This window comes from Mustela erminea, chromosome 3 (assembly GCF_009829155.1).
Source record: "Mustela erminea isolate mMusErm1 chromosome 3, mMusErm1.Pri, whole genome shotgun sequence".
In the NCBI taxonomy this organism is placed as follows: Eukaryota; Metazoa; Chordata; class Mammalia; order Carnivora; family Mustelidae; genus Mustela; species Mustela erminea.
This window is the reverse complement of record NC_045616.1, coordinates 52,455,264-52,527,352: the sequence shown is the minus strand read 5'-3', so window position 1 is coordinate 52,527,352 and position 72,089 is coordinate 52,455,264. Positions and strand designations below refer to the sequence as shown.

At 38.0% G+C, this 72,089-nt stretch overlaps 3 pseudogenes; all 3 read right to left on the bottom strand.

Moving 5' to 3' along the window:
• Positions 1–16,411: 16,411 nt before the first annotated feature.
• On the bottom strand, positions 16,412–18,237 carry LOC116587193 (annotated as a pseudogene).
• A 281-nt stretch (positions 18,238–18,518) lies between these two features.
• LOC116586164 lies at positions 18,519–48,819 on the bottom strand (annotated as a pseudogene).
• A 22,648-nt stretch (positions 48,820–71,467) lies between these two features.
• The window catches only part of LOC116585584, a 624-nt pseudogene continuing 2 nt past the window's right edge, over positions 71,468–72,089 (bottom strand).

Here is a 72,089-nt window from a genome sequence, read left to right as displayed (position 1 = left end):
CTTCCTTTTACATACTCATTTGATTCTATCTTTTCAGGCTTTAACACAACTTTGGAAGCAAAATTTTAGGTACAATATTATAAAATACCAGCATTTTATGATAAATATTAAATCCAAAGCATGAAAATAGTTATCAATCAGAACAAACCTTTTCTTTTCCCAATATTGTAACCAGCGATTTGTTATAACATACACACTTTTTCTTGAAATTTGAAACTCTTATTTGTTATTAAATTGAAAGCATCCTGAGCTAAGAGCCTGGGGACTGTCTGGACTTCCTCAATCTAGACTCTAGAATAACAGGTGATCTAGCTGTATTGCTGATAATGTTATCTGGTCCTGTTGTAATGCCTTAGGTTTATTGGAAATGGAAATCCATGTTTTATTGCAAAATGGATTCATTTCATTTTGGCTAGGTTTTTCTTTTACCAGAATCATTTAACACTAAGCATTCATTATGGTAGGGATGTGCTGAAAGTGTTAACCTGTATAATTCACCAGCCTAACTTCAGAGGTGGAAAAAAAAAAAATGAGTGACAGTTTACCTAGGTTCCCTGCCCACAGAAAGCAGTCCCACCATTAGAACCATCACCTTTTCATTTAATTTCTGCTTTAATTTGCTTTTCTGGTTCAAAGAGTAGAAGTTCCCTTCTATCAACTATTGCAATGGGAGACATTCAGCTTTCTGTCTTTGACGTTTTCTCAGTTGACAGTCTCATCAGTCAGGGCAGTGGCAACCAGCGTGGTGAACCCCTTTTCACATCCTCACTTGTTGCCTTTCATTTTTTTCCCACTTGTTGCCTTTCAACTGTTTTTTACGTCTGAGAACATTCCTTCTTCACCTTAACAATTCCTTATGTTGTTGTTATGTTTGTCTAGTCATACTTTAAATTATAACTTCCCTATGATGAAACCTTTCTTATGTTCTAGAATGTATTCTAAAAATATTTTCCACTGATATTAATAACTATAAATTGATAAAAACTCAGACTATGTCTTTTAGGAAATTTGAAATTATAGGTAAACAACTTACTTTGAAAGGGTGTCAGTCTGGCAGTTGTGATCAGATAATAATCTAATTTACATGAAGAATATTTCTATATATTTTACAGAAATACCTTTTTATAACAAAATAAATAAAAGAGCAGTCAGTATTTAGATATATGCAGTGCTTTGACCTTAGGTAAAAAGTGAGATGACAGGCAAAAAGAATAACTTAGAACAATTATTAAATGAAAATTTGATAAACATATACACGAAGAACTGCTAAAATTTGAGATCTTGAAATACTGATTGTTTTAAATGGTCCCCCCAAAACTGGAAAAGATAGGGAGGAAAAAAATCAAGTTACTTACAAAATTCTTTTCTATGTTTACCTTTTGGTGGCCCATTTAAAAAAATAGTTTAAACACCATATAGCATTCAATGGCCAATAGCATTTTAAACCTATTGATAATTTTATACTTCTTTCAAAAATCTCAAAATATGCAATCATAGAATAATATTGTGGCGGGTATACATAGGGTGTTTCATTAAACTGAAGAGGAAAATGCTTTGTAGTGGACAACTATTTATTTAGATTTTTTTCAGTCCTGTTATTAGATCAAAGAGTAAGTTTGTTTTTCTATTGAAAAGTGATGGGAGAAAAAGAATGTAAGGATCAAGGGTTCTTGTGAAAAGTTCTGATTGCCTTGATGCTTTAGAGAAAAAATCCTAAGGAGCTCTTGGTTAAAAATGGTGAATTAATTATAGTACTCATCTCTTCTCCTTGAACAACCTCTGCCAAAATGATAGCAAAAGAAAAACAAAGGTATTTGCCTCCAAGAAAAAAAATGAGAAAGAAAAAAACAGTGGACATGGGATTTCAGCAACTTGTAGAAAACAAGCATATAGAGAAGTACAAGCAGATCAGAGGGACACAGCTAGAAGGTATGCCAAAAAGTCCTGAGAGGCTGAATATAGAATCAAGAGTGAAGTACAGGCCTGAAAATCAAAGGAGTGGTAGAAAATGTGAATATAAACAAGATGAAACCTCCCCACCCCCACCTACACACACACACACACACACACGAATATATATATATATATATATATATATATATATATATATATATCTCCAATACACACATGCAACACACACATTACCCTTTACCCTCTCCCCCCCAGGAAAGAGGAGGTTATTTTCCAAAGAAAATGAACTATACTGGCCCTAGTTTTAAGATTTCAGACATAGCAGCAGCTGAGGCTAAGACACGGGACTAAACTAAGTGAAAGTTTAATACTAATTATAAAACCATCTCCTTTTCTGGCTCTGCTCTCAAAGTGCTGACATCCTGCTTTTCTAGGTAGGAGACTTCAAGATACCTCTCTAAAAAAACTGAATTGTCCCCAAGAAAAGACCCATACAAACTGAAATTTGAGTTTCTCTTGGAAAAATGCTGGCTTACTAGTCAATTCCCCTAAACTGAACTTTCCCATCAGTAAGCTCTGATACATGCAGATCTTTCACTCAGCCTTCTAAAGTCCCATTCTTTTTTTTTAAGATTTTATTTACTTATTTGACAGACAGAGATCACAAGTAGTCAGAGAGAGAGAGAGAGAGAGAGAGAGAGAAGAAGGGAAGCAGGCTCCCTGCTGAGCAGAGAGCCTGATGCAGGGCTCCATCCCAGGACAGATCATGACCTGAGCCGAAGGCAGAGGCATTAGGCTTTAACCCACGGAGCCATCCAGGCGCCTCCTAAAGTCCCATTCTTAAAACGAGTAATTAAGAATTACCTGACACAGAAGAAAGTCTTTAACATAAACGATAAAGACAAAAAAAATCTAAACTCAGAAGGAAAGATAGTTACCCAAATAGAAAAAAATTCAAAATTATCTATAGTGCTAGATCTTCATATATATGAGAAAATGCTGTATCCAAAAAACAAGACCAGAATATTGTTTAAAAAGGAATAAAATAAACTTGGAATATGAAAAATGTATTTATAGTATTAATTAAAAATTCAACAGAAAGGTGAAAAGATAAATCATCTACAAAGTACAGATAAAGGATTAGAAAACAAGAAAGAAAAGAGATGAACTAAGAATTACCATCTATCAATATAATGACTATACAAAGAAAATACATTGCTCCTGTAATCACGTTCATGAGTTAATGGTAAATATCCCGTGTGGCTGCGGTTAATTGTCTTGTGAATTCTGCAATGGAAGAAAATGCCACAATGTATAGGAAAGGTCCTTCAAAGAGGCCAAGCTCACTATATGCCAAAGTTGGTATGGTCCAGACTTGAGTAAGACAATATCCCCTGACTTCAAGGACTCAGACTGACCCAGGTCACTCCTTGTACTGAGCATTACAGGGATGGTAGCCAATTAATCAAAGAGACCATTACAGGGACTGAGTCAACTTTGGGATCTTGAAGTCACCCAGGATCATTAATAATATTCAAAATGCTAGGGCTTCACTGATTTACCATTTACTCCTTGATTCTTCAAACATTTAGTTACTATCATCCCTTGCTCTCCCCTGTACTCTTAGACACTTAGTCTTTAATACACAAAATAACAAATAAATATAGTTAATTGTCCTTATAACTGTTTTTGGTCCTTCTATACTCTCACCACAGTGTTATTGCCAGCTCACACCCTCCTACCTCTGTCAGGAAAATGTCACATTATAAGTCTGTCTCATACAGCACTGCCTATATAGTGCTGGTTGATTTTAGTATGTCCATCTCAGAAATATTGGATATTAATTTGAATATATGTGTTGGCATATATGCTGTTGGCCAAATAGTCTTCTTGTGCACACAACAGCATTAATTTCCTTTTCCTCTTTGAAATTAGCCATGCCCAGTGAATTTGAGCAACAGTGAGTAAAAATTACCATAGCTTTATCCCTCTGCCATGGTGACTGGAAATGTTTCAACAGCTTTTATCTTAGAGTGAAGTAAGGATGATATAGATCAAAATTCCAAGTAAACCCATGGATAAGTAGAATGGGAAAGAAATAATCTTTAGTTTATAAAATCTTTGAGATTGGGGGCTTATGTATATAACAGCAAAACCCAACCTTTCATGATTGATACAAATATAAATATATAACATATTCAGTTTTTTTCTCATAGCAAATAAGCCAATATATATGATGGGTATTACTCTAAGCTATAAGTCAGTGAGCATTCATATGCCATTCTGTGTTTTTCCTTAATGGTACTTCTGTTTGTTTAGTTCTGCCATTAATTTAGTTCAGGAGACTAATTTTGACCAATACTGATGACCAAATATTACAAATGGTTGTTCTAGAGGTTTCACCTAAACTGTCAGGCTAGATGTTAAACAGTAAACCTTCAAAGAAACTGAGGAAATAGAGGCTGATGGTCAAGAGGTAATTAAAAAGTGGTGGAAGACATCTGACATTATGAAGTGCAACCATCATTGCAGCTGGCCGATGTTACTAATAGTATGAAAAGCAGCTGGAAGATACCATGATCAAACACATAACATAATTCAGGTGTCTTGAAGATTGAGTGTATTAGTTATCTCTTGCTGTGTAACAAATCTCCCCACACTTAGAAGATTTTAGAAGTGATTTAAATGGTGGTTAAGGGTTGGGGTTTTTCAGGTCTCAAGAGTTCCTTGGCATGAGGGTCTCATCATCTGCTTCTTGAGTGACCTCATAACATAACAGCTAACTTCTCCCAGAGCAAGTAATACAAGCAAATAGAAGCTGAATGTTGTTCATGACCTATACTTATAAGATATACTCTATAATTTCCACAATATCCAGTTTGCTACACAAGTCAACCCCATTCAGTATGGGCGGGATTAACAGAAGGGTGTAAAGACTGGAAGACAAGTATCATTGAAGGCCATCTTGGGGGCTTGGATATATAGTGGAGGAAACCTTGTTCAAGAGTAACACAGGGATTACATCTTTGCAAAGGGTTTCTGCTATGATGGCTTACTGTTTGTTGATTCAGTGTTCCTGTTACAGAAACACAGTCTATCCCATGTCATCTGCATCCACCCAATGGGATAGATATAATGAATAAACATATTTCAATAACATAAAAAATGATTGACTGATGGGCACCTGGGTGGCTCAGTGGGTTAAGCTGCTGCCTTCGGCTCAGGTCATGATCTCAGGGTCCTGGGATCGAGTCCCGCATCGGGCTCTCTGCTTGGCAGGGAGCCTGCTTCTTCCTCTCTCTCTCTCTGCCTGCCTCTCTGCCTACTTGTGATCTCTCTCTGTCAAATAAATAAATAAAATCTTAAAAAAAAAATGATTGACTGAGACTCCTCATGAGCTATTGGCTTAAAACAATATTCTACTCTAATATTCCACAGTGTTTTATTATTATTTCTATAAAATTGTCAATAATTAAAAAGACTGACTTTTGGTATCTCAATTAAGTCTTTCTTTGTTAAGTATACTATTTTTCTATCATGTACATATAAAGATATGTTAACCAAGAAAAGTTAAATTATAATTTTTCTAAAAGTAAAAATCTGAAAAATACAAAGAACAACAATTTACATCATATAGCACTTTGTCAGCTACAACTGTACTTTTGGAATTATTGTTGTTTATTCTGCAATGATTGATAATCATCATCTTGATTTCCCTCCTTTTCTCATGTCTTTAAAATTGGAACTATTTCCTGAATTTCATTATAATGCCAAATTCATTATATACTTTAAAAATTCTCTCTTGAAGTTCTTATTATTCCATAAAAAGACAAATATAATGAAAGATTGCATTTATAAATGTTTAGTGAAGACATTAGTTCTACACTTGTTTGAAATTAAATCAACATTTAAAAACTCATGTTGATTTCCTTTTTATATAAAAAGCAGCAAAAAACATCTAGCATGATGGTGACAAGACCATAACCATCCAAATGGCACCTACATTGCTTTCTCCTCTTCAAACAAAAATGTATTCTATTGGCTTTCCTCATTTCCTTATGGGTCTCATTTCAAAAGTTCTTTTATAGTTTGGTTTGTTTGTAATCTGGAATGTATTTCCCACAGAAATAATATGAAATATAGTAACGAGGCAACCAAATTAGTCCTCAGAAGCCCTCTTAACCAGAGTATTCCTCAATTTGGCATTTTCCAATTACAGAATCTAGACTTCTTGTGTGGGAAAGCCCAAAGATGGGGGCTTATTGGAAGGACATGCTACAGCTTCTTGTGGTTTAGAGGTTAGAGAAAAAAAAAAATTAGTGTTCTTATGCTTCTTTCTTTTGTCTTCTTCCTGGTAACCTACATATATCTACTTTTTCTTCTATTATTCTTTTCTCTACTTCTACCTAGAGTTTATCAGCTTCCTTGGTTCACAGTAGACATAGAATTTACTTCTTAAATAACAACAACAGCAACAACAACCACCCCTCTTGAGCACTACTGCAAATTAGATGCTGGTTCAAGCACTCTGTGTGTATTATCTTACATCAACTCAGGTGGAAGGCATTATTATTATTTTCATTTTACAGCTGACATAACTGAGGAATATAGAAGGTGAGTAACCTGCTTAGAATCACACAGCAGGTGAGGGGATAAGAATTTAAACTTAAATAATTTGATTGTGGGTTGCATCTCTTGTTAACCATGAGGAGATAGACAGACAGATAGGTAGACACACACACAATTTTATCTCTACCAAAATTGAAAACTGATGGAAATAAAACAACACTTACCTTATTATTTTTTTTAATTCAGCAGCAGTGGGTAAAGTGAAGTTTCAGAAATCAGCAATTACTTGTACATGTCATCTCCATGTCAAGAAAAAAGACCTGTTTTTTTTTTTTTTTTTGGAAGTGAGGCAGCAGCACTGAGTAGACAAAGAAAAAAAAATACATATATTCTGACAGTGGATTTTGGCTTGGATATGGAAAGCACAGCAATTTGTTGGAGCGATCCAAAGGGAGTGACCTTTCCATCTCCATTCATCGTGGGACCATCTGGACCCCACAAACTTTACCAAAAATATAGGCCTCAATGGTCATGGAAAGCATGATAAGGAGGCTTTGGGATTCTTTTTTTTCTTTTTTTAAGATTTTTATTTATTTGACAGACAGAGATTACAAGTAGGCAGAGGAGATAGGCAGAGAGAGAAGAGGAAGCAGGCTCCCCACTGAGCAGAGAGCCTGATGTGGGGCTCAATCCCAGGACCCTGGGACCATGACCTGAGCCGAAGGCAGAGGCTTTAACCCACTGAGCCACCAGGAGTCCCAGGCTTTGGGATTCTGAGTTTGCCAAGCTGTATCCTGTGTATCCTGTGTCAGGATACACTTAGGTTGGCAGTATGAGGAGCAAAGAAGAGGCTAGGAAGAGAGAAAAACACCAAGTAGCAGCACATATTTGCTTCTGCTCTTTCAAAAAATAAACAAAATATATAAAATGAAATTTGTTGGTGTAAAATTTAATATACAATTAACTCTGAAAAGTCCCAAGTTTATTTAATGCTAATGTATTACTTTATTTTTTAAATCCAAACTGATATCTGGCAACAGGATCAAAACATCACAGACACCTCTTGAGCAAGGCATGAGTGGCTGTGAGACTAAGCTGTTCTCAGTCCCAGAAATCAGAAATCCTTTTCCATTGTGCATTTTTATATCCTTGCCAGGAAAAACAGATACATTTCCCAACTAAGAACGGAACAAGGTCACCTTGGCCCAGGTCATCAGGAACTATAACAGTAACAGACGTTTGCCTACAGGAAGATGACAATATTGTTATTAAAAATTTCTAAGATTTCTTTCTTTTTAGAACTTATGTATTTATTTTTAGAGAGTGAGTATGTGAGTGGGGTAAGGGGCAGAGGGAAGAGACTCTCAAGCAGATTCCCTGTTGATCATGACCCTAAGATCATGACCTGAGCCAAAATCAAGAGTTGGACAGTTGCTTAATTGACTGAACCACCCAGGGGCTCCTCTATCATTTCTTTAAAAAGAAGTCACAATAACATGTGAAGATTTAATTCATGTACAAATATGAGATGTCAACTTAGTTTACTAGTGCCAGCTAAGTAGTTTTGTTTAAAAAAAAAAAAAAGAAAAAGAACAAACAAATGAGTGAATAATCAGTGCAATGGTCAAGTAGGCAATAGACTTTTTTAGCTAAAAGAAAAGCAGAAGTTGCAACTGGAAATAAAATCCAGACGATAGCTTGCTGGGGCACAAAGAGGGACTTTGCAAGTCTTCACCAAAAGAGATGCTGAGGTGGCTGGCCATTGCAGGGGAAACTAAACATCCATGATGAATGCAAAAATGTTCATATATACAAACACTGTAATGAGAACCTGGAATCTGGAAATTCACTGTTGAGGTTGGGACCTTGAGAAAATCAGTTTTCTTCTTTGCAGTCTTGGTTTCCTCTATAAAATCAGGGAGTTGGGAAAAAAAAATCAACATTCTCCAAAGAGCATGCTTTGAAATAGCAGCTCTTCAGAATATAAATGAACACAATTAAAAAAAAAAAAAAAGCCAGAGTTACAGTCACATTATGTATTAGTTAGGGCTTTTTTTTTTTTTTTAATTTCTATTTATTTTATTTAACCTCTAAAAAAAAGACAAGATATTATATCAAAGATTTTTTGGTGAAAATTAGATGAAATAACAAATGTTAGTTAGGGCTTTTTAAGTTGCAAGTGGCAAAATAACTAACTCAAGCTGCATTGATCAAAAAATGGGATTTTTCCTCTCAATGGCTAAAAAGTTCAGGAACAGGGCTGGACTTTGGAATGGCTGAGTCTTTGGCTTAAATTATATCATTAGAAGCTGTGTCACGGGCTGAATGGTCCTCCAAAGATCTCCATGCCCTAATCACTGGAAATTGTGACTATTTTACCTTACATGGCAAAAGAAATTTTGCAGATGTGATTAAGGTTTGAGATGGGGAGATTATCCTGGACCCAATCTTATCACACAGGTCCCTAAATGTGGCAAGAGAGAAAGGTGACGTGGGAAGGATCAACATACTGTTGTTGGCTTTGACAGTGGAGAAAAGGGACCACAGCCAACGCCTATGGAGGCCTCTGGAACTTGAAAACAGCCCCTTGACTCAACAGCAGAAGAATATGAAGGCTAAACAGGGGAAGAGAACCAGTACATTCTGGCATCTCAGTTCAGTGCTCTTATTGGGCAACTTGAAACTGACAGAATCTTCACTGGTAGGGGAAGAAATGAATAAGGGGAGACGATGTTAGAAGAACAAATGGGAAGAGAAGAAAAGAAGCAAGTGTGATGGAATACAGGTTGTAGCTTTTATCACTAATAAAACCTAACTCGTTTATTCTGGTAAGTCTTATATTTGCAGCATTCCACATAGCTTTCCAAGTTGTTTCCCATTGCATTTGATTCTTAAAACACCTTGGAAGATAGGTAATGCAGTATTTCTTTTCATCTCCCACACATGAGGAACCTAATATGCAAAGAAAGTCCAATTTCAAAGGTTAGAGCCAGAGAATGAGTGCTGTAATGGACCAAGGACGGATCTTGCCTAAAAATTCAGTTTCCCATCCTTGCAAAGTCATTAGGAATGAGTTGCAAGAAACCACTGAGCTTCTGTTTTCACAACTATCAAATGGAACACATGATATCTACCTTATAGAGACATGAGGATCAACTGAGATGAGATATACACACACTTAGGATACAGCAGAGCATAGACAACCAACATCCATAAACTCTCTTTACCTTCTTCTCCACTTAGAACTCATATTCAGGGGGCGCCTGGGTGGCTCAGTGGGTTAAGCCACTGCCTTCGGCTCAGGTCATGATCTCACCGTCCTGGGATCGAGTCCCGCATCGGGCTCTCTGCTTGGCAGGGAGCCTGCTTCCTCCTCTCTTTCTCTATCTGCCTGCCTCTCCATCTACTTGTGATTTCTCTCTGTCAAATAAATAAATAAAATCTTTAAAAAAAAAAAAAAAAAGAACTCATATTCAGGTTATCTGACTCCAGGATGATAGTTATAAACCACATGGCTGTCATGGTCATTTACACATTTATACATTTTTTGTATCTATGTAAGCTTTGGTTTAATGAGAATTCAAGAGAGTTACTTCGTAGAAATGAAGTTCCTTACTTTTTTTCAAAAAAAAATCCTTCCAATTATGTCATTACAGTTTTGGAATACTTCTTAATTGCCAATATTGCTTCCTGAAGATGTACTAAGAGGGCTTATAGTTTCGTAGTTTTCAGGGAACAGATAAAAAACAATGCATTACTTTTGTGTTAAACAACAGTACTAACAATAAGAATTGTTTCAGATTTTATAGCTGATTTTTACTGTGCATCACATGCAAATCTACTTATGTGTTTAGAGCAGAAAGATTGGGAACAGGCATATAATCAAAGAAATTATTATAATTTATAATAATTATTATAATCACAATATTATAATACATAATTTAAACTTTTTTGCAAAATCAACAAGTTTAATAATTATCTTGGTGTATATATAAGTTTATATGTATATATATAAGTTGATCTGGTATTTTAGTGTCTTAAACAGTGGTTGTTTATGGAGATGTATTCTGGTAGCAAATTCTATTCTAAAAATAGAATTTTTAAATTGATGCTAACACTGTATCTTCATATTGAGAATAAATGCAACAGGAATATTTTCTCATATTCTTAATATTGTAGTGCTGCTGACATCATTATCCGCTGGTCATGTTAATCTCAACATGCACCATGTATTTGTATGATTTGTATAATGTGCACAAAGTGTTCAAAGATGTGACAATGTACAGCTTTGTTTGGGTATTTATTATCAGATTACTGTAATGTGCATCTGCTTTAAAGAATCTGACCTGAAAACAATACGAACCTTTTTTACAATATTGTATGACACACTGTGCTGGATGTGGCTATAGAGAATTCTTTCTGCATTTCTGGGTCTATGTAAAAACCCACTTGCAGCTAACAATAGAGAAAAAAAAATTGTAAACAGCTGGCTTATATAGATTTTTCTAAAGGCTTATGTTCTGATCCATATGTGTGGAATTTGTACTAGGTCTGGGGAAGAAAAAATGGAAGTTACTACAGCTATGAGTCAAGAAATTAATTCCAGGGAAAAGAAATAATATTTCCTTTCTTTAAAGCAACAAAATGTGTTCTTGGTATGGATGCATTTCTCGATTTTGTGTTATTGGCTATGAAATATACTTGCCCGGAAGAGCAATAGCATCTCATATGAAATTGTTAACCTATTTCATAAGTCTAATATGGGAATATCCCCACTCATAATGTTTAGTTTATAAACTGACCTCAGTGGAACTCATCAAGATAGTAAAGAAACTTGGTTTTACAGACTTGCAGAAATTCTTTGTGTTTGTGCATGTATTTAGTTCATATAGTTTAATGTCCATGAAAATTGGATAGTAAAGTCAGAAGCCCTGTTTTTTTGGGGGGATAAGAAAAGCTCAGGACATAGTTTTACATAAAATAAAACTCGAAAGAATCTTGTTAACAAATTCAGTCCTTTCATGGTTAAAATTAGTGTCACAAAATATATTTACTTGGGTTTTATCCTTATTCCTTAAATCCATATCAGAATGCAGCTCTATCACATCATTATGTTAAGCCACCATTTATAGGTGTAGGCGAGCAGTCTCTATTCCTTTTCCTGGTCAAAATTTCCCAAAGGCTTTTTAATAAACAGTGCAATATCATATTTAAAAATATATGGTTTGGGGGCACCTGGGTGGCTCAGTGGGTTAAGCTTCTGCCTTCAGCTCCGGTCATGATCTCAGGGTCCTGGGATCGAGCCCCGCATCAGGCTCTCTGCTCAGCAGGGAGCCTGTTTCCCCTCTCTCTCTGCCTGCTTGTGATCTCTCTCTCTCTGTCAAATAAATAAATAAAATCTTAAAAAAATAAAACAAAATAAAAATAAAAATATATGCCTTTATACAAGAATTGCCTTCAAGATATGTTTCCTATTAGTTCCTTCTGTTGTTAGGAGATGATATGGATTTATAACTTTTGCCAATTTAACTTTAATTGAAAGCCCAACCACAGTGTTCTTGTATTTAATAAACTGCTAATGAAGATTCTGTACAAACTTTACAGCTATCCTAAACAAACAAACAAAAAAAACCTTTGCAAAAATGCACTTATTTTTATAATATTATGATTATATGGTATAAACCACAACTCAGGGTCTAAAAATATATACACCCATTTTTTTTTTTTTTAGTAAACAAGACCTAATTTAATGATTAATTCTGCATTATATCAAGCAGTGCTAAACTGCCAAAAGATAACTTTTCATAACTTCTGTAACTCTTTATTCCTTTTTTTAATGTTGGCTCATAATTTTATTTTTTTTATATTTTATAAACATATATTTTTATCCCAGGGGTACAGGTCTGTGAATCGCCAGGTTTACACACTTCACAGCACTCACCATAGCACATACCCTCCCCAATGTCCATAACCCCAACCCCCTTCTTCTAGCCCCCCCTCTCCCCAGGAACCTTCAGTTTGTTTTGTGAGGTTAAGAGTCACTTATGGTTTGTCTCCCTCCCAATCCCATCCTGTTTCATTGATTCTTCTCCTACCCCTTTAACCCCCCATGTTACATCTCCACTTCCTCATATCAGGGAGATCATATGATAGTTGTCTTTCTCCGCTTGACTTATTTCGCTAAGCATGATACCCTCTAGTTCCATCCACGTCGTCGCAAATGGCAAGATTTCATCTCTTTTGATAGCTGCATAGTATTCCATTGTGTATATATACCACATCTGCTTGATCCATTCATCTGTTGATGGACATCTAGGTTCTTTCCATAGTTTGGCTATTGTAGACATTGCTGCTATAAACATCCAGGTGCACGTGCCCCTTCGGATCACTATGTTTGTATCTTTAGGGTAAATACCCAGTAGTGCAATTCCTGGGTCATAGGGTAGTTCTATTTTCAACATTTTGAGGAACCTCCATGCTGTTTTCCAGAGTGGTTGCACCAGCTTGCATTCCCACCAACAGTGTAGGAGGGTTCCCCTTTCTCCGCATCCTTGGCATCATCTGTCATTTCCTGACTTGTTAGTTTTAGCCATTCTGACTGGTATGAGGTGATATCTCATTGTGGTTTTGATTTGTATTTCCCTGATGCCAAGTGATATGGAGCACATTTTCATGTGTCTGTTGGCCATCTGGATGTCTTCTTTGCAGAAATGTCTGTTCATGTCTTCTGCCCATTTCTTGATTGGATCATTTGTTCTTTGGGTGTTGAGCTTGCTAAGTTCTTTATAGATTTTGGACACTAGCCCTTTATCTGATATGTCGTTTGCAAAAATCTTCTCCCATTCTGTCAGTTGTCTTTTGGTTTTGTTAACTGTTTCCTTTGCTGTGCAAAAGCTTTTGATCTTGATGAAATCCCAATAGTTCATTTTTGCCCTCGCTTCCCTTGCCTTTGGTGATGTTCCTAGGAAGATGCTGCTACGGCTGAGGTCGAAGAGGTTGCTGCCTGTGTTCTCCTCAAGGATTTTGATGGATTCCTTTCTCACATTGAGATCCTTCATCCATTTTGAGTCTATTTTCATGTGTGGTGTAAGCAAACGGTCCAATTTCACTTTTCTGCATGTGGCTGTCCAGTCTTCCCAACACCATTTATTGAAGAGGCTGTCCTTTTTCCATTGGAAATTCTTTCCTGCTTTGTCGAAGATGAGTTGACCATAGAGTTCAGGGTCCATTTCTGGGCTCTCTATTCTGTTCCATTGATCTGTGTGTCTGTTTTTGTGCCAGTACCAATCTGTCTTGATGATGACATCTTTGTAATAGAGCTTGAAGTCCGGAATTGTGATGCCACCCACTTTGGCTTTCTTTTTCAATAATCCTTTGGCTATTTGAGGTCTTTTCTGGTTCCATATAAATTTTAGGATTATTTGTCCATTTCTTTGAAAAATATGGATGGGACTTTGATAGGAATTGCATTAAATGTGTAGATTGCTTTAGGTAGCATAGACGTTTTCACAGTATTTGTTCTTCCAATCCAGGAGCATGGAACATTTTTCCATTTCTTTGTGTCTTCCTCAATTTCTTTCATGAGTACTTTATAGTTTTCTGAGTATAGATTCTGTGCCTCTTTGGTTAGGTTTATTCCTAGGTATCTTATGGTTTGGGGTGCAATTGTAAATGGGATTGATTCCTTAATTTCTCTTTCTTCTGTCTTGTTGGTGTAAAGGAATGCAACTGATTTCTGTGCATTGATTTTATATCCTGACACTTTATTGAATTCCTGTACAAGTTCTAGCAGTTTTGGAGTGGAGTCTTTTGGGTTTTCCACATATAGTATCATATCATCTGCAAAGAGTGATAGTTTGACTTCTTCTTTGCCGATTTGGATGCCTTTAATTTCCTTTTGTTGTCTAATTGCTGAGGCTAGGACTTCTAGTACTATGTTGAATAGCAGTGGTGATAATGGACATCCCTGCCATATTCCTGACCTTAGCAGAAAAGCTTTCAGTTTTTCTCCATTGAGAATGATATTTGTGGTGGGTTTTTCATAGATGGTTTTGATAATATTGAGATATATGCCCTCTAACCCTATACTTTGAAGAGTTTTGATCAGGAAGGAATGCTGTACTTTGTCAAATGCTTTTTCAGCATCTATTGAGAGTATCATATGGTTCTTATTCTTTCTTTTATTAATGTGTTGTATCACATTGATTGATTGGTTCAAGGTTGTTGAACCAACCTTGCAGCCCTGGAATAAATCCCACTTGGTTGTGGTGAATAATGCTTTTAATGTACTGTTGAATCCTATTGGCTAGTATTTTGGTGAGAATTTTCGCATCTGTGTTCATCAAGGATATTGGCCTATAGTTCTCTTTTTTGATGGGATCCTTGTCTGGTTTTGGGATTCAAGGTGATGCTGGCCTCATAAAATGAGTTTGGAAGTTTTCCTTCCAGTTCTATTTTTTGGAACAGTTTCAGGAGAATAGGAATTAGTTCTTCTTTAAATGTTTGGTAGAATTCCCCCGGGAAGCCATCTGGCCCTGGGCTTTTGTTTGTTTGGAGATTTTTGATGACTGTTTCAATCTCCTTACTGGTTATGGGTCTGTTCAGGCTTTCTACTTCTTCCTGGTTCAGTTGTGGTAGTTTATATGTCTCTAGGAATGCATCCATTTCTTCCAGATTGTCAATTTTGTTGGCGTAGAGTTGCTCATAGTATGTTCATATAGTTGTCTTTATTTCTTTGGTGTTAGTTGTGATCTCTCCTCTTTCATTCATGATTTTATTTATTTGGGTCCTTTCTCTTTTCATTTTGATAAGTCTGGCCAGGTGTTTATCAATCTTATTAATTCAAAGAACCACCTCCTAGTTTCGTTGATTAGATCTACTGGTTTTTTGGTTTCTATTTCATTAATTTCTGTTCTGATTTTATTATTTCTCTTCTCCTGCTGGGTTTAGGGTTTCTTTCTTGTTCTTTCTCCAGCTCCTTTAGGTGTAGGGTTAGGTTGTGTACCTGAGACCTTTCTTGTTTCTTGAGAAAGGCTTGTACCGCTATATATTTTTCTCTCAGGACTGCCTTTGTTGTGTCCCAAAGATTTTGAACCATTGTGTTTTCATTATCATTTGTTTCCATGAATTTTTTCAATTCTTCTTTAATTTCCTGGTTGACCCATTCATTCTTTAGAAGGATGCTGTTTAGTCTCCATGTATTTGGGTTCTTTCCAAACTTCCTCTTGTGATTTGAGTTCTAGCTTCAGAGCGTTGTGGTCTGAAAATATGCAGGGAATGATCCCAATCTTTTGATACCGGTCGAGACCTGATTTAGGACCAAGGATGTGATCTATTCTGGAGAATGTTCCATGTGCACTAGAGAAGAATGTGTATTCTGTTGCTTTGGGATGAAATGTTCTGAATATATCTGTGATGTCCATCTAGTCCAGTGTGTCATTTAAGGCCTTTATTTCCTTGTTGATCTTTTGCTTGGATGATCTGTCCATTTCAGTGAGGGGAGTGTTAAAGTCCCCTACTATTATTGTATTATTGTTGATGTGTTTCTTTGATTTTGTTATTAATTGGTTTATATAGTTGGCTGCTCCCACGTTGGGGGCATAGATATTTAAAATTGTTAAATCTTCTTGTTGGACAGACCCTTTGAGTATGACATAGTGTCCTTCCTCATCTCTTATTATAGTCTTTGGCTTAAAATCTAATTGATCTGATATAAGGATTGCCACTCCTGCTTTCTTCTGATGTCCATTAGCATGGTAAATTCTTTTCCACCCCCTCACTTTAAATCTGGAGGTGTCTTCGGGTTTAAAATGAGTTTCTTGTAGGCAACATATAGATGGATTTTGTTTTTTTATCCATTCTGATACCCTGTGTCTTTTGTTTGGGGCATTTAGCCCATTATCATTCAGGGTAACTTTTGAGAGATATGAATTTATACCTCTGCGTCATCGTTCTGGTGGAATTCCAGTGTCACCTCGTTCTTGCCAGTGGTACACTGGGACACATTGCTGAGGGGTATCTCAAAGACAGGCTGGCCACCAATGTCAAAGGAAAGCAGCTGCCCAGCAAACTTCACTGTTCCCCAGTTCCAGCCCTTCACACAGTGGTCCTTCTCCATCAGCTCAAGGCGATACTGAGTTTTGAAGAAGTCTGAGAGTTTCTCAAACTCCGATTCTCGGAAGCTGTCATACTTGTAGACATGGCCATTCTTCACAAGCAGTTTAAGTCCGTGGCCCAGGGCGACACGGCGCCAGATGCCTTCAGTCAACTAGCTGGCCCGGCTATTGTCCACTTTGCCATCTTACTATTCTTGAAAATGATATCCTGGCAGCTCAACCTCAGCCGGCCATCGTTCATGGAACCTCCTGATAGACGTCGTTGAACTCGTGTTTCCGCCATACTGATCTGCCCCTGTTGGCCTCGATTGGGAGCTGGGCCCCAACTCCTGGGTGGGTGTGCGGGCACTCAGCATGTTGGGAACCTGAATTTAAGAGGGGGCTCCTCAAGCTGCAGCCTCGCGACGGCCCAGGTGCGGGCAGTGGGCACACGGTGGGACCTATAACTCTTTATTCTAATGACTGTTTTTATTCATTCCTTTACTCTTCCTTTGCATGGTAACCCTATTTGAAAAAAGTTGGAATATCAAAGAATAAAAATTAATGTACTAACATTATGAATAATAGCAAAAAATAAAAGTCTAGGCCTCTAATTATTGGAGACTGGTTAAGTTATAGTATATTCATATAATGGAATAGCATGCAGCCATTTAAGGGATGGTGTCAAAAAGTACTGAAATGAGAAACTGGCTACTACATAACTGATAAGGTAAAAGCAGAATATATGGCATAACTTAACGGTCACAATATACCCAGATGTTAACAGGGATTATATTTGGAGAGTCAGATTGGTGATGATTTTTGTTTTTATTTATTTATTTATTTTAAAGATTTTATTTTATTTTATTTGACACAGAGAGAGAGATCACAAATAGGCAGAGAGGCAGGCAGAGAGAGGGGGAAGCAGGCTCCCTGCCAAGCAGAGAGCCCAATGCCGGGCTCAATCCCAGGACCCTGAGATCATGACCTGAGCCCAAGGCAGAGGCCTAACTCACTGAGCTATCCAGGCGCCCCTGATTTTTGTTTTTAAATTTTTCATTTTTCCTTTGTGCCTTTCTACATTTTTAAAGTTACCTGCATTGGCTAGTTCATATGTTTAGAATTAAAAGAAGGATATTAAGATATTCTCATTAAAGAGAAAAATATAAAATGATTGTAGAGGCCATAGCCAGTCTGCTTTGCCGACCAGCATGATGCTGCATTTAAGCTCATTTGCCCTCTTCTGCCACCAGGCCCCTCTGGTGACAAGTAAGAGCAAAAAGACTGGCCAGGAGCCCTTATCTAAGACACTCCCAGGTTTGATTATGATTGCTCAAGCTAGTGGAAGAAGTTATTTGATTCTCATTATTTACTTTTTCCCCAAATGTTGGGCTTAAATATCTCCTTTTACTAGTAAACATATTCTGAGCATAACTGCGCTGTGACTATCAGGGGTATAATAGCGCTTTCACAGAACATATATAAAAACCACTCTTTTCATTTTAAAGTTATGCTTTGTAAAGTATTTTGCAAAGGCAAAAAGCATTTTTAACTTATTTTGCAAACTAAGAGGAAAAGATCGTTTCTGTTAACCTTTATCTTTACTCGATATTAAATCATCTGGCACATTTGTCATTTCCCCCACGTTTGGCATTTTCTGCATGTTGTTAATGCTGATTCTATCTGGTCATCTGCCAAAGAGAAATCAGGTGTCAACAGTCGCTTCTGTGTTCCAAAGTTCCTAAAAGAAATAAAGGCATACACTTTCGGTCAAAAAAAAATATGAAAAAGTGACAAATTCTTACAGCAAAATTTAAACATATTTAATTTAAGGATGCTGAAGTTACGGTATAATTTTGTTAATTATACAAGTTCTCCTGTATTATGTGGGCCAGAGAATAAAGATAGTCCAAAATTGAAATCTACTTCCTTCAAATATTAGGATTTTTTTTCCTCATTCAACTTTTGTTTTAATGGGTCTCAAAATTCTGTGAAAGATTTTTGGTCAAGCTGTTTCCATTAAAAAGTACTGACTTTGAAAGCTAATAACTTAACGCTGCCATACACACCCAGACACAAAAACAAATGGTCCACAATTCTCCTTTCCTTCTGAAGGTTTTACGACGCATTGTTATCATTAACCAGTCTTACTATTAAACTTACATGGCCAACTGACACAAACAGTTCTGAGACTGTCCTTCCACCACTGAGTAAGACTGGGGTGGCAGGTACTGGGGATAATATTCATTTAGCCTTCTGAACTTTCTGGGCAGACTTGATGACCTTGCCAGCTCTAGCTGCCCTTTGTCCACTGCTTTGATGACACCCAGAGCAACTGTCTGTCTCATGTCATGAACAGCAAAACGGCCCAGAGGAGGATAGTCAGAGAAGATCTCAACACACAGGCTTCCCAGGAACCATATCAACAATGGCAGCATCATCAGATTTCAAGAACTTGGGACAATCTTCCAGATTTTTTTCCAGAAAAAAAATCTATCTTCTCCTTCAGCTCAGCAAACTTGCAAGCAATGTGAGCTATGTGACAACCCAGCACAGGTGCATATCCAGCACTGATTTGGCCTGGATGATTCAGGATAATCACCTGAGCTGTGAAGCCAGCTGCTTCCACTGGTGGGCCATTTTTGTTGTCAGCGGCCACATTGCCATGACGAACATCTTTGACAGGTATGTTCTTGACATTGAAGCCCACACTGTTCCCAGGAAGAGCTTCATGGTGCATTTCAACAGACTTTACTTCAGTTGTAACATTGACTGGAGCAAAGGTGACCACCACGTCAGATTTAAGAACACGAGTCTCCACTCATCCTATAGGGACAGAACCAATACCACCAATTTTGTAGATGTGCCTCTGGAGAGGCAGAGGCAAGGGCTCGTCAGTTGGGTGAGTTGGTGCAGAATGCAATCCAGAGCTTCAGGCACTGTGGTTCCATGGGCATTCCCGTCTTTATGGGTGAATTTCCATCCCTTGAACCAAGGCATGTTAGCACTTGGCTCCAGCATGTTGTCACCATTCCAATCAGAAACTAGGACAAATGCTGCTTCGTCAGTGTTGTACCCAATTTTCTTAATGTAGGTGCTGACATCCTTAATTATTTCCTCGTATCTCTTCTGGCTGTAGGGTGGCTCAATGGAATCCATTTTGCTGACACCAACAATTATTGTTTTACACCCTGTGTATCGGCCAGAAGGGCATGCTCACTGGTCTGCCTATTCTTGGAGATACCTGCTTCAAATTTACCAACACCAGCAGCATCAATAAGGACAGTAGAGTCAGCCTGAGATGTGCCTGTCATCATGTTTTTTATAAAGTCTCTGTGTCCTGGGGCATCAATGACAGTCATGTAATAGTTGCTGGTCTTGAATTTCCACAGGGAGCTATCAATGGTGATACCACATTCATGTTCAGCTTTCAGTTTATCCAAGACCCAGGCATACTCAAAGGAGCCTTTCCCCATCTCAGCAGCCTCCTTCTCATATTTTTCGATAGTTCTTTTGTTGGTCCCAACACATTTGTAGATCAGATGACCAGTAGCGGTACACTTGCCCAAATCTATGTGTCCAATGACAATGATGTTGATGTGAGTCTTTTCCTTTCCCATTTTGGTTTAGGCTGAGTGGTGGTTTTCACAACACTTGTGTTCTGGCAGCAAACCCTATTGTGGAAAAGAAATATTAGGATTTTATTAAATTATTGTAAGTAGAACATTGGGAAGAATGACCCAAATTCCTTGCTTTCTTTCCTAACAAGTGCTTTTAGGAGACCATGAAATGGCAATCCCAAATAATAATCACCTGACAGAGAAATGATCTATTTAAATAGTTCTAATTAAATTGGTTTGAGTTACCCAACGATGGATATGGTGACATACTCTTCTTAGCGGACTATTATCCTAGGAGTCAAGAACCATGCCAGTTCCACCCTAAAACAATAGTGTGCACATGAACAAAACCAACATCCTCTCTGGGTTAAAGTTCCTTAGTCATACTTCACACAGTAATTTTGATCACATGTTTGAGTACATGTTTAATGGTAAAACTGATTATTTCTGCCTATGATGATGAAGGATTTGATTAGATAATCTGTCAGGTGCATTGTAGCCTGAAATCCATTTGATTTTATTTATGTGTGTATATGTTATATAGATAACATTTATAAATTTTTAAACATAAAGTTATGCTAGAAATAAGAGCTTACATATTGAACTGCCCTACTTTTCTATTTGCAGCCAATTACCACCCCAATCTAATGTTTCACTGTATATAAATTCATTTATTCTTTCATTCATTTCAAATATGTGATGATATAGCTATAAAATCAATGTTTGGTTATTTTGAATAACCCAAAATAGCAAATAATTTAAAAATCACTTCCACTTGACTTTGGAATCTATTACATGCATTGTTTTTCCAGAAAATTTACCTCATAATTATGTTGTGTGAAGGCGAAATGAGTTTCTATTCCAAATTCACACACTGAATTCTGACTGCCGGGTGATGAGAAGCATCCCAGGGTTAACACTTGCCATGTTGCCATGGATAATTAGGATTGCCTGAGTGTGTCTTTTGGTATCAACTCTTAGGAGTCCAGGTCACCATCTACTGTTTCATATCTTTTTGGATCTTATCAGGACCTCACCTTTTCTTTTGCAAATGTATATACTTTGTGTATTACTTTTAGAGACTTTGTTCCCCATACTCCCCCAGATTGTTCTCTTTCTTGCTTCTGTGAGTTACCTATCATGATAAAAAGTGAGAGATCCTTTAAAAAAGAAAATTCTTCCTAATGCCTGCTGTATTTACAAGACATTATCATACAACTTAATTTTTTTTTAAAAGATTTTATTTATTTGACAGACAGATCACAAGTAGGCAGAGAGGCAGGCAGAGAGAGAGAGAAGGAAGCAAGCTCCCCACTGAGCAGAGAGCCCGACGCGGGGCTTAATCCTAGGACCCTGGATCATGACCTGAGCCGAAGGCAGAGGCTTTAACCCACTGAGCCACCCAGGCGCGACCATACAATTTTTTTTTAAAGATTTTATTTATTTATTTGACAGACAGAGATCATAATTAGGCAGAGAGGAAGGCAGAGAGAGAGAGAGAGGAGGAAGCAGGCTTCTCCCTAAGCAGAGAGCTCAATGCGGGGCTCGATCCCAGGACCCTGGGATCATGACCTGAGCCGAAGGCAGAGGATTTAACCCACTGAGCCACCCAGGCATGCCCATACAAGTTAATTCTTAATCTTACCTCTAAACCTTCAGTGTGATCTCAACTCAATTCAGGTCAACCAAGGTAAAGAGTCTCTTAAGGGCTGCTCTTCTCAGTTCAATTTCCACTTGCCAAGGTGTCCTTCCCACCAGAACTTCAAATACCTCTCACTCCATTCACTCTACATATTTGCTCATTTGTCAGCCTCTTTTTCTTTTAAAGATTTTATTTATTTATTTGATAGAGATCACAAGTAGGCAGAGAGGCAAGCAGAGAGAGAGAGGAGGAAGGAGGCTCCCTGCCAAGTGGACAGCCCGATGCAGAACTCGATCCCAGGACCCTGAGATCATGACCTGAGCCGAAGGCAGCGGCTTAACCCACTGAGCCATCCAGGTGCTCCTGTCAGCCTCTCTTAACCCATCTCCAGATTTGCTCCGATTTTTTAGCTTATCTCAACCTACAACCTCAAAAAATTTGATTTTGTGTATTTTGATTCTTCAGGGATTTAATTCCCAGAGCTAGTACAATGCATTTTGACCACTGAAAGAACCATCATCTGGATTATTAGGACCTTTACAGTTGACACATTAATAATTATTGCACAAAAGCTCAGCCTATTACTATTAGTGCTATTGATTGTTATATTTCTAAATATACTTATTAAAATTCCTGGAGCTTCTTTCATTTATTCATTCAACAAATATGAACAAGTGTTCACTATGGACCAAAACTGATGCAGCTGCTATGGATACTTTGGTTGAGATAGCAGATCAAATGTCTGTTTTCGGGAGGAGTCAAGATGGTGAAGTAGCAGGCTGAGACTACTTCAGCCGGCCGGAGATCAGCTAAATAGCTTATCTAAAGATTGCAAACACCTGAAAATCCATTGGCAGATTGAAGAGAAGAAGAACAGCAATTCTGGAAACAGAAAAACAACCACTTTCTGAAAGGTAGGACCGGCGGAGAAGTGAATCCAAAGCAAAGGGAAGATAGACCCCAGGGGGAGGGGCCGGCTCCCGGCAAGCGGCGGAGCAACGGAGCACAAAATCAGGACTTTTAAAAGTCTGTTCCACTGAGGGACATCGCTCCAGAGGCTAAACCGGGGCGAAGCCCACGTGGGGTCAGCATGGCCTCAGGTCCCGCAGGTTCACAGAAGGATCGGGGGTGTCTGAGTGTCGCAGAGCTTGCGGGTATTGGAACGGGAAAACCGGCTACAGAGACAGAGCCGACAGTAAGCTCACAGCTCGGTGTTGCCTTGAGCCGGTCGCGGGCTCGGTGGGCTCGGAGCGCAGCCGGAGGTCAGGCAGATGGGAGTAACTGGGCGCTGTTCTCTGAGGGCGCACTGAGGAGTGCGGCCCTGGGCTCTCGGCTCCTCCGTGCCAGAGACCAGGAGGCCGCCATTTGTATTCCAGTCCTCCGGAACTCTATGGAAAGCGCTCAGGGAACAAAAGCTCCTGAAAGCAAACCCGAGCGGATTACTCACCCCGGCCCTGGGTAAGGGCGGTGCAATTCCTCCTGGGGCAAAGACACTTGAGAATCACTAGAACAGGCCCCTCCCGCAGAAGATCAACAAGAAATCCAGCCGAGACCAAGTTCACCTACCAAGGAGTGCAGTTTCAATACCAAGGAGAGCAGCAGAATTCCAGAGGAGGAGAAAGCAAAGCACGGAACTCATGGCTTTTTCCCTGTGATTTATTTTAGTCTTGCAGTTAATTTAATTTTTTTCTTTTTCATTTTTTGGTTTTTTTCTCGCCTTCTGGAAATTTTTTTTAAACTTTTACCTTTTTCTTTTTTAACGTTTTTTAACTAGTTTATCCAATATATATATTTTTTCTTTTTTATATTTTTATTTGTTTTCTTTTTTTTAATTCTTTTCTTTTCTTTCTTTTTTTCTTTTTTTCTTTTTTTTCTTTCTTCCTTTTTGAACCTCTTTTTATCCCCTTTCTCCCCCCTCACGATTTGGGATCTCTTCTAATTTGGTTAAAGCATATTTTCCTGGGGTTGTTGCCACCCTTTTAGTATTTTACTTGCTCCTTCATATACTCTTATCTGGACAAAATGACAAGACGGAAAAATTCAACACAAAAAAAAGAACAAGAGGCAGTACCGAAGGCTAGGGACCTAATCAATACAGACATTGGTAATATGTCAGATCTAGAGTTCAGAATGACAATTCTCAAGGTTCTAGCCGGGCTCGAAAAAGGCATGGAAGATATTAGAGAAACCGTCTCTGGAGATATAAAAGCCCTTTCTGGAGAAATAAAAGAACTAAAATCTAACCAAGTTGAAATAAAAAAGCTATTAATGAGGTGCAATAAAAAATGGAGGCTCTCACTGCTAGGATAAATGAGGCAGAGGAAAGAATTAGTGATATAGAAGACTAAATGACAGAGAATAAAGAAGCTGAGCAAAAGAGGGGCAAACAGCTACTGGACCACGAGGGGAGAATTCGAGAAATAAGTGACACCGTAAGACGAAACAACATTAGAATAATTGGGATTCCAGAAGAAGAAGAAAGAGAGAGGGGAGCAGAAGGTATACTAGAGAGAATTATTGGGGAGAATTTCCCCAATATGGCAAAGGGAACAAGCATCAAAATTCAGGAGGTTCAAAGAACGCCCCTCAAAATCAATAAGAATAGGCCCACACCCCATTACCTAATAGTAAAATTTACAAGTCTCAGTGACAAAGAGAAAATCCTGAAAGCAGCCTGGGAAAAGAAGTCTGTAACATACAATGGTAAAAATATTAGATTGGCAGCTGACTTATCCACAGAGACCTGGCAGGCCAGAAGAGCTGGCATGATATTTTCAGAGCACTAAACGAGAAAAACATGCAGCCAAGAATACTATATCCAGCTAGGCTATCATTGAAAATAGAAGGAGAGATTAAAAGCTTCCAGGACAAACAAAAACTGAAAGAATTTGCAAACACCAAACCAGCTCTACAGGAAATATTGAAAGGGGTCCTCTAAGCAAAGAGAGAGCCTACAAGTGGTAGATCAGAAAGGAACAGAGACCATATAGAGGAACAGTCACCTTACAGGCAATACAATGGCACTAAATTCATATCTCTCAATAGTTACCCTGAATGTTAATGGGCTAAATGCCCCAAACAAAAGACACAGGGTATCAGAATGAATAAAAAAACAAAACCCATCTATATGTTGCCTCCAAGAAACTCATTTTAAGCCCGAAGACACCTCCAGATTTAAAGTGAGGGGGTGGAAAAGAATTTACCATGCTAATGGACATCAGAAGAAAGCAGGAGTGGCAATCCTTATATCAGATCAATTAGATTTTAAGCCAAAGACTATAATAAGAGATGAGGAAGGACACTATGTCATACTCAAAGGGTCTGTCCAACAAGAAGATTTAACAATTTTAAATATCTATGCCCCCAATGTGGGAGCAGCCAACTATATAAACCAATTAATAACAAAATCAAAGAAACACATCAACAATAATACAATAATAGTAGGGGACTTTAACACTCCCCTCACTGAAATGGACAGATCATCCAAGCAAAAGATCAACAAGGAAATAAAGGCCTTAAACGACACACTGGACTAGATGGACATCACAGATATATTCAGAACATTTCATCCCAAAGCAACAGAATACACATTCTTCTCTTGTGCACATGGAACATTCTCCAGAATAGATCACATCCTCGGTCCTAAATCAGGACTCAACCAGTATCAAATGATTGGGATCATTCCCTGCATATTTTCAGACCACAATGCTCTAAAGCTAGAACTCAACCACCAAAGGAAGTTTGAAAAGAACCCAAATACATGGAGACTAAACAGCATCCTTCTAAAGAATGAATGGGTCAACCAGGAAATTAAAGAAGAATTGAAAAAATCATGGAAACAAATGACAATGAAAATACAATGGTTCAAAATCTGTGGGACACAACAAAGGCAGTCCTGAGAGGAAATTTTATAGCGGTACAAGCCTTTCTCAAGAAACAAGAAAGGTCTCAGGTACACAACCTAACCGTACACCTAAAGGAGCTGGAGAAAGAACAAGAAAGAAACCCTAAGCCAAGCAGGAGAAGAGAAATCATAAAGATCAGAGCAGAAATCAATGAAATAGAAACCAAAAAAACAACAGAACAAATCAACAAAACTAGGAGGTGGTTCTTTGAAAGAATTAATAAAATTGATAAACCCCTGGCCAGACTTATCAAAAAGAAAAAAGAAAGGACCCAAATAAATAAAATCATGAATGAAAGAGGAGAGATCACAACTAACACCAAAGAAATACAAACTATTATAAGAACATACTATGAGCAACTCTACGCCAACAAATTTGACAATCTGGAAGAAAAGGATGCATTCCTAGAAACATATAAACTACCACAACTGAACCAGGAAGAAGTAGAAAGCCTGAACAGACCCATAACCAGTAAGGAGATTGAAACAGTCATTAAAAATCTCCAAACAAACAAAAGCCCAGGGCCAGACGGCTTCCTGGGGGAATTCTACCAAACATTTAAAGAAGAACTCATTCCTATTCTCCTGAAACGGTTCCAAAAAATAGAAATGGAAGGAAAACTTCCAAACTCATTTTATGAGGCCAGCATCACCTTGATCCCAAAACCAGACAAGGATCCCATCAAAAAAGAGAGCTATAAACCAATATCCTTGATGAACACAGATGCGAAAATACTCAACAAAATACTAGCCAATAGGATTCAACAGTACATTAAAAGGATTATTCACCACGACCAAGTGGGATTTATTCCAGGGCTGTAAGGTTGGTTCAACATCCGCAAATCAATCAATGTGATACAACACATCAATAAAAGAAAGAACAAGAACCATATGATACTCTCAATAGATGCTGAAAAAGCATTTGACAAAGTACAGCATCCCTTCCTGATCAAAACTCTTCAAAGTGTAGGGATAGAGGGGACATACCTCAATATCATCAAAGCCATCTATGAAAAACCCACCGCAAATATCATTCTCAATGGAGAAAAACTGAAAGCTTTTCCGCTAAGGTCAGGAACACGGCAGGGATGTCCATTATCACCACTGCTATTCAACATAGTACTAGAGGTCCTAGCCTCAGCAATCAGACAACAAAAGGAAATTAAAGGCATCCAAATCGGCAAAGAAGAAGTCAAATTATCACTCTTCGCAGATGATATGATACTATATGTGGAAAACCCAAAAGACTCCACTCCAAAACTGCTAGAACTTGTACAGGAATTCAATAAAGTGTCAGGATATAAAATCAATGCACAGAAATCAGTTGCATTTCTCTACACCAACAGCAAGACAGAAGAAAGAGTAATTAAGGAGTCAATCCCATTTACAATTGCACCCAAAACCATAAGATACCTAGGAATAAACCTAACCAAAGAGGCACAGAATCTATACTCAGAAAACTATAAAGTACTCATGAAAGAAATTGAAGAAGACACAAAGAAATGGAAAAATGTTCCATGCTCCTGGACTGGAAGAATAAATATTGTGAAAATGTCTATGCTACCTAAAGTAATCTACACATTTAATGCAATTTCTATCAAAGTACCATCCATCTTTTCCAAAGAAATGGAACAAATAATTCTAAAATTTATATGGAACCAGAAAAGACCTCGAATAGCCAAAGGGATATTGAAAAAGAAAGCCAACGTTGGTGGCATCACAATTCCGGACTTCAAGCTCTATTACAAAGCTGTCATCATCAAGACAGCATGGTACTGGCACAAAAACAGACACATAGATCAATGGAACAGAATAGAGAGCCCAGAAATAGACCCTCAACTCTATGGTCAACTAATCTTCGACAAAGCAGGAAAGAATGTCCAATGGAAAAAAGACAGCCTCTTCAATAAATGGTGCTGGGAAAATTGGACCATTTCCTTACACCACACACAAAAATAGACTCAAAATGGATGAAGGACCTCAACGTGCGAAAGGAATCCATCAAAATCCTTGAGGAGAACACAGGCAGCACCTCAGCCACAGCAACATCTTCCTAGGAACGCCAAAGGCAAGGGAAGCAAGGGCAAAAATGAACTATTGGGATTTCATCAAGATCAAAAGCTTTTGCACAGCAAAGGAAACAGTTAACAAAATCAAAGGACAACTGACAGAATGGGAGAAGATATTTGCAAACGACATATCAGATAAAGGACTAGTGTCCAGAATCTATAAAGAACTTAGCAAGCTCAACACCCAAAGAACAAATGATCCAATCAAGAAATGGGCAGAGGACATGAACAGACATTTCTGCAAAGAAGACATCCAGATGGCCAACAGACACATGAAAAAGTGCTCCATATCACTCGGCATCAGGGAAATACAGATCAAAACCACAATGAGATATCACCTCATACCAGTCAGAATGGCTAAAATCAACAAGTCAGGAAATGACAGATGCTGGCGAGTATGCGGAGAAAGGGGAACCCTCCTACACTGTTGGTGGGAATGCAAGCTGGTGCAGCCACTCTGGAAAACAGCATGGAGGTTCCTCAAAATGTTGAAAATAGAACTGCCCTATGACCCAACAATTGCACTATTGGGTATTTACCCTAAAGATACAAACGCAGTGATCCAAAGGGGCACGTGCACCCGAATGTTTATAGCAGCAATGTCCACAATAGCCAAACTATGGAAAGAATCTAGATGTCCATCAACAGATGAATGGATCAAGAAGATGTGGTATATATACACAACGGACTACTATGCAGCCATCAAAAGAAATGAAATCTTGCCATTTGTGACAACATGGATGAAACTGGAGCGTATCATGCTTAGCGAAATGAGTCAAGCAGAGAAAGACAACTATCATATGATCTCCCTGATATGAGGAAGTGGTGATGCAACATGGGGGCTTAAGTTGGTAGGAGAAGAATAAATGAAACAAGATGGGATTGGGAGGGAGACAAACCATAAGTGACTCTTAATCTCACAAAACAAACTGAGGGTTGCTGGGGGGAGGGGGTTTTGGAGAAGGGGGTGGTATTATGGACATTGGGGAGGGTATGTGCTTTGGTGAGTGCTGTGAAGTGTGTAAACCTGGTGATTCACAGACCTGTACCCCTGGGGATAAAAATATATGTTTATAAAAAATCAAAAATAAAAAAAAATATCTGTTTTCACAAAGGATACTTTTTATTTGGGAGAGTTGGATAATAAAAAAAGAAAGTATCAGATTATGATGAGCTATGAAAAAAGCCCAACAGAGTAATAAATGTAAAGTTTTCAGGTTAAGATTTACATCAGGTGGTCATGGAGGATATCTGAGGAGGGCACATTTGAGTTGACCCCCCAAATGCACACCCCCTAAAAAAACTCAGGCAAACATGAAGATCTGGAACACGAGAGGGGATTCAACTGTCTTAAGGAGGTGTGAGCTTGGTGTGTTCACAGGTGGGCCCTCTTGTGGGAACATCATGATAGAAAAGTGGAATGAACCGAGGTCAGGGTGGTGGGCAAGGTCCAAATCACATAGACCTTTGCAGACTGTGGAAGGAGTCAGCAGTGGGAAGCCATAAGAGGGTTTAATTCAGTGAATGTACAATCCAGTTTAGATTTTCAAAAGATTATTCACTGAGTATAGACTATAAAGCAGCAAATATGGAAGGAGGGAGATCAGTTGTAGGAAGTCTTTGTCTCCTAAAGAGATGATGGTGCTCTGGACTGAGGTGGTAGCTATGGAAGGTCCTGACAAGTGGACCTATTATAACTAGGTTTTGAAGCAACACTAATAAGACTTCTGAAGAACTGATGGCATGTAAAGGGATTATGAAGTGAGGGGTAATTCCTAGGGGCTCCTGGGTGGATGGATAGTGGTACATTTTGCTGTAAGAGAGATGGCTATGGGAAAGGAAATTGTTGGAAGGGGCAGGGACCAAGCACCAAGTTTTGGACATGCTAAGTTAGAGATGCCCATTAACTTCTAGTGGAGATATCAAGCAGGCAGTTGGCCTTTGAGTCTAGAGGTGAGGTGAAGTAATGGCCAGATAAATAAATATGGAAAGATAAATGAGATCAAATAAAACCATACAGTCAAATCTTCCGTTTTAAAAATTGCACTCAATATGATCTTATTTTCTCTTTTCTGGGGTGGGGAGAATTAAGAAGGGAGTCTAATCACTTGGCTTAGAAAGTAAAAGTATATGAAGAAAACCATTCCCTTACGGTAGCTCTTTTCCAAGCACATTTATTTTAAGGATGGAAAATTATCACAACAACTTCATTCTGATGTGCTTAGATGATCAGGAGAAAAAGAACATCCTCTGTCTCAGATTCTGACTGAAGAATCTCTGTGGGAAAAGCTGTTCACATGGTAGCTACAAATACTGTTAACATCACATAAATAAATGTCCAATTCAATGAATTTACCCAATGGCATGTATGTGTGTTGTTCTTTGTTAAGCATATCATCCAAAAACAAGGGTCAGAAATTCTGCAAGCAAACTTATTTTTGTAAGATTTCCTGTCAGATGTTATAGATAGAAGTGTTCACCCAGAACATAACTTATTATCTTCTTTCCCTAAACCTGTGCTTCCTCTGTTCCAATAAGCAGATAAATATTTGCATTGTTTTCTATTAAAAAGGTGTATTTTGTATCTTTAAAATTCTCTTTGCTTATTATCACTAGAGTGGCGGCATCAGGGCACGGCACCAAATAGATGTATCATGACATAATAAATAAGTGAATAACCACTGTCATTCCTTGACACTTTTAATAAATATTGAAGAGATATATAACTTGGTATCCTACAAAGCCATGCTGAAGACTAACATTCCATATTTTTTTTAATTCTGTAAGAATTTTGGGATGCATGTTATCCAAATTTTGTTTTAATGTTATGTATCAAATGAAATACATCTTGCATATTAAAAATTTTTAGAAAGTACAAATGAGGTTTCATTTTCCACATATCATTGTTACTTATATCAGAATCACTTTGAAAAGTCTCACTGCCCCTTTCACTATGACCAAAGACTGAGTTGGATAAATAAATGTCCAATTCAATGAATTTACCCAATGGAATATATGTGTGTTGTTCTTTGTTAAATTATGTGTTGTTTTAGCATAGCAGTAAGTCCTTTCTGAGAGGGTCCACTGTGATCCCCACGGAGGTAGGAAGGAATGAAAAGTGTAACCACTGCAACCAAAGAAAACTGTCCTTATTCTCTCTCCCAGCCATAAGCTTTCCAAGCTCACTTATAAAGTGTCAAATAGCAAGCTTTGAGGTTGTGGAGTCTTCTGTCAGTAGAACTGATTCTACCAATTCACTGCACTCTCCTTTCTTCTAATGCATAGAATATTAATTTGCATCAGGCTGCTTTTTAGCCTAAAAAAATTCTAATGCCACAACAATCTCACTCATCAATGTTTTAAATTCTGGGAAAAGCATTCTTGTTATTACTTGACATATGTGCAACATTTAATGTCTGTTATTTAACTGCTGTTTATTTGCTCTTTGCATTTCAAATGAATTGTGACATTTTCTTTTCCATTGTCTTATTCATAATATTCCAAATGCATTGTAGGAAAATAGTCATCTCTTTAAGACAACAGAAAAATTCCAATTCTTATTGTATAAATGGAAATTCAAAATGAGACTAATAGATATATTTGAGTAGATAATAAAAAATCATTCATTCAGTCAATGCATTTATTAAGTCTCAATTATTTGCTAGTGATTGGGGATATAAAGATGAATATGATACAGTCCCTGCTCCCAAGAGGCTTACAACAGAGTAGAAGGACATGGACATATAAAAGAGTAAGCACACCAAAGTATTTCATGAACTATGATGATAACACATGTGGGGAGAGAGGAAAGATTTTCAATTCTGCCACAACAGGATTCATAGGAGAAGCGTCTTCTTAAAGCTTTGCTTTATCCAGGAAAGCAAACCACATTTTCAGCAGTAGTCCTCAACCTGTTATCAAATAGTTTAAAAAGCTGTCTCTAACAATGTTTTGCCTTTATGATGCTAAACTAATCCTTTGCAAAATAAAACTTCAAGCAATGAATTCTTTGGTTTATCAGGATGATCTCAAACCATCTGGTCAGTAATTATAATAACTAGTTTCAGAATGACTTAGTCCAGACTCTTGAGAAAGGAGGTACCATTTCTCACTTCTCATTTACCCCTCAACACAAAGATTTCTGCTCCCACCAGTTCATTATGAATTGCTCTTGATAAGGTACCTTGAAGATAAGCCCAGTGGAGCCTTTCCCTCCTCCTTTTACCTGAGTTTTTCCCACTATCTGACATCAGTGGCAGCACCCATATTCTCGAAACACCATTGCCCCTTGACTTACATGATTCTAGCTTTGCTTTCACCTATGTGGCCACTCCTTCAAAATATCCCTTGAAGACCATTTCTTCAAAATGTGTGTTGCAGTATTTGGTCTCAGGTCCTCTTTGCCACTGTGTGTGCTTGTCACTGATGCTTTTATGAATGTGAAAAAAAGTCATGCATTCACTCTCTAGAAGAATGAACACAGAAACATACAAAAACATTTAGTGCATTATTAAAACCGGTTCACAAGACAGACATCCTCCCCTGCTTCACACAATTTAGTAATATGATCTCCATTTACCATCAATAAGCTAATTCCCAAATTTATATTTTTAGCCAAGATCTGTTTGCTCTGTATGCCACTCTCATATATACATGTCCAGTTGTTCACTGGACTCCTCTTGTATGTCCCTCTGACACCTAAAACTCAACATGTCCAAAACATAACTTATTATCTTCTTTCCCTAAACCTGTGCTTCCTCTGTTCTGCATCCTAGGACATGACATCACGATCCTGGCCAGAGAGTTTTAGTCTCTCCCCCAACCTCGCTGCCTCCCCCACATTCATCATAAGAACTATGAATTCTAGCTTCAAAATGTCTCTTCAATTATCACCATTTCTTCACAACCCTACATAGACCAACCTCACTCAGGCCCACCAATTTCTCTCTCTTGCTCTACTGCAACTACCTATGAACTGGTTCTGCTACCAATACCTTTTTTTTTCTACAATGTATTCTCTGTATCCATGCAACTGCAAAATGGATCGTGTCACTTTCCTCATCCTTCTATTCATAATTAGACCCATTATCAAACTGGTTTATGGTTAGAAGACTGTTGATACGAAGAACGTTTAACTGGCTCTCTGTAATCCCCAAATCATTCACTCAAAGGACATGGAGCTAACATCTTCGGATCTCATCCCAATTTCCTCCTCATATGATAGAGGTGGTATTAACACCTACCTTTCCCAGGGTTTTATGAAAAAACGAGGCAGTAGCAATTCTAGTAACTTCCATTTGCATACTGCTTTATCATTTTCAAGATGCTTTCATATGTTTTGTTCCAATGAATGTGAGAATACTCTGAAACACTGAAACTACAAGATAAATAGAACACCTCATTTTCCATATAATATTTCATATATGAAAGTCACTGAGAATCAAGGTGATAGGACAGGAGAGGAAACTAACATTTCTGCAGTTTGACCCTCAGAGTAAGCTCTTTCCAGCTGTCAGCAGACTGCCCTGTGTGTAGTTGGAGGTCTTCCCAGAGAGCCACAGCCCCTCCCATCCATAGATGGGCTGGGTAATTTTAGTGTCTAGACTGCCTACACTGGCCCTTGAAAAGTCACATTTAGTAGAATCTTTAAAAAGCATCCTCTTTGTTCAGAAACTATTCCATCTGGAATATGATCTCTCTATGACTTCGCACTACTTGTGGCAGTAATTTTATCTTTTAGTAGAAAGCCTGCAATAATATTATGTCCTTGGAGGAAAGTGGGAAGGGAAAAAAAAATTCCACATCACAGCAAGTGACTCAAAAAAAACACAAAAAATTAATATAACAAAACCTTTAGAAAAGGCATAGAAATGTGTATATATAAAACTGCTTCTTTTTTTTTAAGGTTTTACTTGTCTTTTATGGGAGATTTTGAAAAGACTGAGGGAAAAGTCTTTCAGCTTCTCTCTAAGCTACTTCAAGCTGGCTGTTTAGAGAAGACAGACTATGTAATGGGAAAATATGGGTCTGGGGTAGTTTAATACTCCGCTTCCTCTACAACGTGTGACCACAGCTTCCTACTTGATCTGAAAGCCTGAGCAGAGAAAAAAGCAATGGCTCAGGACGGCATGAAAAGTTCTTGAGGGCAATCTGTACCCATGTCTGTGAAAAGAGATTCATGTCACCACCCAAGAAAGATTGACAGGGCCTTTGCACTGGAAACAGAAGTGCTGTGAGCAGACTCACTGAGTGCTGTGATGCAGTGAGTCCAGGCTCCACTGACATCCACAAAACTGTCCTGGTATGTGGATGGAGTTATGACCACTTCCACCAGGCTAATATTGGCAGTTCCAGGGTCATCAAGGGGGGTAAGTAGGTCTTTTCCAACTCTGGACTCACAATCACAAAGATTTCAAATTTAGAATTTTGACATTATTTCCAAATGAGGTCACACATGCAGCTCCAAAACCATACTGACAGGACTGAAAGAGGTTCATTGTGTCCTTTTAAACTTATGCATTGCCACTGAGACATCACTGTTGACAGCCCAAATCAAAGTCCCTGCATCTTCCACCTGACTTACTGTGGGAGCCACTGAAATGGCCTCCCTGCTTCCACTCTTGCACCCCTACCACTAATTCTCCAAAAAACAGCCAGAGTGATTCTTCTTCACTTTGCATTTCACAGTTGCATTTTTAAAAATATTTTATTTATTTATTTGACAGAGATCACAAGTAGGCAGAGAGGCAGGCAGAGAGAGAGGAGGAAGCAGCTCCCCGCTGAGCAGAGAGTCCCGATGCGGGGCTTGATCCCAGGACCCTGGGATCATGACCTGAGCTGAAGGCAGAGGCTTTAACCTACTGAGCCACCCAGGCGCCCCTCACGGTTGCATTTTTTAATGCAAATATCATAATAGCCCTGATTGCAATCTTCCAATGCCTTCCCATCAAACCTAGAATAAATCCTAACTCCTTAGTACAGCCTATACAACCTTATGTGATGTGAATTTTAGCTGCCTCTCCTACTTCATTTTAATCGACTTTATTGCACTCCAGGAAGACTGAAACTCTTGCTATAGCTGGCACATGACAGCATGTCCCCCATCTCAGGGCCTTTGCACTTGCTTGGAAAACTCTTTCCCCAGATACTTAATTGCTTCTTCCCTTCATTTATACCTTTCTTCAAAATTCAGAAAGATGTTCTTTGGACAACCTATTTATTTAAAAGAATACCTCTGTTACTCTCTACCTTTCAGGATGCCTTTATTTTCTTACACACACACACTTATTCTGCTTATCTGCTTTTTGTCTTCTTAAAAGAATATAAGCCCCATCAAGGCTGTTAACCTTGAAAACAAAACCGCCAGTTATTTTGCCAAAATAAGATGGGTTTATTGAAGAATAACAAAGAACTGCAATTCAGGACAAGCAAACTACAACAAAACCATAGGAAAGTCCAAAGAGGAGCACTCTTTTACAGAGGAAAAGAGAAGTTGGACAGGGCGATTATAAACAAAAAGTGAACTATTTAAGTGAACTGGGAATTCTACGTACAGTGGCTTCTCACTGGCTGATCTGTAACTGTACCAAGGGGCTGGGTTGTTACCAGGAAAGGAAGAAATCTTCTTTCCTCCTGCTGTGATAGTAAAGTAGTATCCACACGCAAGGTCCCTCTCCTTCTGTTGGGTCTGCAATTGCTGAAGCACTGAACAGCATGAGAACTCCCCTTGCCTGCCTCCTGTGTCCATTCTAAGTAAGGTTTCCTTTTACTAATTTTCACATATTCTCCTTTTGATCAAATCTTTCTTTGAAAGCATCACTCAACAATAGCCAGTAACAAGAAGGACCTTTTGTAGTTATCATGTCCTACATCAGAGGGAGAGTGCATAACAGCTGGAAACCAATGAAGGCCAGATTTTTGTAACAACAAAGATGGGGACGGAGAAATTTTCACATACTCCAGCCTAAAGCCTGTATTTTCCCAAGATCCAAAGTGTTGGAGATCATCTCAAAGCTCTGAGCCAGCATTACATTATTGGGTACATCATTTTTTTTTTTTTAAGTTCAACAGTCAACAAAATACAAAGCTTAAAACTTAAATAATTACATAAAACAGAAGGAACACATTCCTAAGACATATAAACTATCACAACTGAACCAGGAAGAAATAGAAAACCTGAACAGACCCATAACCAGTAAGAAGATTGAAACAGTCATCAAAAATCTCCCAACAAACAAGAGCCCAAGGCCAGACGGCTTCCCAGGGGAATTCTACCAAACATTTAAAGAAGAATTAATCCCTATTCTCCTGAAACTGTTCTAAAAAATAGAAATGCAAGGAAAACTTCCAAACTCATTTTATGAGGCCAGCATCACCTTGATCCCAAAACCAGACAAGGAACCCATCAAAAAGGAGAACTACAGATCAATAACCTTGATGAACACAGATGCAAAAATTCTCCCTAAAATATTAGCCAATAGGATCTAACAGTACATTAAAAGGATTATTCACCACGACCAAGTGGGTTTTATTCCAGGGCTGCAAGTTGGTTCAACATCCACAAATCAATCAATGTGATACAACACATTAATAAAAGAAAGAACAAGAACCATACGATACTCTCAAAAGACGCTGAAAATGCATTTGACGAAGTACAGCATCCCTTCCTGATCAAAACTCTTCAGAGTGTAGAGATGAGGGCACATACCACAATATTATCAAAGCCATCTATGAAAAAACCACTGCAGGGCGCCTGCGTGGCTCAGTGGGTTAAGCCTCTGCCTTCAACTCAGATCATGATCTCAGGGTCCTGGGATTGAGCCCCGAATTGGGCTCTCTGCTTAGTGAGGAGCCTGCTTCCTCCTCTCGCTCTGCCTGCCTCTCTGTCTACTTGTAATCCCTCTGTCAAATAAATAAATAAAATCTTAAAAAAAAAGAAAAGAAAAGAAAGAAAGAAAGAAAGAAAGAAAAACCCACTGCAAATATCATTCCCAATGGAGAAAAACTGAGAGCTTTTCCACTAAGGTCAGGAACACGGCAGGGATGTCCATTATCACCACTGCTATTCAACATAGTACTAGAAGTCCTAGCCTCAGCAATCAGACAACAAAAGGAAATTAAAGGCATCCAAATCGGCAAAGAAGAAGTCAAACTATCACTCTTTGCAGATGATCTGATACTATATGTGGAAAACCCAAAAGACTCCACTCCAAAACTGCTAGAACTTGTACAGGAATTCAATAAAGTGTCAGGATATAAAATCAATGCACAGAAATCAGTTGCATTCCTTTACACCAACAAGACAGAAGAAAGAGAAATTAAGGAATCAATCCCATTTACAATTGCACCCCAAACCATAAGATACCTAGGAATAAACCTAACCAAAGAGGCAAAGGATCTATACTCAGAAAACTATAAAGTACTCATGAAAGAAATTGAGGAAGACACAAAGAAATGGAAAAATGTTCCATGCTCCTGGATTGGAAGAACAAATATTGCTAAAATGCCTATGCTACCTAAAGCAATCTACACATTTAATGCAATTCCTATCAAAGTCCCATCCATTTTTTTCAAAGAAATGGAACAAATTATCCTAAAATTTATATGGAACCAGAAAAGACCTCGAATAGCCAAAGGATTATTGAAAAAGAAAGCCAAAGTGGGTGGCATCACAATTCCGGACTTCAAGCTCTATTACAAAGATGTCATCATCAAGAAAGATTGGTACTGGCACAAAAACAGACACATAGATCAATGGAACAGAACAGAGAGCCCAGAAATGGACCCTCAACTCTATGGTCAACTCATCCTCGACAAAGCAGGAAAGAATTTCCAATGGAAAAATGACAGTCTCTCAACAAATGGTGTTGGGAAAAATGGACAGCCACATGCAGAATAATGAAACTGGACCATTTCCTACACCACACACAAAAATAGACTCAAAATGGATGAAGGATCTCAATGTGAGAAAGGAATCCATCAAAATCCTTGAGGAGAACACAGGCAGCAACCTCTTCGACCTCAGCCATAGCAACTTCTTCCTAGGAACACTGCCAAAGGCAAGAGAAGCAAGGGCAAAAATGAACTACTGGGACTTCATCAAGATCAAAAGCTTTTGCACAGCAAAGGACACAGTCAACAAAACCAAAGACAGCTGACAGAATGGGAGAAGATTTTTGCAAACGACATATCAGATAAAGGGCTAGTATCCAAAATCTATAAAGAGCTTATCAAACTCAACACCCAAAGAATAATCCAAACAAGAAATGGGCAGAGGACATGAACAGACATTTCTGCAAAGACATTCAGATGGCCAACAGACACATGAAAAAGTGCTCCACGTCACTTGGCATCAGGGAAATACAAATAAAAACCACAATGAGACACCACCTCGCACCAGTCAGAATGTCTAAAATTAACATGTCAGGAAATGACAGATGCTGGCAAGGATGCAGAGAAAGAGGAACCCTCATACACTGTTGGTGGGAATGCAAGTTGTGCAACCACTCCGGAAAACAGCATGGAGGTTCCTCAAAAAGTTGAAAATAGAGCTACCTTAGGACCCAGCAATTGCACTACTGGGTATTTACCCTAAAGATACAAATGTAGTGATCTGAAGGGGTACATGCACCCAAATGTTTATAGCAGCAATGTCTACAATAGCCAAACTATGGAAAGAAACTAGATGTCCATCAACAAATGAATGGATAAAGAAGATGTGGTATATATATACAATGGAATACTATGCAGCCATCAAAAGAAATGCAGTCTTGCCATTTGCGACGACGTGGATGGAACTAGAGGGTATTATGCTTAGCGAAATAAGTCAATCAGAGAAAGAGTACTATCATATGATCTCCCTGATATGAGGAAGGGGAGATGCAATGTGGGGGTTTTGGGGTAGCAAAAGAATAAATGAAACAAGATGGGATCAGGAAGGAGACAAACCATGAGACTCTTAATGTCACAAAACAAACTGAGGGGGGCCGGGGGAATGGCAGTAGGGAGAGGGTGGTGGGGTTATGGACATTGGGGAGGCTATGTGCTATGGTGAGTACTGTGAAGTGTGTAAACCTGGAGATTCACAGACCTGTACCCCTGGGGCTAATAATATATTATATGTTAATTTAAAAATTAAAATTAATTAAAAATTAAAAAAAAAAAACAGAAGGAACATCCAAGTTGTATGATAGTTCTAAATCAGGGCTCTAGGGCTGAAAGTAGCCAACTGAAATATTTATTGGCATTTATTCCAACGTAGGGGAAAAAGATTCTCCTTATAAAAGCAAACCCAGTCACTTATGTCTCCTGAAGTCTCCACTTAAAGCAACCATGAAAGCAGATTACTGAATGCTTCCAGGAGCTCACTGAAGGTATTAACAGTTTTTTGGTAAGATACAGTTTGGATATAAAGATGAAACAAGAGCTGATGAACTTTTTGCAATATAGCAAAGCCTCAAACATGTTTTAAAACAGTATTATTGCAAAGAAATGTTTGGAACCAAATGTGTTACTGATCATACAGCCTGTAAGTTTGCAAATTCAGAGACCATGAATGTAGAGAAGGATCCAAGGTCAGTTAATAGTTCAGATGAAAGAAGATTTTTGTGAATTAGGAACCTTCTAAACCTTCAGAAAAAAAAGTGAAAATTACTTTGTCCCAGGATCACAATAAGGCTGTTTCTGAAAAGCCATAATCAAAAGAACAGGTTTCCCATTTTCACAAGGGCCTGGGGAATGCAAAGACATGGTTTTTCCACAGAAAAGAGAAAAGAAACAACAGTGAGAAAAAGATATATAGGCCTGGTCTGAACATCTTAGGAAAGCCTTCTCATCGATGTCACCTGCTTCGATTCCAGGAAATCTTTACTTTCAGGTCACCAGATGGTACGCAGATTCAGTCAGGGTTTGGTACTTTCTTTAGATCACTTGTGTGAATCCAAAAGCCTGTTCCCTAGAGTCTTGTGGCACAAAGACTGGTTAGCAAGTTCCTCACAGGCCTTCCCAGAGAGGTTGATGAGTCTTTCTGGAGAGGTCTTTTCCAATAGATGAAATCTTATGCTTAAGGTCATCATCTCCTCAGGGGGCAATGGGAAAAGATTGCTTTACCAAACCAGAGTTATTTTTAATAGAAGCAATTAGGCTTTTACAATATTGAAGTATATCTCTTTTTATTAACTGTGGATCAAAAGAGACAGGGGTCAAGTACCTTGGATATCCTGTGATTATCTCAAAGGGTGAGTGTCTCAGTTCCCAAGGGGGTTGATCTGAGATTTAGAAGGACCAAAGGCTATACTTTCAGCCCAAACTATTTGGAGGGTCTCTACAAATTTTCCAGTTGAGTCTTAATAGTGTTGTTAATAAGTGCAACAAACCCTGACGACTGAGGATGGTATGCACGATAAAGTGTTGTAAAAACTGGGCAAACAGCACACCCTTGTTGAAGCATCTGACCAGTTCATTAAGTTCCCAGATCACTATGAAGTTCAAGAGGGTTCCCTAGGTAGGGGTAATCTTTTCTAACAGAAGTGTTGGCCTGTCTACAGGAGAAAGACCTGCTACAGTGAGAAAACAGAGAAATCATGACTGAAACATATATCCATGAGATGGGGAAATTGCATGAAATCCATTTGTACAAACAGGTTTCCCTGGATTATATTTTTAACAGGTGGGACAAGTGATATCACCATTTTAAAAAAAAAAAAATTTTTAAGATTTTATTTATTTATTTGACAGAGAGAGATCACAAGCAGGCAGAAAGGCAGGCAGAGAGAGAGGAGGAAGCAGGCTCCCTGATGAACAGAGAGCCCGATGCGGGGCTCAATCCCAGGACTCTGAAATCATGACCCGAGCTGAAGGCAACGGCTTAATCCACTGAGCCAACCAGGTGCCCCTGATATCACCATTTTTGAGTCCCAGTTAACTTTCTCACCAATATTGGTTCATGAATGCTATCATTTTGTCAGAAGAACAACACTTTAATATATGTATGGTTGTAAGCAGCAGGAATTTTAGGATTTCTGGTAAGCTCAGATTGTTATTTGGTCCAAATCAGTGTTTTCTTTTAATCAAGCCAACAATTTTTAGATTTCCATGTTGTTTTCCTTCTCTGGGGCCAATAACTGGATGTCTCTTGTCAATTTTTCCAAAATTTATAACTTGGGAGAATATTCCTTTGGATCATGACAGAGGTTTGGCTATAGTCCTTCTTGTGAGAAGCAATTTTGGTGGAAGTATCAGCAAGGTAGATTACTTTGGTCCCCAAGGAGTCAAGTCTAACATGCCCAGAAAGCTTAATAATAGCCAAAGTGGATGGCAAAGTAGAGCATCATAAATTTTGAACATCAGAATCATTTTTTAAAATTTTTCTCACTGGGGTAGACATTTTACTGTTTCCATAATATTCCAAAGTCATGAGCTACCCAAAATGCTCTTTGACTATCAGTATACGTGTTTGTGGTTTTTCCACTGGCTAAAGTACAAGCCTGAATAAGAGCATGTAACTCAGTCTGCTGGGCTGAAGGAACTGTTGCTGGCAACTGGTGCTGCCTCAATGAGTTTAAAGGGAGTTTCAATAGCATACCCAGCACCAAATTTGCTACTTTCATCCTTTAAATAAGAACCATCAGCAAATCATGTAAAATATGCATTGGTGAGAGGAGTTTCCTATGAATTGTCATGGGGACTCAAAGACAATCTGTCAGTTTTAAAGAGTCATGAGGGGTTTTATGAGGGTCTAAATGTAGCCCTTATTTCAAGATCAGATGCCCTAACTATCTACTGTGAGCTTGAGCAAACTGCAAATTTTCTTTGGAGACTTAATGTTCCTTTAAAGCCAGGAGTTTTAACAGGTGGATGCTGTCTTCTTGTGAAGAGGTTTGAGAAGAGCAGAGAAGCAAATCATGTATGTATTGTAACAACGTAGAACCTTCAGAAAATTTTCTATCACCCAAATCAGGTTTTAAAGTTTGTGAAGAGTAAGAACTCTGTAAAACCCTCGGGTATTACTTACTGTATAGTATTTCTGCTTTTCCTGGGTGAAAGCAAAAAGATATTGGCTATCCTTATGAACTGGAACATGAAAAATACACTACGTAGATCAATTATAGTCAAAAATTTGCTTTCAGTGGGACTGGATATTAGTAGTAGCACATGAGGATTAAGAATAATAAGGTGTCAAAGTAGAACAGTGTTATTTATTGCCAGGGGTCCTGGACAAACCTTCATTCTCTGCTGTTGAGTAGTCTCACAGGTAAAATAGGGGTGTTACAGAGACTAATGCAGAAAATAGTGAGACCCTGAACCTTTTAATCTTCTATTACAAACTGAAGGACTTCTTTACTTATAGGGCATTGATTAATTATGGAAGAGTGTTGAGAGATCTATTTGAATCTTGATGGGGTGTGCACTGAGGATTCTGCCATTATCAATTGAGGATTTTGCCTATGAAGAGGATGGTAGTTGATCCATAGGAACAAATAATCAGTGTCCCCAGACTCTACTATAGTCCCAGAGACAGAATGGATAAAAGACATCAAATGGTCATTTAATTCTTCTGGTTGGCTATTTTGATTACTGTAGTCAAATTCTAGAATTATTTCCCCTTTTTGGAAGAAATTCTGGCATGATACTTTTCTAAGAAATCTTGGCCCAATAAATGAATAGAATAGTGGTGGAGTAATTAAGAAAAGCAGTGAGTAGCTCTCAAAGGGCCTAGACCAAAGGAAATAGGTTCAGAGACAGGAACCTGGTGAGGTTTATTAGAGACCCCTTCTATACAAGTGTTTTTGTACTCTGAGGCAGGGGCTGCTTTATAGCAGGGGGGCTAAGCACCCAGAGTGTAGCTCCAGTTTCAATACAGAGACAGATTAATTCCCAATCTAGAGAGTGGTTTCTCCAAGCTGATTAAAAGGGAGAATTGAGAAGAGCTCCTGTTGTTCCTCAGAGCCCTGTCACTGGGAATTAGGACTTTGGAAAAATTGGCTAGAGGGTTGATGGTGCCTGAGGTACTTAAATTTTTAAGAATTTTTCCTTTTTTTAATGCCTTCTTTGCTGTAATACTCCAAACCAGAAGGGTTTTCGTTTTGTTTAGGGGCCTTCACTTGCTGGAGTTGAAAACAGAGAACGTTAGCAATCTTTCTTTTGGATGACTCATCTAGGATGCTAGCAAGCTGGTTTCCCATCTTACCTAAGTACGCCATGGGCAGTTTCATATTCCACCAGGGTTTTTTTTTCCCCCCAGTCTGGTCCTTTTAATTAAAAGAGAAAACTCCTGGGCACCTGGGTGGCTCAGTGGGTTAAGCCGCTGCCTTCGGCTCAGGTCATGATCTCAGGGTCCTGGGATCGAGTCCCGCATCTGGCTCTCTGCTCAGCAGGGAGCCTGCTTCCCTTCCTCTCTGCCTACTTGTGATCTCTCTCTGTCAAATAAATAAATAAAAATCTTTAAAAAAAAAAAAAAGAGAGAGAGAAAACTCCTGGTCCAGTCCACTAATAATCACAGATTTAAAAGCTACCCAGGTGGATTCAACATTAAAGACCACAATTTTTTTAAAAGACAATTTGGAGTTGATTGTAATAATCATGAGCAGACTTATCAGGCTTTTGGTCCAATCAAGAAACTTAAGAAAAGCTACTGTGATGCTTGGTGGAGATTTCCAATGAGGTTTCTAGCCTCTTGCCAAAAGTTATGGGTCTGCGGATGCCTACGTAGCTCAGTTGGTTAAGTATCCAATTCCTGGTTTTGGCTCCCATCATGAGTTCCTGGGCCATGAGGTAGAGCCCCACCTAGGGCTCTGTATCCAGCAGAGTCTACTTAAGATTTGCTTCCTCTGCTCCTCCCCCCACTTGTGCACCCATGCTCGCTCACTCAGTTAAATAGCATCTTTAAAAAAAAAACACAACAAAAAACAAGTTAGGGGTCTGTTCCTCTAAATCCTTTTCAGAATGTTCCTATTGGGTTAATTTCATCAAATCATCAAATATTTGGCCTGGTCCTCAGCAATAAGTTTGCCCTTAGTCCAGGGAACATAAGAAACTTGGGTTTTATCAAGATCCTCACAACACGTAACTTTAAAGGGGCAGGTTTTAATAGATTCGGAGAGAAGGGTGCAGAGGGAGTGTCAGAGGAAAAGGGGAACTTGACAAAAGGATTGAAATGAGGGCCTGAAGGGTGGGCATACAGAGGAGATGGGGAAATGCAGAGAGAATAGAAAAAGATGGCACCAAAGAGGAGGCCTGAGCACAAGGTGGCTGCCATGTGCCTGCAGTCAAATAAAATGGGGGAGAGGGACAGGAGGCCTCAGAAGCCACTGTGACTTCTTTCAGTTGTTTACCTCAGTTAATTTAGAAACAGTATTTTGCCAAAAGGCAAACTTGGAATTCTAAAAACATCTGGAAGCTTCAAAGTACCACTGAAAACAGACATCCATCCCATTGAGGTTTTTTTTTGAAACTGCAGCTAATTTAATTTTGTATAAAACAAGTTTGGAGAGATCAAAAATTCCCCATAATTTATGGCCACTTAAGTTTCACTTTTGGTGAAATCAGTCCACTTAGTTATCAACGTGCATGTGGAGAGGCCACTTTTTAAACATAAAATAGGCCGGACTTCTAGCAGGAAGGGGCACCCTCAAATAATTTTGACTTCCTGGAGGTTTTTCTCGAGAACAAAGAGAAAAATTCCAAAACAGCACAGGGACAGCCTGGTTCCAGAAGCAAACAGACCAAAGGCCAGCACAGTTCCAGTAGGCGCAGTCTGGCTCTGAAAAGGAATCAGACTGAAGGCCAAGTGAGGACTCTCAGAGATGAAGTCTTAAAACATATCGAATAAAGCCTGGAGAGCTCAGACATAAAATGTGATGCTCAGATTCGAGGAGAAAACTTACTTACTCTCCTATCCCAGGGCCAGCAAGAAAGCAATGAGCCCAATCAGCGACGTGGGTACCTGAACCTGCTTACTCACTAGCCCTGGAATCCGCTGGCTCTTCTCTGCATCCCACCTCCAATCACCAAGTACCCTTAACTTTCAAAATAAAACTGTAAATTACGTTACCAGCAAAAGACGGGTTTCTACAAGACCACCAGAGAACCGCATACCTCAGCAAAACCATACACAAGGCAAGAGAACGAAGGATGGGAAACGAACTCTCTTTTATAGGGGAAAGGGAAAGTTGCTGGGCTGCTATAAGCAAAAAGTCTATTGGAGTAAACTGGCAGTTCTAAGTATAGTGGCTTCTCACTGGCTGAGCTGTAACGGTCTCTCATTGGCTGGGCGGTTGCCAGGGGAGGCAGAAATCTTCCTTCCGCCTGCTGAGATAGTAGTGTCCGCAGGCAAGGGCCCCTCTCTTTCTACTGGGTCCGCGACTGTGGAAGAGTGGTAGGTGGTGAGAGTTCCTCCCACCTGCCTCCTGACTCCATTCTAAATGAGGTTTCCTTTTATTAATTTTCACTAAAGCCAAAAACTTTTTTTTCTTTCACTGTTGTATCTCTGACGTTCAGAACAAGAGCCCCTGGCACACAGAAGGTGCTCAATAAATATTTGGGGTCTTAATGGATGAATGATCATTGGATCATGCTGCCTGGGATGAACTGAGAATTGATTTATTTATTGCTTATGTTTTGAAATAAAATCATTAAACCGCTAAATATGCATGCTGGAACATGGCAGGTTAAGGAGAACCACACCTTTTCAGCCACATCCCCAGCTTCCTGTCCTCCCACACAGCAGGAGGCCTCATGTATGTGTCTGGCACAGTTCAGCTGCATGTGCCCCAGTCACACCACTTCCACCCAGCCGTCCCTCGCAGCAAACTGCCACCCTCTGGAAACTTCTTTAGTATAGGGTGTGTACACCAGCAGCAAGGTTTACCCAGGGAAAGAAGACCATGGAATTATGCTACATAGCACTGGAAATGAGCACAGACTGTTTGGATGGGGACTTCTGGAGTTCTGAGTAACAGACGCATGGTCTCAAAGGGAGAACTATTCTATATGGGGAAATGTCCTCTGGCACAGGGAAGGGTGTGGCTGACGGATAATAAAAGGAGGACCCTTTAAAGTTATCTAGGCAGTAGCCACTTGTGGCTGTTTAAATTAAAATTTGAATCAATAAAAATTCAGTGAAACTAATTACTTAATTCCTCAGTTATACTAGTTACATTTCAAACATTTAATGGGCACATGCGGTTACCATATTACACACCACACCCGTGTAGAGCCTTTTCATCATCACAGAAATTTCAAGTGGACAGGCCCTTGAAGCCTCTCATCCAGGTTTATTTATTTTTTATTTTTATTTATTTATTTGACAGAGAGAAATCACAAGTAGTCGGAGAGGCAGGCAGAGAGAGAGAGAGGAGGAAGCAGGCTCCCTGCTGAGCAGAGAGCCCCACGCGGGACTCGATCCCAGGACCCTGAGATCATGACCTGAGCCGAAGGCAGCGGCTTAACCCACTGAGCCAACCAGGCGCCCCATCCAGGTTTAAATGAAGTAAACTTTGCTAAATCTCATTGATTTATTCAGAAAATATTTACTGAGTATCTGTTATGTTCCATAGGCCATACGAATTATTAGGAAATCAGAAAGGAGCGAGGAGCGATTTCTGTCTTCAAAGAGCATGCGTCCACGAGAAAGGGCTATGGCTGAATCACTGCCAAGGTGGAGTAAGATCTGTACATACAGCAGATCTGTATGGTGGAATCTTTGCGGCAGTTCTATGGAAGGGGCCTCAAGCAGAATCTAAGTGTTCTACACAGGGAAATGACATGTGGGAAGAACAGGATAAAGAAGTACAAAACTAATCCGGCAACAGATAATCAAAGAAACCCAAGACCCAGCACCTCTTAAGTGAAAGAAATCTCTGCCTTCTAAGTTAGAGTTTAGAAGAAGACAGGAATGACTAGAGCTGTCTCATTTTACTTTATGAAGTTCATTTTGTTTTGTTTTTTAGAATAAATGAAGGAGGGGTGGAGGGGTGCCTGGGTGGCATAGTCAGTTAAGCTTGACTCCTGATTTCAGCTCAGATTGTGATCTCAGGGTCATGAGATCCAGCCTGGAATCTCCTTGAGACTCTCTCTCTCTCTCCCTTTGCCTCTCTCCCACCTCAAAGGAATAAATCTTTAAAATTTAAAAAAAAAAAAAAAAAAAAAGGATAACTGAAGAGGGGAAGAAAACTTAATGGCTTTTTTGAAAAAACACATCTTCAAAGTTATGTCTCTGTGGTTTAATGTTTTTCTAGGAAAAAAAAATTACCTATTTGTATTTGTAGTCCAAAACTTTCCTAAGTACATATTTTTCAGGGTTTCTCCCTTCAACTTCTTCTCCTCTAGTACACAACACACAGAAAACTCAAATTCAATTAGTCACTCATTTGTCCACTCAAACCAAAGAAACCTGTTTGGAAAAAAATTACCTTCCAAAGAAAAGTAAACCCGGATTTTTTTTTTTTTTCTTTTCTGAATTGGACCCATTTCATTCTGGCAATTTTGTTCCGTTCCCACAAATGTATTAGACAGTCCTGTGTGGATGTTGTGTGAGAATTAACACAAGGTTTGTATAAAAGTCCTTACCTGACTTCAGAAATGGTTTCAGGTATTCCCTTCTTATTGTTTGCCTCGCATCAAACCTGAAACCTAAAATGATCCTCCCAGAAGCTTTTGAGAAGGCAAAACTAAGGCAAGGATAGGTTTCTCAGTAACTCCAGGACTTTGGAACCTGATTAAGTTTACTTAATCATTAGTTTTGTTTATATTCCCAATTAGTGTTAAATTGTTAACTTGACTCTTCATTTCTCAGCAACTTCTAATAATTGGCAGGTGTCAGGGAAGTTTGATTCATGTTAATCTGAAAGTGTGAGAACAACATGTTGAAATATGAATTCTCTTCGGGAGGAGTGCACCGGCCAACAGAACACCATGCCTATTGTTGTAAATTTCCTCTCATTATCACAAATTGATATTTTATACAAAGACATTGTCTAAATAAACCAAATTGCCATTTACAATCTAGTAGCAATCCCACATGCCTTACCCAGAATGGTTTTTTGCCCTTGTTTGGTCTAGATTCTATACTCTAGAATTTCCATTTGCTTCCTTGAGGTACATATTATATATTATAGTGCTGTGTAGCCACATCACCTTATGGATATGTATTAAATCCACATTCACATTTATACTATTGGAGAATATTTATTCAGTTTCAAAATATTTATTTTCATAAATTTTAAACATATTTAATATGCACAGGCAATTAAATCCTTTAATATCATTTTCTAATAGACTAACTGTAATGAGTTTATTCTGCAGGAAAACAAATGGAAACATTATAAACTAGTTTAATTCTATTTATATTGCCTATGAGGAAGATTTATTTGAAGTGAAAAGAAATTGCTTTTGGAAAATTGGTGAATGTGTCTCACTTTCAGTAGAATATCAGAAAGATATAGTAATAGTTCCATGATGAGATCTTTTTTTTTTTTTTTTTGGAGATTCATAAACTTCTCTAGTTGGACCCCTCTTTCTTCATAAATGGCATAGCTCTGTAAAATATCATTGTTACTGTCACGTTCTATTAAATACATATTTTAATTTCCTTTCAGCATAGTGTCATAAATTGAATTGACAACCCAAACTGTCACTTATCCTCAGCTCTCATTTGTGGGGTCCAGAAAAGTAGCTATCCACAAAGAAGTCATACAGCATTGTAACATTAGCTATTAAAGAGTAAAAAAATGAAACTTTCAAGTTTAAAAATAAAAGACTGCAAGTATACTATTATGTTAGCCTGTATCTAGCCATATTGACTAGACCTATTTAGGATTGTTTTTATTCATTACCCAAACCTCAGGTTGGAAAATTTAACAGATCTCTTCATTTTTAGAAGGGATTTAATATGTCGTCTAAAGAATGTATCTCAGCACAAACCATAACAATTTTTTCAAAAGATAATTCCACCTTCACCTACCTGGTTGAATCAGTTGATGAATTACGTATATATAAAATCAGTTGAGTTTCGGACACAGTTCTCTCCCACAATGTGCCCGGTAGTTCTAGGATTCCAGGCTTCTAACTTAGCAATCCAGAACTTTGATTCTTTAAGGAATCCATGTTCCAGAAACAGAAACCCTTGCCTTCCCATTAACAATAGTCTGCTTAACAAGTCTGCCATAATTACCATTAGAAATGAATGCAACAGCAGTCCTAACTGTGGCTCTTTGTCTATATCACACTGACTCTAATACTCCAGGTGTTATTACTTTGTTTTGTTTTGTTTTGCTTTGTTTTGTTTTGTTTTGGAAAGAGGGCTCCTATGGAACAAAGGTTCCAATAATTATGGGCAACCATGAATAAAACACAGGATTTCTCAGATCCAGTAGAGTGGAATAGGCCTTCCTGGTACATGAAGATGCCTATTACAGCTCTAAGAAGGAAAATATAGTAGGCAGTATTTCCTAAACCTATTTAACAATAGAACCCATCTATTGAGATATGCCTATTAACATCTCTCAGAATCAGTGCTTAACACACAGTGGATTCTCAAAAATGTTTGGATGAATATATAAATAAATGAAGGAATGAACAAACTGAATTTGTAAAGTGTTAACAAACATACATTTTTATGAAATTTCTCTAAGGTCAGAGCATTTCTAATTTATAATTTTCAGGTGCCTGCAGCATCCAATAGATTTATGTAACCTATGAACACAAAATAAAATTTTGCTATTTTTACTGAAAAAAAGAAATGAAGAAATTTGATTTTTGCCCATATATATATTTTTTTTATTTTTATTTTATTATTTATTTGACAGAGTCACAAGTAGGCAGAGAGGTAGGCAGAGAGAGAGGAGGAAGCAGGCTCCCTGCTGAGCAGAGAGCCCAATGCGGGGCTGAATCCAAGGACCCTGGGGTCATGACCTGAGCTGAAGGCAGAGGCCTTAACCCACTGAGCCACCCAGGCGCCCCTGCCCATATATTTTTAAATGGCGTGTGCGGAGAACCCAACTGCCCTTTACACTTGTTCACTCACAAACTAGTTTTCAAAAGAATCTAGATAGGTATCTTCATAGTTACCATGGCTGAAAGTTGAGTTGGGCTGATGGTATAAAAATGAAAATGACAACTGCACCTAGATAGTACATTATTTATGGATAACATTTTAACTATCAAAACTATTAGAGGAACATATTCTCAAGAATGGGCTGCAGGAAGGAGACGAGAATTTTTTTTTTTTTTTAAGATTTATTTATTTGAAAGTGAGTAAGAGAGAGTGCATGAGCAGGAGGAAGGGAAGAAGCAGACTCCCCACTGAGCAGGGAGCCTGACGTGGGGCTCAATCTCAGGACCCTGGGATCATGACCTGAGCTAAAGGCAGTCACTTAACCGACTGAGCCACCCAGGTGCCCTAAGGAGATGATATTCTGAAGCATTCTCACTGAGGCTTTCTTTGGTGGGATAGGTAGAGAGACATCCTTGACTTTACATCCATGTTCTCTCTTCGGTAATAAATGTCTAAGTGCCAGTTTTAACACCCAAAACCACTGCTCTCAGAAGACCACAGAAGGGACCCAGGTTGGTATTGCCAGGCCACCTCTGTCTCTCCAGAAAAATGTCCCGGAGTGCACAGGATTCATTATGGCCTTGGCAAAACACCAGCACACACCAGCTGTGTGTGGGACTGCTCAGCCTCCTGCCCAGTGGAGAGGAATAGAAGTCGTCAGTCTTCCTCTGCAGGTTTTCATTAACTCACTGCTAATCTAGAGCATTAATTCTTGGACTTCTGGGAAAACAGAGTTGTTTAATCCTAAGATCTTAAAGGCAAACATCTTTCTTTTCAAATCTACTTCTGGAATTTGCGAGCATTTGAAAGTAACAATCACAGCAGATTTGCAATATCCACTTTTTGTAAAGGGCAAGTTAATGGTGTGAGTTCCATCTATTACCTGTTATCTGAATGCACTAAATTAGAAGGAAAAATAGTGGGTCTGGCATGGGGGGCAGGGTGGGAATCTGTTACTTCAGTTGGATTTACAGGGAGTCCTTGTAAACAGGGTGCTAAAAAGTGTGTTGGATTTTTTTTTAACCTTTTGTGACACACAACAGAGCTGTGAAATCAGTGAATTAAATAGTTCCAGTCCCCTAGGCACACATGAGCAATAGCATAAAAATGGACAGCACCCATTATAACATTACTGTTATGGAGCAGATGGACAGCTTCGGTTTCAGTCTTTTGTCCTTACTTCAGAATGGGGCAGAACTGGGAAACGACTGTAAATTTTCTCAAAAGAGATGAATAGGAAAGCTGTTAACTTTTTTCTTAATAAAAAAAAAGAAACCTGGAAAAATTCCAAATTACACATTTTGCAGCTCTTTGACTGCAATTCTTTAGCTTTTGCTGCAAAACATCTGTAGGTGGTTAAGCATTTCCCACCCTCATTCCCCAAAATGGAATATCTCATTCCTGGCAAGACATCCAATGCCCGTGAAGACATATGTTTACCAAACCAGTTCACTGCCATATGTGTGCCACAGTTTCTCCAGAGCACGACGCATGTGAGTTGATTGGCTTAGCTAAAGAGACCCAGAAAAGAGAAACAAACAGGAAACAGATTGAGAAAGAAGTAAAAGATGGGGAGAAACCAAGTGAGAGAAAGAAGAGGAAGGGAAGGGAAAGATCATTATTTTTCATTGTGCTTTTAAAACTTAATTTCTTTTGCAGCGAATGTTGATGAAAAAATTTTATCATATCACCGTAGTTTTTCTACTGCTGGGTAATTTCCAAAGATACTAAGTGTCAAAATAACCAGGGTACCAAACAAACGAGGCTTTGGACTTGAGATATTTTGATATCTAGTCATCTCCAAGTTTATTTCTTTGATGTATGTTAAAAGTATCAAATGAAACAACATTAATAACCACTTGAATTTAGATTTTAATTTCAGGCTTAGAAAAAGTTAGCATATTTTGAAAAAGTCCAAAATAGAACCTCCAATACAATATAATCTTATTAGACCCAATGACTAATTCTAGCCATCAAAGGAGAGTAGTTATTTACATAGTACACAGTACTTCAGATTCACTGAAATGGTTTTAAATTTTGAGGTAATTCTGAAAAATAATAAAAACTTACCCTTTTAACAAGCAAAAACAAAAACAAGGCTGAGAAAAGAAAATGTGTACTTTATTTTTCAAAAGTTTCTGTTCTGCATATAAATTAAAATAGTCTAATAAAAACCTAATATATGAATGATGCAAACCGTAGGTAGTAAATAGCTTCTAAATGTTAATAAACAAATACATTCATAGTGTCCTGGAGAAAGAACAGTTTCATTTATAGAATTTTACACAAGAAAAGTAAATTTGAAGCATTCAAAAAGGACAAAAGACTAATAGGAATCTGGATATAAAACTGATATTGTTAATTATTCAATCTTGACACAGGCAAATCACTTTACCTGTATTACAAAAAAAAATCTAAGAGAATTTGCCAAGTTTTATCTCTTCTGATTTTTCTACCATTTGGTACTATTATAGTCAATGGGTAGACTGAGATAAAGCCTTGAAATAATAGAAATGTGTCAACACAAACAACCCTTATGTGTTCCCACAAAGTTTATGCTTTAACTTTTGAAAAGCTTTTGCTATTTAATAAGACAGCTTCCTTCTTACTTTTAATCTCATCTTGCAGTTGCAAGAAAAAAAAAAAAGGTTAGAGAGAAAGAAAAAAAAAAGGAAAAATATCTATTCAAAAAATATCTGTTCGACTATGTTGCTGTGTTGTCATGGATACACAAGTATGGAACATCACTGCCATCAGTAAGTAAACAAGATTCTCAAAGAGCACTTGGTAGGACATACTAACCTTGTAGCATTGCTGGCTGCAGAGAACTTTAAATAAGCAAATGGTTTGTGGTTTTAAAATAACACATACTAGTGGGAGGAAAGAAGTTAGACTAATATCCACTTTTTGTATGTGTTTATTCAATAATTTTTAGAGGAATTTAAAATTGCATAATGCTCTTTCTTCTCTACTTTAATGTTGCGTACTAATTATTCCTATATCATTAACAGAAATTGTCATTAGAATGATCAATTTCTTTTTTCTATGGTTATAATAGTACTCCACAAGCACTAATTATTTACGAGAAGAAGAATAAATGCTCTTTACGTTTATGGGGGTCTTTCAGCAGGTGTTTGGAAGATTACATTCAACATCACAGCCTTTAATGATATTTTATTTTTGTGGTTTTTTGCTTTATTTTTGTTGCTGTTGTTCATTTGCTACTTCCTTGAAAGCAAAGTTTACTATGTATTCAGACTAAAAAGTTAAAATTTCATTTCAACAATGAAAATGGGGTGCTTGATTACAGCAAGTCTGGGTCTTATAAGGATGATGGAATGGCAATTAAAACCTTTACGTTCGTATTTCAAAAGAGAGGGAAAACACATGGATTATTCGGCATGGACTGCTTAGTTTTGTGTATTAAACTTAGCAGAAATAAAAGTCTGTCCCATGATTAATTTTCCCAGCTCATATGTGATGGAAACAAATTCTGATAATCGAGATAGCTTAAACTTGAAACACTTATATCAGACACAAAATGTGTTATTATTTCTGCATGCATCTTGTGAAAAACGATGCACACATTGCTTTTTTGGGAAAGTTTCTGCTCTATGTAGTTGTAGAAAGATCCCAAAGCAAGACATTTTGCACATGCCACGTGGCTCTAGTTTTTTGTTTGAATGCATGCATCAACAATTTGAAAAGTTACCCAAAAACTTAACTAGTGAGTTCTGTAAACTTTGTAAAAAATATGCATAAAGCCTTGCAGATTAGGTAAAAATAACTGTATTCCAATACAGCGAAGAATGGAAGCTGACATATTAGATTAAAAAAGAGTCTGAATATTGTACAATTTTATAAATTATCTTACTCTCAATCTCGCAGCGAAGAATGATTAATCTGGAGGACCTGAGGGAGGAGAGAACGGAGTTAATACCCTAACGAAGGTAAAAACCTAGCTTCAATACAGATGTGCAAACGAAAAGATTTTGCAATAAATCTGGATCTACAAAAATTACATGGGAAAATACAGGTTTGTTTCTTGTCATGCCAAATAGATCTCTCTCAATTTAATCTGCAAAAGACTGTTACACTGCAGGCCTCCATGAGAACCACTGCAGTTCCTTGTGGGGACTATCTTATTTCTATTTCCCAGATACACGTTTTCTCCTTTCTCAACTATTTCAAGAATTGTAAGTAAGCAGGGCTCTAAAATTCAAGTTCAGTGTGCACAGAGTTAATTTAAATTTGATAACAAATGGCTCTGCTTTTGAAATGAATGTAGCCTGGCAACTTCAACTGGGAACCCTTCGGAGGGCCTCAATTATGTATGCAGCTTCTTTGAGAAATAGTTTCACACATCTGACCCAAGGACCACTATGTTGTTGCCATGAAATAAAACTGTACGTAGGCATTGTTTCATTTCTGTACCCGCTATACACTGCCAGACTCCACTCCCTTCCCCCACCCTGTGCGTGCATGTACACACATACACACAGACACACACACACACACACAATCTCTCTCTCAAACTCCTTTATTGTCATCCTGCTGCTATTTTTTTCTAGTAGAGCGAAAGCATCAATATAATTATTGTAAGTATAATGTACCCTGATTACTTTTTTGTTATAAAAATATTCTGATTCTAAATGCCTCACTGTGCTGGTCAAAATCAGGAGTAGGAAACCTAAGATAAGGAAAGGGTTAAACCACCCACACCATTTCATTTTTTTTCAAAATGGCTGCTTTGTCTGTGTGCATACACCAATAGCAAATGTCCTTCTGTTATTGTACAGCCAATTTGATGTGTCAAGTATTCATATGCTAATAACGGTACAGTTTCTCACTTTTTCACAGATAAATGGTAAAGATTGTTACAGACAGTGAAACACAAGAATAAACAGCTTTTATTTCAGACGCGATAAATTACTTTCCATTCAAATAACATGCGACACACGCTGCTGACCATTTTGTTTCTATTCACTCTTAGTTTGCCTTCTGGGTGTGTTTTTTTAGAAGAGTTTGAAAATATTTAACAGATATGGACAGAGTTGTTACTAAAGACTTGATTGCATTAATTTGCTTTGTAGTCATTTCATCACTCGAAGTTCATTTTTATGCTCCGTTATTACAGGGGAAGAAAGTTTGATGGAAAATCTGACACTGTTTCCCTAACATGGTACAATCAAGTCTTTTTAAAGCTTGGTAATGACAGTATTTGAAGAATGTATATCTTCCTTTCCAGGTTAGCAGAAATGTCATTTAGTAAATAAAATCCCTTGCTAAGAATATCACCTAAAAAGAGGCACTTGAATGAAATGGAAGTTGTTCTGTCAGAACAAAGTGGAATCATTTTGGTTTTCTGAGACATAAATATGTCCTTCACAAAAGGCTGAGTAGGTTAAATATATATGATTAAAACATACTGGTATTGTTAGGATGGACAAATTAATGCAAAAATGGCGGGGAGACAGAAGTTTAGAGTAAGAGATAATTAACCAGTCCTTAGAGAAATATTTTTAAAGAATGTACTCATGAACATGAATGCATTGATGACAGAGTTGTAAATCAAAAGCAACATTTCTGATTTACTTTTCATCAATTTAACAAAAATGTGTTTTTACATTTGAGTTGTAATACTTTCCTTTAGGGACAAAAATTAGAAAACTTAGAAATAAAACTGATGATTCTTCCAGCTGCCTTTTTCAGTTCACTTTATTGTGCCTAGATCATTTGTCTAAGCTTTACATACAACCCACTATTTAGCTTTTATCTGCTCCTCTATGACTGCTATCTATGATTGGTTTTGTTGCGACTTTTTATGGAAAAGCATACAAAATAAAAAATAAACAGAAAAAAGTAGTTGCATTCACTAGGCTGAAAGATCACGGCTTTTAAAAGTGGGTCATACAAAAGTTTTTTTTTTCTAGTTGCTCAAAATGAAATGCATGCCCGCACATGCACACGCGTATACACAGAAACAGTCAGACAAAATCAAATTAGAGAATTTTTAGAAGTACAAGCCTTGATCATGTAACAGTCTGCCTTGAGACATTAAGGATTCCAAAGGTAACTATGACATCAGGTCAATGAGGCTGCAGCTCCCTAACAGCGTAATCAGCAGATAGCAAATTTTTATATAATTCTAGTACAAAAGCTAGCCATTTAAAGGCAGTCCTATAATCTCAGACCTTTTCTCTGAACTCCAAAATACCAGAGATGACGATTATATCATATCAATGAAGAATAATGAATGCCAAGTGACCACTTTTATATCAAACATGGACAATCAAGGGGTTTTTCTACTCTAGGTCCATGCCAGGAAGCTAATAAAACTTGTTCCCCCTTTCTTCCTCTCGGATGCCACTGTTAAACCTATAAATTAATAGGATCAACTTTCAATATCTATTTTAAATCTTCTCTGTTACATATATTAACATTATTTTGCTACACGAAGAGTGCTTAATGGCAGATGAGATACTAATTTTTACTTTATGGGACACCCATCAAAAAGTGACTGTAAGCTAATTTATCAAAATTGAAATAAAGTAGGACATGAGTAACTATTTCAAGAATTAATTTAAAATGTGATATATGCCACATAAGCGGCATTACTCTGTTATTAATTTAAATGTTTCTTAACTAACTACGAAGACTAAATGGAGAACTTTTCCCTCATTGTTTCTTTTCTTCTTCCCTTCTAGTCTCTTTTTATCTGGGTAAATACAATTAGGTGTCACTCAGCGCTCTGAATCTTCTATTTTTCTCCCTGTTAATTCTTGTCCTTAGTGTAATTAGCACCTTGGTCACAAGCACAGGAATACACAACAGGAGTTGACTTTCCTGGCCTGTTTTGGTATGGCTTCCATTGTGCACACTGTTTTCCTTTCTTTGCTCTGGGAGCTGCCTTTTTAAGTATAGTGATGGAAATCACCAGCTCCAATTTTATACAGGGGACACATGGTTACGAAGGACTACTACAGAAGGTGGCAGCTGCCTGTAATATCTGATCTTTCAAAATAGCCTCCTGCGTATGAACCCCAGGCAAACTGCTCTGTGTTCAGGTGGTGGCATTCTACCCTCACTCGTGGTGGGTTCATTTAAAAACAAACAGAACGGAGCGCCAAAATCTGAGGGGTTGCTAATGGGCTGAAGGAAACATGCTTTTGTCTTCTGGCCTCAGAAAGTACAGGTGGTAAGTGTGTATTCTAAAACATCCTGCAATTAACACTGATTGACTCATTCTGAGATAAGAATTGTAGTTTTCCTTTTCAAGAAGTATGAGAATTGTGCTCTGAGTTTTGGGGTATACCTGTACACAACTTTTCTAACTCATTTATACTCTCTGCCACAAGTTTCCAGCCTATCACTTAAAAGGAAAAATATCATATAGGCAGGATGAGCAAAAAAATGAAGGCATGGTCAATTGTCATACAAAGTCACTGAGCTTCTCAGTTCCAAGAGTAAAATTATGTTCAAGGACTGAGGATACTCTCTGCCTGAATTGTCTACATCTGCAGCTACCAGCGGAATGAAACGGTATGACAGGCTTCCTTCTTTTTCTTAGAATCAGCTCGACCGAGAGGTGTTCCATGATATTTTGGAACAAATGACACTCCACAAAATACACTATCTGTACTCATGTGGCCTAAGAGACATACTTCTTGGATCTCTGTAGATTAGTACTATTTCTCAGTATGGTGCCAGTGTCTAGTTTAGGTTCTTATTACACACAAAAAGGCAAATGAAGATTCAAGGCAATAATCAACAAAAATTATGTGGAAAAAAAAAATCTCACATCTGAACTTAAATAGCTGCATATGTTGAGCAAGAAACTTATTACAATACCTTTATCGGGAAATTGATTTGTGTTGTTTTTTTTCCTCCACAGGCTCTGTGTTACTAAAATATTGTGAATTTATAGATGTGTGATCATAAATTATGTCTCAAGTAAGCAAACTGCAGTGTGAATTTAAGGCCACGACCATTAGGATAACAAAACATTCCCATGAAGTCCAGACCTACAAATGTTACATGGAATGAAGGACTGAGGCATTATCTGAACAATTCAAACTCTTGAAATAAGCATGGAGGCCCAAGTTATCTAGATAACTCTCTTAAGCCTTCATGTTATTTGTATATTTCCATTCTGACCAACTGTATCTAAGTAGTTTCACCAGTGGCGGGAAGATCATTAAACATGAGGAACTTAGCAAACATGTCCCTCAAGCTTTTCAGATTGATATTTCTGTGTCTCTTTCTGAAATCACTTTTGCCCTTCTATACAGTCAGGGGAATGATGAGTACTGTGAGTCAACAACAAAGGAGAGCAAGGCTAATGAACAGAGAGAGTAGGGGCCTTCTCTGATTGCTCCCACACTGATGCACCCACCCTGGATAGCTCCTTAGGGTTCTCAGCAGAATACAAAGGGTCTTTTAAATAAAGCTTCCTTGTTCCCAAAGAGTGTATTCATCACCTCATGCATATCCAGGAAAGGAGGGCTTTCTCCTTGGACTCTGAATAAAACAACCTGTAATCATTTGTATGGAGATGGTGCTAAACATATTTGTAACCTCAAAGAAGTCTTCATTCATCGGAACAGGGACAACCTCAGAAGAAATGGATTTTCCCAAGGGTACCACCTGTTGCTGTTGTTGTTCTTGATGCTAGTACCTTTGTAACCTATTGGACTGAGGGCACTGTAGGAACAGTCTAGAGAGACTTTGCCCTTTACACAGAGATAAGGATTCTAAAGGACAGGAGCCTTGTGACAAAAAAGGAAGAAAAGGACAAAAGTGACTCATGTCCATTTAATGGAGCAGGCACCTAACTAAGCAATAATTACAACTTTCCCCCGATTCTGTCAGAGGGTCCCATCACAGGCTGGATTTTGGCACAGTGTTAGTGTGTGAAATTAGAAGTTACTCTAAATAGAAGGGAAACCCAAGGACGCGAGGTAGCATTCCCGACTTGGATTATACTAAAGGTAACATAGGTTGCCTTTGAGTTAGGTCAACTATATTCATTTGTGTCTTGGCTATGGAGGGCTGTGCTGCTTTCCTCTTTTAGGCTTGAAGTTAAAAAGCTCTAGGATTAGTCTTACCTGCCAGAGAGAACAATGGGCTAAAGTGACACAAGCCAGGAGAGCTTTCTCGAATAAATGATGCTGTGCTCAATTTACAATAGCTTGAAAATAACAGTAATTATTACAGGTGGAGAAGGAGACATTCTATAGCACCGTGCTGAAAAGTCACAAACCTTTTGGGGCCAGCAAAAATTCCTGCAGAGGTTCTCAAGTTAAAGTGAAAGTAAAGGACTTAAATCACAAGACTGATCTCACATGGGTGCAATCCCAAGTGATCGAGCATGTACTTCAGAAAAATCATTCTATAAATTTAATTCGGTACTGAATTTAGCAACTTCTTTTGAGGGCTGGCTGCCCCAGTATACAGTGATGTGCTGATCAATTTTTGTTTCTTCACTGTTGAGGCCAGTAGCAAATGAGAATGTTTTTGGAGAATAAGAATGCAGATATCTTCTCTGTCATTTTTAGATTGAAAACTTCTTACAATGTTATTGTTAGAGATAACTGTTTAGGGCAGTATTGATCACTTGTATTCATTTCTGGATGAGCTCCAAAGCAATTCTAATGAAAGAGCGAAGCTCTTTCTGCAGAGGGTCCTGCTGCCTGGGTCTGGCTGCGGCTGCTGCTGCAGAAATTTATTCTGACCGGGCTACCCGTGCGTCTTCACCTCGAGGAAAGAGAGTTTTGCAACTGAGCGGATGCTTTACAATCGCGCCTGGAAAAGCTATTGCCTAATTCTTGGCACTTGCTCATCAACTTACTTACACCCACTCGCTACACATACTCTTGAGGCAATATGAAACATGCCAGAATGAAATACTCAGTCGTTATCTTGCAATTTACATTTTACCATAATTAGAAAAGAGACATCAATGAAGACCCTAGATGTAACTCTTAATTCTAAATTTGTTGAATTTTTGGTTTTCATATTAAGAAATCATAATTAATCCTTAAAATATGTTGTTGCCTGAACATTGGGAAGACTAGTAGGATAAAATCAGTGCTAATAAATTAAATATGTGTGTATATAACACAACACACATCTATCTATATATAGATATAAAAGTAGAGCCACAAATAAATGTACATATAGATATGAAGAAATAGATACATAGATAGTAGAAATATAGGGTTTTTGTTATATGTAAACTTTAAATAACAAGAGGTTTCTATTTTAATTATGTATCTTAAAGTCTGTCCAAGTATGTAAAAAGAAAGATAATCAGCAACCACTGATTACTTTTATTTGGGAAATCAATCCTTACTGAGTTCTAAAACTTGGGTTAGTTGCTACTGGGTGTGTATGCTTGTATGAGTGTTAGTAAGAAATCCTATTCTGACTTAATGCCTGAGCAACTGAAATGTATTAGGTTTTAGGTGTGCAAATTTTTATTATAATATGCTATTGGGATAATAGTAATACCAGAAACTATAAATGTGAACTTCCTGCTATCAGAGAAGGCACATAACTTTAAATTTTAAAGTCATGATTTTAAAGACTCACGTAACTCTGAGAGCACTAAAAAATTTCCCTTGGACCTTTCTTCCAACTTGATGACAAAAGAAGGGTAGAAGGTTTTTTTGTTCTGTTGTTTTCTTTAAGAAATTCAATAATTAGGCTCAGAAAAACTGCCTAATGTCAGGTAGGTTTGGGACGTCCGAAAGGGGAACACCCCAACCCAGAGGAAGTACTCTCCGCAGTGATCTGAGAATCTATCTGGAGGAAGAACTGAAAGGAAATGAGGAAGACTAATGGAGATGACTGCGGGAGCTCAACTGTGAGTGATTTCTGTAAACCTGAAGGGAGCAAGGAGCCCGTATTCTCAATTGTCTTCCAACACATAGACGCATGGCCCCCAAATCTTCACATATAACTTTCTAAAGTAGATACCATAAGGAAGAGATGTAACAGGATCCTAGAGGGGAAAGCCACAAACCCAGAGCTCCATTTTTGCCAGGGAAGGAAAAATCCTGATCCCTTACTAAATTGACAAAACAATTGGAAATGGCTGAATATTTTTAATACAGACAATTGTCTCAAGTTGTGTTTTTATTAAAATCAATTCCAAGATCAGGGCACTTGGGTGGTGGAGTCAGTTAAGTCTCCAATTTTTGGTTTCCACTCAGATGGTGATCTTGGGGTCATGAGTTGGAGTCCCCACAGAGGGCTCTGCACTCTATGTGGAGTCTGCTTGAGATTCTCTCTTCCTGTCCCTCTGCCCCTCCCGCTCATCCTCTCTCTCTCTTTCCCTCTAACATAAGTAAATAAATCTTTAAAATCAATTCCAAGATTAAGGAAAATATTTTACTTTTTTAAATTTAAATTCAATTAATTAACATATAGTGTATTATTAGTTTCAGAAGTAGTGTTCCAATTCATCAGTCTTATATATAGTACCCACTGCTCATTACATCAGGTGCTCTCCTTAATGTCCATCACCCTGTTACCCCCATCCCCCCACCCCTCTCCCTTCCAGCAACCCTCAGTTTGTTTCCTATGATTAAGAATCTCTTATTGTTTGTCTCCCTCTCCAATTTCGTCATATTTTTCCTTCCCTTCCCCTATGATCTTCTGCCTTGTTTCTCAAGTTCCACTTATCAGTGAGATCATATGATAACTGTCTTTCTCTGGTAGATTTATTTCGCTTAGCATAAGACCCTCTAGTTCTATCCACATCAATGCAAATGGCAAAATTTCTTTCTTTTTTTTTCTTGATAACTGAGTAACATTCCACTGTATATATGTACCACGTCTTCTTTATCTGTTCATCTGTTGATGGACATCTAGGTTCCTTCCATAGTTTGGCTATTGTGGACATTGCTGCTATAAACATTTGGGTGCACATGTCCCTTCAGATCACTACTATCTTTAGGGTAAATACCTGGTAGTGTAATTGCTGGGTCATAGGGTAGTTCTATTTTCAACTTTTTGAGGAACCTCCATACTGTTTTCCAGAGTGTCTGCACCAGCTTGCACTCCCACCAACAGTGTAATAGGAAGAGGAAAGAGGTTTTAAATGCTAAAATCCTAAAATTCTTTTTGGATATGTTCACTGATTTTCCTAATTAATCATATGGTTTTTAAATACAAAGGTGAATTTAAACTGAGATGATGAAAATAAAGGAAATATCTTTCTGAGGCCAGAAGCACATGTACTTCGGAAGCTAGCTAACTCTTATTAATAATACATTCAAATATAGGAAGCATTATAACATGCAAAGTCTTCCAACTAAAAGAGCTTTCCTGTAGATATCTAATATAGAGACAGTATTGTTAACAATGTTGACATTTAAGTGGTCATAGCTAAAGCATTGCAAAGAACATTCCATTACAGTAAATGTGAAAACCGACAACTTTTCTTGGTGTTCAGCTTAACAGAATATAAGTGTGTTGCTTGACGTTTGAAGGTTGAAATAACTAGAAATGACTTCCATAACTAGAAAGTTTACCTGATAATTTGAACAAAAAAGGCTCGTAGAGAAAAGTTTTCAATGCAATGGGACTACAATTGGAAGAAAAAATTTATGGCCTACCAAGTCTACCTCCCTGAGCTCGGTATCTGAAACCAGGGTTAACTGTACCAGCCTATATTTTCTCCTTCACAGAACTAATTTACTTTTAAGACTCCAGCCCTAGTCTGTGACAAGACTAGTCTAATTGGATGCTCCATTGGATTAAACACAACATTTCTATACCTGAGCAGACTATACCATCCACAATGCCCCCTACCCTCTCCAACCCCCCAAAAAAGAAAATCTAAACTTTCTTCCCTTTCTGACTTACCTTACTCCATTTAGACCAACTCACAAGTATAGTTTTTAATTTTTTGTAGTAATTCACTTCTTAACCTTTTATCCATGACTATCTTTATACTCAGGTCATAAATAGCAAGTTACTGATATTCCTCTCAGAAATTTTTCTTTCTCTCTACTCTATTCAGGTCTAGAAGCCACTGACAAGTTAATCCCGCAGAACTTCACTTTTAGTTGGTAACTCTTCTGTTAAAAACATTAAATGTCTATTCACTGCATCCTATGTCTGAGAAACAATGACTCCCACAAGTGACTTCTTTCGTATTTCTTCTCATCACCATTCCCTGACTACAACTCATAAGGCCCAAGTCTCTGAACATGTCAGGCCTTTCCCAGACCTCCTTCTTTACACAGTCCACTACCTGACCCTTTCCCCATCCTCTTTACCATTAATGTTTCATTGGAATACTAATTCCTCTATGGATATTTTACTGACAATGTTAGTCTCCTCTACCTTTTCTCTCACTTCATACATAAGCTTCATCAGGGCTAGGACCTTGCAATTCAGAAATTACCTGCAGGCTTCATCCACAGGAATAAATCAATATCTCTAATTTGTCCATTTAATTACAGGAAACATCTTATACTATTATGATTTCAAAAAGTGGTGAGACCCTAAAAAGTAATGTAAAATGGAATTTTGCCATTTAAATCACATATTGAACATAGAGTAGAGGTGATTAAAGGAAACTTCTGACAAAACATTTTTTTTTTTTTAGATTTTATTTATTTGACAGACAGAGATCTCAAGTAGGCAGAGAGGCAGGCAGAGAGAGGGGGAAGCAGGCTCCCTGCTGAGCAGAGAGCCCGATGCGGGGCTCGATCCCAGGACCCTGAGATCATGACCTGAGCCGAAGGCAGAGACCTTAACCCACTGAGCCACCCAGGCGCCCCCTGACAAAACATTTTTAAAATAAAAATAAAATTGTAATATTAATCATTAGCAGATAGATATGTTTGGTTTCTTAGAAATTTAAATATTAAATATAATATATATATTTATGTTTATGTTTATTTATTATTATATAAAAATATATATTTAAATATAAATATAAAACAAATGTTTTAAATATTGAGTCATCATTTGTAATATTCAACAACTTCATGATTTGATTAAGTTATAGTAGAAATTATTACTCATCAGAAATAAACTGTTTAGGGGCGCCTGGGTGGCTCAGTGGGTTAAAGCCTCTGCCTTCAGCTCAGGTCATGATCTCAGGGTCCTGGGATCGAGCCCCGCATCGGGCTCTCTGCTCAGCGGGGAGCCTGCTTCCCCCTGTCTCTCTCTGCCTGCCTCTCTGACTACTTGTTCTCTCTCTCTATCAAATAAATAAATAAATAAAATCTTTAAAAAAAAAAAAAAAAAAAAAAAAAAAAAAAATAAAAAAAACTGTTTAAATTGTGTTTTAGTTTTAAGGATTCTTAATGATATTTATTATATCATATTTAATGATTTTAGTAAAATTTTAATGATAAAATAAAAATTTTTATAATACTTAGATTTTATTTTATTTATTTTGATTTTTTAAAAAAGTTTAATCAAGAATTACTGGGACAAAAAGTCCTGGATTAGTCCAGTGGGTTGAGTCAGGATTAGGATTTTTCCTTTTCTTTTCTTTTTTTTGAGAGGAAGAGAAAGAGAATCCTCAAGCAGGCTCCATATCTAGTGAGGAACCCAATGCAGGGCTCAATCTCACAACCCTGAGATCATGACATGAGTTGAAATTGAGTCTGTCGCTCAATTGACTGAGCCACCCAGGCATCCAATACTTAGCAGACTTTTAAAAAACATACTTTCAAATAGATTATGTATGTCTTCATAACATCTTAAGATCATAAAGACTGGCATTCCCATTTTAGAGATGAAAGAACCACATATATCTATAAACTAATTTGATTTTCAACATTGAAGGATGGTTGTTCCTATTTTTTATTTTAGAGAAAAACAAAACAAAACAAAAAAAAACAACTGAACCTGTGAGAAGTTAAATTATGTGTCCATAGTCACTAAGTTGCCAAGTAGCCCATTTGTGATTTATAAATCCCAGTCTATCCAACTCCAAAGTCTCCGTCTTTCCATAGTTCTTCCAACATGTACCAAGATATAGCACAAAGAACACAAACTGTGACTGGGAATAAAACGATTTTTTATTGGGGCACCTGGATGGTGTACTCAGTTGAACTTCAGACTCTTGGTTTTGGCTCAGGTTTGCGCCCAGGGTCTTGAGATCAGCTCAGCATGTAGTCTGCTTAAGACTTTGTCTCCCTCTCCCTCTACTTCTCCAACCCACGCCTACACTCTCTTTCCCTGCTAAAATAAATAAATAAATTTGAAAAATTATTTGAAAATTTGAAAAAATAAAAAAAATTTAGTATCTGCTAAATATATCAAACTTTGTCATTTATCTTAACGATAATCCATACAAGTAGTTTTATTTTTTATTTTATTTTCTAAAGATTTTACTTCTTTCTTTGAGAAAGAGACACATAGTGACAGAGATAGCAAGAGAGAGCACAAGCGGGAAGGAGTGGGAGAAGGAGACTCCCACTGAGCAGGGAGCCAGCCATGGGGCTCCAACCTAGGACCCTGGGATCATGACCTGAACCAAAGGCAGGAGCTTAACTGACTGAGCCACCCAGATGCCCCACAAGTAGTTTTATTTATAATATGTCTCACCAGTGGTGCTTAATGTATGGCAGGCATAATGTAAATTAGCAGAGGGGGATAAAAGTTTGAGAATATACATGACAAAACAGACGACGATAGTCTAATCATACTACTAATAAGTGGGAGAGAAGATTTGAAATTACATCTGTAAGTATCCAAAGAAATATTCACACAAAATCTTCCTTCTAACTTTAATCATTGCCAAAAGAAAATATAAAATCTACATCTATTCCATAACTTTGCTGAATTTTCTCACAAATATAGTTTTCCTGATTTTTTTTTTGCATGAGACAATTATAAATTATAAGCCTATAAAGTTTTGATTCTCCATTAAATACTACGTTGGGAATGTAATAATTGGATTCTCTTTCCTCCCTTGACTATTCCAAGACCAGCTAGCTGTTCTGGTGTTGAAAATTATTCTTTGTTAGCTAAACTTTTTTGCATATAACTTCAATTATGTTATCATTCCAAGTTATTATGGTTTAACCACACTGGGTTTTATATTACTATATTAGTTATAAAAAGGAACATCATTCTGTATGTGAAGTATTTGAGTTACAGAGCACAATACAAAAAAAGGAAAAAAAACTTTTTTTTTTCTTTACAAACTTTCTTGGCACCCAGTTTAAATATAAGGAAGTCGAATTGTGTTGGAGTGCCTCTTTCTCTAGTAAAATGTTTTTTTAGATTATTTATTTATTTATTTGACAGAGAGCAAGAGATCACAAGGAGGCAGAGAGGCAGGCAGAGAGAGGAAGAAGCAGGCTCCCTGCTGAGCAGAGAGCCTGATGTGGGGCTTGATCCCAGGACCCTGAGATCATGACCTGAGCTGAAGGCAGAGGCTTAATCCCCTAGCCACCCAGGCGCCCCATCTAGTAAAATATTTTTTATGGAAGCAATCTCCATGGTTAGATCACATTATATACTTCATACACACACACACACACACACACACACACACGTATGTATATATCTACTAAATAAACAGAAAATAGTTGTACTTGTGTGAAAAGAAAACAGATAAAAGAGAAAAAAATCTTGAATTTTAATCCTGGTTTTAGTAAAAACTTGCTGCGTGATCTTAAGCAAGAACACTCTCTGAGCGTCAGTTTCCTTTTTTATAAGATAGCATTAACTTCTTTTTTTGTTTTTTGTTTTTTTAGGATTTTATTTATTTATTTGACAGACAGAGATCACAAGTAGGCAGAGAGGCAGGTGGTGGGGGGGGGGGTGGGGGAAGCAGGCTCCCTGCCAAGTAGAGAGTCTGATGCTGGGCTCGATCCCAGGACCCTGGGATCATGACCTGAGCGAAAGGCAGAGGCTTAACCCACTGAGCCACCCAGGCGCCCCTAAATGACATTAACTTCTACCTATGTGAAAATGTGAGGTGTCCACCTTAAAAATAAACCTTAATACTAAGAAACCCACCATGTCACTTTAGAAAGAGCACCACCTAACAATTCAGTTTATATTAGTCTTCTAGTTAAGTTAGACACTGCTGAAGAGCTAAAAAAGCAAAGAAGAGGCCAAGGCAGGAAATACCCTTTCCAGATCTTTCTACACCTCATTAAGTGATCATGGGAAGGTTATTTAGATTTTCTCTGTCCAGGTATGTCCTTCTGTAGTATGAGGAAGCTACCAGAATTTCTCTCTCTCTCTTTTTTTTTTTCTTTTAATTCTCCCAAGCCTGGAAAAATGAACCACCTTGAAAGGCTCCAAACACTCTCATCAGTAATTTTACAGTAATTAAAATCAGTTAATAAATTATTTCTCTTTTCCCTTCCTTCCTACCTTCTTCATTTCTCTCTTTCTTTTTCTTTCTCTCTCTCTTCTTTCCTTCCATCCCTCCCTCCCTCTCTCTCTCTCTTTCTTTTACATTTCATTGGCTATAAAGTTTTGGCCTAGAGTAAACAAAATCAACTCAACTCAGTGAGAAATTTAAAAAATCAAATTGGCCATTTTATATTAATAACACAATTTCGACACAATTAATTTGCTGACTTATATGCGAGATTTCCATTTATTTGTTTCCTTCTACCCTACTTTTCTAAAGCCAGAGCTTCCACTAATGGCAGACGCCACTGTTATTCATGCCCTCCATCTTGATCATTTCCATGTACATTGGCCTGATTTAACAACTGCCAGCATCTCTTAGCCTGAGGGCTTTCCCCGCCAGTAAGGCCTGTTTTTCCTTCCCTTTTAGCAGATTGGAAATGCCTAAGAATTAATGGCCCTCCTGTGTAGCCCTCCCCCGAGGCTGTACAAACACCTGAGCCCCCTCTGAGCCACGGGTTCTATACATCTCCCAGAGTTCTCTAGCAGATTAAGGCTCAGTTGCCCTTTCTTGAATGCCTTCCTTCCCTGCCCCACTTTCCCACTTTCCTAGGCTATCTTCTGGGACCTGCCAAAGAAACTCTTTAAACACGAATCTCTGTTTCAGGGTTATTCTCATCCAAAAAGATAAAGATCTTAAGGTTTTATAACACCAGAGGTCACCAGGAGCTCTTCAATACGACCTACTGCCTTGATATAAATCTCAAACATTGCTACCAGGCTCCTATTTCTAAAGCCCAAATATGATTAGGTAATTTCTCTGCTTATTTTTTTTAGGTTGAAATTCGAACTCCTTAGTATGATATAAAAGATCTATGGAAATCTAGTACTTGCCTAATCCTGCAGACTATCTTCCTTTTTTGTCCTGTGGTGAGAGTAGAGGAGACACTGGAGAAGCAACATTTACTGGGCACGTACTATACTAGTACTTGCACTAGTTGCCTGGTATGTGTTATATGGCCGTAGCACAAACCTACAAGGACAAGATGAATAATTTCCATTTTGCAGATGAGGAATTTGTCAGCAAAATAACTGCCTGAACTCAGTCACTCTGCCTCTGACCATCTAAGCCTTTACTGAAATTCAAGTCTAAATGATTCCTAAACCCTTTCCATTCTGTGGTTTCCTCACTCAGGGTGACCACACCCCCTGATTTACCTGGGACAGTGCTTGTTTGCTTGTGTTGACCCAGAGCAATTATGAAAAACACTCCTTTTCACTCTCAAAAGTATTATCCTGGTTTTGTGGGTGAATTATACGGCCCCTCTGGCCATAGTCTAAAACCACCATGCTATCCGCTGTTTCCGGCATGCGCTATACTCACGATTCCATTTCCTGCCATGTGCTGTTCCTTCTGCCTAAAATGTCTTTTCTTTCCCATTTCTCCTGGAAAAATGATGCCTAGAGCTCGGGACCCTGCTCTTCATTGTCGTCTCTGGGTTGTCTTCCCATTATTCTAGCTACAGGCAAGGAGTTTGATGTTCTCCTCTGCGTTTCTCATACCCCATGTTTACCATTATTCTACTACAGTTTTTTGAGTATTTGTCAGTCTTCCTACCAGCCTGTGAATTTCTTAATGTTTGGGCTGTACCTTCATGATCTCTGTATACCCACAGTACCTATAATTTCCCATGGCCCACAAGATGCTTATTAAATATTTGTTGAATGATTGGATAAGTGACATAATAAAATCAGAAAAATCTAGTCACCTGCAGAAATTATTATAAAAAGCAGAAATGGGATCTTTCAAAAGGAGCAGATTTATACTAGCTAGCTCTGACTTACTTTACCTGGAGGCTGCTTAATTCTGAGCAAGTGTTTAGAGAGCCTCTGATCTAGCATCAGCATTCCTACCCAGGCCATCCTATTTCTATCATGTGCCTCAGGCTCCATTTAAGTGGTTAGGAGTCAACCTGTCTGAGTTAGAATCTTTGTTCCTCCATTTCCTACCCAGACTATGTGAAACCTTCAAGTTTCTTTCCCAAGAGAAAGGGTGCCTCCGTGTTAATGGGTCCTGCCTAAGAAAGAGAAGGAGGAAAGTCATTTAGAAAACCTGAGAAGCTGCGCCACAGTGTGTCCAATATACTGACTCTCTAGGCTCCAATGTAAAAGGCTGCACTGATGCTCTCTGCATCAAAACTCATGACCAGCAGGCTATTCTCTAGGATTCTCTAGTCTTCTACTCTAGCCAAAGGAATTATATGCTTGCTAAGAAACAGTTGTGTCAATTCCCAAATTTTTCTAGCACCTATATTTACTAGATTATACAATTTAATTAAATACCACATAAACTAAAAAATAGGCATGTGAAAAGGACAGATGTTTGTATGAAAAGCTAGGAGAGTTAAAGACTTAAGGTAAGTCTCTAAAAAGTGCTGTCAAAGTAGGCTTGTATTTTTAAGTGGATTTTTTAAATTGAAGTATAGTTGACATACAACGTTATATTAACTTCAGGTGTAAAACACAGTGATTTGACTGTTAATACTACACATTACGCAATGTTCATGATGATACATATAGTTATCATCTGTCACCACAGGACGTTATCACAGTATTGTTGCCTATTTCTCTTATGCTGTGCTTTCATCCTCATGACTATTTTATAACTGGAAGTTTGTACCTCTTAATCCCTTCACCTAAACCCTAAACTAAGCTTATTAAGAGAGACAACTCTAAAATATTTGCAAGATGGCAATGTAAAAAGCCCTAAGATTCTGCACTCAGGTTGTTTCTCCCAAGGAAAATCACATATAGAGAATGATCTATGTGGTAATGAGCGACAGACAGTATGGAACTCTAGTTGGCAAATTCATAATCAAAGAAAAGCCCTTGGCTAACAACAACAAAATATTATTTTATGTATATCTTATTATAAACAAAAAATAATTTTTAGGGTTATATATGCAGTCTAACATTCTATGTTATTTAACCACCTTTTTAAATTTATCTACTATAACCAATAATATAATCGACTATAACCAGATAGTTCTGATTACACTGCAGTAAAGAAAACCCTCGAGTCTCAGTGAATAACACCACAAACTTGATTTCTTGCTCATCCTAGGTCTTAGGTCCTGGAAACCTGTCTTCCATGGATGACGGTCTGAAGCACTTACCATATGAAACATGCACTCTCCTAGGTCAACTGAAAAAGGAAGAGAAAACACAGAGTACTGCACAGCTCTTCAGTGCCACCTACAATTGGTACACTTCTCTTCTGTACATTAGCCAAAGCAAGCCACATAACTACATCTAAACTCAAGGATGTGGAAGAGCCTAACGCTCTCATATGCCAGAAGGGGAGGAGGGTGAGAAATACTGGTGAGCAGCAGGGATGTCCACCACACCAACCTACTACTGTACCTAGCATGTGAAATAAGATGCTCTCTGCTTGATGAAATGAACGATTTTAAGGCAGAGAAAGAGATCAGTTTTTCTTTAAATAATTAAAATAAATATTTAAAATTGATAGCTTAGTGATTATATTTTCAAGGCTATTCTTTATTTCTGAGAACGCATAACCAATTAAAGTAATTCTAGAGAAGACTTTAAATAATACTTAAGTCATGAGCCCCCAAAGTTTAATTCAGTCCACACAATTTTATTCTGTCATCAAAATGTAAAATGTATTTCCCTAATCACGCTTTCTGCTTTTATATCTAAAAAGTAAAGAATATTAATACATTAAAAACCTCATACCAAAAAAAAAAAAATCCATATATTATCAGTTGACTGCCAATATGGTGGAATCATTAAAAGACCTAAGATCCAGAAAGTTCAATTTAAAAATATTTTGAATTTCAAAAATGATTTTAAAAATCACCCAATAATAATCCCTAACATTTTTCTTTTCTTCTTCTTCCCTTTCTTCTCCCACTCCCGCTCTCTCTCTTTTTTTTTCTTTTTGCATTATTATCTCATTTTTATTTCATTTCATAGCTACATTTTCAATGTCAATTTTCAGGGCAGCTGCATTTAGTGTAGATATTATATTTCATTTTTCATCTTAAAATACAGTATATCATAGAATTATATCTAACTTTTTAGACTTTTTAAGTACAGTAAATAGTGTTATATTAGTTTCAGGTGTACATTAGAGTGATTCAACAATTCTATATATTACTCAGTGCTCATCATTTATCATGATGAGCACTGAGTAATATACAGAATTTTTTTTTACCCCAAATCAATACAGCTTTTATTGCATCTTTAAAATATCACAAATAAGTCTGAAAAATCATCTGGCATCTTGCTGTTTCTGTAACTGGAAAACTTAGATCTTATTCATCAGCCTGCAGAACTGTTCCTTTTTCAGGAATATAGATGCCATCCAAAAATTTTCTGATATCCTTGTTTTTCACTGTTGTGGCTTCCTGAATCAAAGCAGCTGAGTTTGATACAAGTTAAATGTCATTTCCTCAAGAATTAACTCATCTTTCTGGGCAAGCAACACCTGGCCTCATCTGAACCCTGCGAATATATTTTCACCCAAGAACAAGAGAATCATTCTCTTAAATAACACTGATGGGCAAGTGAGCATACACAGACCTCATCTTGTAATGGAAGCCCAGTGTAACACCCTTGATTGGGTTCTTTACATGACTACAGATAGTGCAAACAGTAGCCAATTCTTTTCTAGTTGCCTGCCATTTTTCAACTCGGAGCCTCTTCTTTTTCTTTCCAAGGAGACTGAGTTCTATGTTGATGTAATTGAAGTTCCATCAGGGTAACTCTGGGGTTCTTCACAGTAACAACAGTTTCCTTAAGAGTGATGCTGGCATTTTTCTGGAATGTTGACAGTCTGAGTGCCAAAAATGGTCTTC